The following is a 72,089-nucleotide window of genomic DNA, read 5'->3' on the forward strand; positions in this document are numbered from 1 at the left end:
AATTAGTGTGTGGGCAATATGGATAACATTTTTGTCAAATGTCCTTCCCCAGGAATTCATATACTTTTTTCTTAATTTTTTCTTTATAATTTAGTGACCAATAAATTAGCTTTATAAAAATGTGCTCTCCTCCTACCCCTTAACTACTTGACATATTATATGATTGTTTATCTATGGAATTGTTGGTTCTTTTATTTTCATGTCTTTCATATATGCTGTGCATGAATCATGTATTGTTTTGCTATTTAAAATTTATTTGATAAAAAGGTTTATTTTGATGTAATGTAAATTGATATACAAGAACTTATAAAGGGAGCTTAATAGATTTTAATTTTTACTACTAATTGTCTTTTAAAAGAGAAATAAAAAGGTGCTGTCAGTCTATGGATTTTTGCAAAGGTTTATGTGGGTAGACCACTAAGGGCTATAATGAACACAGTAAAACAGACAGGGTATATATATTCATTTAAAAAATGCTTGGTCAATCACAGATAATTGGTACAGAAATCATTAGGCAAAACCCCTACAAGTAATGTGTTTTCAAAATTAAAATATAATATTTTAGCCAAATATTTATAGTAGTTTGGCTTTAAATATTAATAAATCAGTGAGAGATATGCCTTCTGCCTAAGTCATAACAACTTGGAGGAACAGAGCCAGTAAAATACAACTACTGCTCTGATGCATGTGAGCGTGGTACGGGAAAAAACCATAAACCATGCTGCAGCCTGCACGCCACATTTCCTTTAAGATCCCCTGGGGGATCCAAACTGCTCCTTCACCTCTCACTGGGAAAGAAGGTCGAGAGCACTGGGGATGGCACACCGCAGCTATGAGCACCATTTTGGACACTAGTCATAGGTGTTCCATAGAAAGAGCCCCTGATTTCTGCAGTGGGACGTGTGGGTAGATGGAAGATGGCATCACATCCCATTTTTGATTATAGACCTCCAAAACTGTTCATTTTTTCACATGTGCCTGGTAACAAGTTGTCAGCTTAATTAATACTTATGGATAGATTGATGTGTTTCAAAATGTCTTGTTTCTAAAAAATCTGCCTTTTAAATAGAAAAAATATTTTGGAACAGTCTTGCAGTCATTTGTTCCAATGAGTTCTTTTCAGGTACATTATCTATTTTTTTTTTCTACATCAACATTACCCCACAGGCAAACTACCCTGTTTCATTCTTGAAAAATCTCTGCAGGATTTAGCAGTGATTTTTCTCCCTTCTGTACTCCTCCAGTTCTAATCATTTCTTCAAGGTTCCCCGTGCCTTTTTTTTTTTTTTTTTTTTTTCAGGTAATCTAGTTCTGAAAATTCCAGTCTTCAGTAATTTTTTCCTTCTCAGAAATTCAATACTGTTATAACTGATAAATTTATGAGATTCAGCAAGTAAATTTTACTTAGAAAAGTGCTTTCAGGACACCTCATATTTATTTTGGTTTGGAAAAAGGCAAAAGAAAATTTAGTAGAATATGAGGATATTTTATTCCAACCTTTTGTGATCCATTTCAGGTTTAGTGGTTGTTAAAATTGATTATGAAAATGTTTGGATCAGTGCTTCTCTCCCTTTTTTGCCTCACTGAATAAGGCCTTGAAACTAGTGATGGAGACAATTTATGCCTTTATTCACCATCGTGTACCCTCCATGACTTCTCATGATCACTGTACCCTACCGCTGTCAGCTTTGTCTGCCCTTTAAACCCGAAGCCTATTTTGCTTTTGGGGTCTTCCTCCTTACATATCTATTTGTCTTTCCTCATTTTCTAACCCCTTCCTTGCTTCTGTGTTTATGTACCATGAATTAGAAACCTACAACTATTCACTATTTCACTCTTATCATCTAGATCAGTGCCTAGTGTATGACAAGTGTTTAAAAAACATTTGCTGGTGAATGATGAGCTGAAAGACTGACCGAATGGTGGAAATAATGAAAAGGCTAGTAAAAATAAGCAAGACAGATTGAGGAGTATTTTTCTCGATTATAAACTTACACATTTAGGACATTAGGATGTCCTAAAAGCCCTACAGTTGGACTGAATTAGTAGGATAAAAGGAGATAGATTGTATGTGTGAATATATTATTTGGTACTGTGAGTTTTGACTCTACCCCTTTAGCGTCTTGCAGTAAAACTTCAGAGTTATTACAATCAGTGGCACAAAGTAGACAAAACATACCAAGGTTTGTAATTTGTAAGGTACTTTCTCTTGAGTGTCTGTTGCTTAGATATCTAAATGATTGAAAGAAATTTTCAGAATCTTTAGATTGCTGGGGATTTAGCTCAGCGGCATAAGCACCTTTCTTGCAAGCAGGCAGTCGTGAGTTCGATCCCTGGTACCGACAAAAACGAAAAAGACAAAAAAAAAAAAAAAAAAAAAAAAAAAAGTATGGTATTTGAAATCAAGTTCCATTTATTTAGTATTACTTGCATATTTCTCTTTGTCTTGTGGTTCAATAATGCATCAAGCTCAATAATCAGCAAGTATACCTGGTACACCTTCAAATAGTAAATAATTTACATATGGACAATTGAAGTCTTTTCTCAGTATTGTTTTTGGTGTGTAGATGTGATTAGTGCCTATGCACATGTGTGTGTGTGTGTGTGTGTGTGTGTGTAAGCTTATACACCTATTTAAAATTGTAAAAGTTACTTTACAATTGCCAATTAGACTGAGTAATACTTTGCCTACCTCTGATAAAGTTTTATTTATTTCTTGCAGTCAGATTACTCTCTCAGGTCCTGAATCATCTCCTTCTGTTCTTCCTCCTCTTTCTCTTCCTCCTTGTTTCCCCCTTCCTTCTCTTCCTTTCTTTGTAATATTATTTCTTGAAATTATAGTGTCCCATGCCTCTTGGATCACTTATCTGCCTTGATCTTTTTATTACAGACTTCTTTCTTTCTGTTCTCCAACAACCTGGTTGTTAATATCCTTGTGCACTCATTTTCTGTCCTGTAGAAAGTACATATCACAGTCTGAATTACAAAGTTCAACACCTCTGCTGTTCCTGACAATCTTTACCCAAGATTCTGTTGCCTACTGAAATCTTTCAATATGCTCAGTTCCTGAATTCCAGTCACATGGTTCTAATAACCTGGGAAGACATGTTTATCATCTCTGTTGACTCATTCAGATGTCTGTGGCTGTATAGGGATATAGGCATTTTCTTTTCTTTCTTTTTTTTTTTTTTTTTTTTTTTTTTACCAGGAATCAAACTCAAGACTTTGTGCTTGTCAGGCAGGTGCTATGCCACCGACCTATATCCCTGGCCCACTGTGACTGTGCAGGAAATTTTTATTGTTTTCATATTATTTTGCTACCAAGACTTCTTAATTAGCTTCATTAAAATAAATTAAAACTAACCTGGTGCATTTCCTGCCTTTTCATTGTTAGTACTAGAAATTTTCCCTCTCTATCTCATTCATTCCATGTTTGGGCAATATGCAGCAAGATACAACATTGCTGTTTCTTCCTTTTAACAGTGATCAATTTTTAACTCCAATTTTTCAGTAATTACAGTTATTTTGCTTTGTCATTATCTTCATGATTTGAGTGACTATTATATTCATCTGTTTGTTGAAACATTCATCTTCTTAATGAAAAAGAAATAAAAACTCACATGATAAATTTTCTGTTAGTATGACAAATACATGAAACAATCAATTTATAAAAGAAAAGGTGTATTTTCCTCTCATGGTTTCAGAAGTTCCACTTCAGTATGTTGGCTCTGTTGCCTTTGGATTTATGCTGAGCAGCACATCTTGGTAGGAGCTATCCTTCCATGGTTAGCAAGGAAGAAAAGAAGAGAAATTGGCTGGAGGCCAACAGTTCTCTTTGGGGACTCTGGTCCAGTGATCTAAAGACTCCCTACCTGCTGCACATTTGAAATCTCCTGAGCCTCCTAACAGTACCGCTCTAGGATCACGTCTTTAAATCATGGTCTTTTGAGGGGACATTCAAGACACAAACTACAGAATAATCTAGTTTCTCTTCACAAAACTATATCCTTCAAATTTCTAATCTCTTTAAATGCTAACTAAAAGTTCTCAAGAATATTTATCCAATTTTCCATCTTTTTATACTCCTCAGAGATTTATGAATATAAAAACAATATTTTCTTTCCAATGATTTATAATACTTTAAAATTTTTTCTTTGGGGGATGGGGATTTAGCTCAGTGGCATAAGTACCTACCTTGCAAGCAGGCAGTCGTGAGTTCGATCCCTGGTACCGATAAAAAGGAAAAAGACCAAAAAAAAAAAAATGGATAGTTATATATATTAAAATATTTTTTCAGATTTAAACATTTAATGAAATATTAAAATACTGAGAGAGCTGGAGGTTTAGCTCAGTGGCATAAGCACTTGCTTTGAAAGCTTGAGCCCTTGAGTTCAATGCTTGGTAGCAAAAAGAAAAAATTGAGAAAGAAATCAAAATTTTTTCAAGAATATTTGTAAAATAGAATAAAATATTTTCTTGAATTTGTTAAAACTGGTATTTCAGTAAATCATAAGTGGACTATGTGAAAAGTCTATCAATTTTAATTTAAGTCTCATTCAATGATTTCATTCAGTCTATAATTTCATTCAGTTAATAAATACTAACCCAATTCTAACTGTTATAAAAGGGAAGTCTTTTATAGGCCAAATAAAAGCTGACACTTATACTGCATATCGCATAATATTGATGCTTTTGGGGAAACACATTAAATCATTTTAGTTATTTTTGGAATCTCCACAGTATTTGTAAAATATTTGCATACTATCTTATATTTTGGCTATACCATTTTGTAATAACCAGTTAAAAGAAAAGAAAAACATGAAAAGGTCTATCCACCTCATTATGTTACAAAATTTTCAACAATTCTGGTTAATCATCACATTTGCCAAAGAAAGAGAGATAATAAACCAAAAAAGATAGTCATCGGGCCTGAAGAAATTGTTCGTTTTGTCCTACTTTGTGTGAAAATAAAAAAACTCAAAATTTCAAAATGCTGGAAGTATATCATTGAACATTAAATCTACAAGTCACATTAGATGTGATTAAGAAAACCAGATTTCTGAGAATGTAAATCTCTCTTGTCTTGTTATAAGAAAATAAACATTTTTGTTTTCAATTTTATATGCATAGTTTTGGAGGTTTCTGTACTAAAATTAGGAATTTTCTGAAATTTCTTCTTTTTATTTTAAGGAGGATAAAACTTAGGAAAATAAAACTAATCAAAACAAACCAGTGTAAGTAATAGTGGATCTCAAAACATTATGAAATCAACAATTACTACAATGCCTTTGCTGTCTTTAGAATAGCTGCAGATAACCCACATAGTAAAAATCAAACAGTACCGAATAGAATGGAAACAATGAAAACAAAACAATGAATGTAATAAAGGATGTCAAAACAAGACAATAGTAAATCCAAAATGGCTACCATAATAAATCTTGCTATCTTGAAATAGCTGCTCCTGCCATTGGATATTAAAAAAAAAAAAAAAAAAAATCAAGCAAAATAAAAGAGACTAAAACTCAGCACAACAAAACAATGAAAATGATATAGTGCTCCAAAACAAGAAAATAGGGAATCAGTAATGGCTATCACACTGAAAAGGAGATCCTCCTAGATGCCACCCTGCCTAGCGCTATCTTCTGAACAGATGATCAGACCACTGGCTCTAGACCTGCAAGGTCAGTGAAACACCAAAACACCACAAACATCAAATTGCATTTCACCTAAATAGCTATCATCACAGCAGGTGTTTCTCCAGATCAGCCGGTCACTTATGATACGGGGCAGGTGAGGGTGGGAGGGATGGTACTTCTTGTTCGCCAGCCCATGTGCTGGAAGGGGCTGAGGTCCGGCTGTCTCCACTTTGGCTGTCCCAAATCTGGCAGCAGCCTGTGCATGGTGTCAGTTCGCAGGGGTGCTTGCTTCATGGTAGGGGGCTTATTCTCTCCCCTCACTGTCAGCAAAAGGCACTGAACCTTCTCATGGGCCTCGTAAGGCAAGAGATCATCATTTTAGTTATCTGAACAAGTTTGAGTATTACTTTTGTGAATTGGACATAATGAAACATAATTGTGTATATTTGACATACTCAAACAAATCAAAAGAGAATAAAACCCAACTCAACCCAACAATGGAAATAATATATGACTTCCAAAACAAGATCATGGAGGATAAAAATGACTGTCGCCTGCAGAAGACGATTTCCTCTAGATTCCACACTGAGTACCTCTATCCTCTGAACAGATGATCAGACCACTGGCCCTAGACCTACGAGGTCAGAAAGCACCATAGACATTCAATTGCATTTCACCTTGATAGCTATCATCATAGCCTGTGTTTCTTCAGATCAGCTGGTTGTTTATGGTGGGGGCTGGGGATGGTACTTCTAATTTTCAGATTGCATGCTAGAAGGGGCTTGGGTCTGGATGTCCCCACTCTGATGGCAGCCTGTGAATGGTGCTGGTTCCCAGTGAAATTACTTTAAAGTCAATGACTTTTTACTAATAAATAGATTTCATACCCTTAAAAATTCACATGTTCTAGTATGTTGTTTTATAATAATGTTAGAAATTATACTATAATAAAATGTTACATAGTATAACCACATTACATAGTATAATGAATATAATGATTACCATTCAATTAACATTCTACAGTAATGAAATAGCTTGATTTTATTTCATAGCTCAGGACAATGCATAGCAATGTTATTTCAACAACTAATTTGCTTTAAATTACAGCTTCAAGATACTTATTTTTAATTCCCTGTTATTTATAATGACCTGTATTTTAAGAGATGTAAGAAAAACTTATTCATCCTCAAATTTTTTCATATTATACTTTTGATTATCTCAAAATATGAATCAAATCATACTTAAAGCCTTAAAATGGGAAAAGAACTACACCAATGAGATCTTTCATCAACATCCCCTACTGTGTGCAAAAGGATTATTTCAAGAATGATGCAACCCAAATTTACTCAGATAATCACAGATTCAGAAGGATCATATAACAATGGAATTCTCAAATATTACCTTTTGATGGCACCTTTTCAGATACCAAATTATTAATACATGACATTCACTAGAAAGAAACTTTATATTATCACAAGTGTTGTAAAATGCATAAATGAAGCAATATTTGATAAACTGCTTTATAAATCACAAAATGCTATGATAAAAAACATGATTAGCATTCTGGGAATGAATAACTACAACAAAATTAATGGAATCATTCTGAAAGGCTTTGCAATTGACAATTTCAGTACAGATATACTGAACTGGAATATATTCTTAATAAAATGTTCTTATAGAATAGCAAATAAAAATCAAAATATGTTTATAATAGAATTTTATTTCTTTAAAAGTTTTGTCATTTATTTTTTGCCTGCAAAAAATGTACATCAAAAATGGTATCTGTATCCAAAATATTTTTTCATCATGATTAAATGAAGTTTAGGGAAAATGAATTAAGGTCATTATCACTGGAAAGCTTAATTATTTTCAGAGTTGGTTTATAAAACTCCCTCTTATACTCAGCTTCATTTTTTTCCTCCCTCCTTTCTGTCTCCCTCCCTATCTTTCTCTCATGTTTGTTAGTCTCTCACCACGGTCACATTTTCCATCACGTTCTGATGCAGCAGGAAAGCCCTCACATGATGTGGTTCCTGAATTGGAGACTTACTAGCCATCAGAAAAAAGCTCTATTCTTCCTAACTTACCCTTTTGAGGTACTACAAAATAGCAGCAGACAATAAGCTAAGATACCAAATAAGATATAACTATCAGCACAGTTGTGTGTAAATAGTTCATAAATTTATTATAAATATAGCTATCATTGTTAAGTATGTGATCATGAATTATATTTAAATAAATATAATCAAATGGTAATTTAAATAAATGCTCTAAAATACTAAAGCTTTTAACAGTCATCAATTTCAAACTTAATTACCAAGAGGCTGCATGCAGTAAACAATGATAATATTTTTTGTGTCTAATAACAAATTACCTTTGAGTTCCCTGAATCCCTATAGCTTGTTATAAAATATTATGCACACATGGGAACACACACACACACACATGCACATGCACACATAGATATAATTGTTAATTAACATTTAAAGTACAGTGAGCCCCTAAACAGAAATTTGAACAGTAGTTTAATCATAAGTAATACTTCTTTTTTTTTTTTTTTGAGAATTGCAACAATTAACAAAAAACCTTGCAAATGAATCATGTAGCCTAGGAATATTAAAAAAAAAATTCAAGAAAAATGTACACATGTCATAACTACAAAGTATCAAATACAATATCTTACTGTGCCAGAAAGCAAAAATGATATTACAGAGGAACAGAAAAATACAGTGAAAACAAAGAGACAGGAGAAGAGAGAACAAATAAGGGAAGGATGAAGAGGAGGGAGAGGGAGGAGAAATAAAGTCAGGAAGGATAAAGACTGACATTTTTCAAAGACACTGAGATGACCTGAATGTGTTCCCAATAAACACAGTATGGGAAGATTTGAAAATCAAAATAAATAAAGGGCATGGATTACACCATTTATATTTTTGGGAAATAAAAATCCCATGAGCCACTCATATTTTTGCACATCTAAGTAAATGTAACAACTTTTGCACAGGATTATCTTTTATGTATATAAGATATAGATATACAGATTATCTTTCAGATATACAGGAAATTGCTTAGAAAATGTGACAACTATTTCATTAGGGACAGAAGAGATTTATTTACTGGGTAGGGAAGAAAGATACTATTTGCTCTATGGGATAGTTCAAGAGGTTTACCAGTATACTACTTATAATGTTCGGAGTTTCTTTTCTATTTTATTAAAAATATAATTATTATGAAGCACAATAATCAACAAGTTTCATATCTTTTAAATAAAATGCTATAAAATTATATATATATATATATATATATCCCCCTAAAACCATAGAACCATCACCTCACTCTAGATAATGTATATATCCCCTAAAAGTTAGCTTCCACCTATTTTTACTTATTTTCTCTAACCTCTCATCTATTCTTCTCATTCCTAGGTAACTAACTAATGATCTGCACTCTTTTTAAATTAATTTGCATTTTCTGGAATTTTATAGAAACTGTACTAAGCACTATGTGTTCATTTTTATATGATTTCCTTCCCTCAGGATAATTATTTTGAAACTCATCCATAATGCCATTTTTTTTTTTTTTTTTTTTGTACTGGGAATTGAATTCAAGGCCTTACAGTTGTCAGGCAGGCACTTGTGCCACTGAGCTACATGCCCAGTCTTTATCCACGATGTTTTACAAGTTAACTTTATTTATTTATTTACTTATTGTATCAGGAATCAAATTCATGACCTCACACTTACCAGGCAGGCTCTGTACCACAGAGCTATATTCCTAGGAGTTAGCTTTATTTTTATTGCTAAGTGATTTCCACTGAACAGTTATATACCAATGTATCTATTTAGTTGTTGACAGACAATTGCATTATTCCTAAGTTTTAACTAGTACAAATAAAGCTGTGATGAATATTCATAAACAATTATTTGTATGGCAATATTATTTCATTAATTATGAATAAATGATTAAAAGTGATATGGGTAGGATTTATGTTAAGTATACATTTACATTTTTAGGAAACTGATTTTTAAGAATTTTTAACAGTCTTAAAAAGAATTAGTAAATTCCTAATAATAACCTAAAAATGGGAGAGGACCACTTTTTCTGCTATTTTTTTTTTCCTGCTGAAAGGCAATAATCTAACCATAAAGTCATTATTTACAGTCACAAAAATGATCATTTTTTAGTCAGACATGATGACATGATGCCTGTAGTCCTAGTAGTGAGTTCAAACACAGCCTCGGCTATGTAGTGAGACTTTGTCTCAAAACAAATAAACAAAATAAGATTGTCTCTAGCAAGGGAAACCAATTTAAAAATGCTTTAAAAAAAGAATAGTCATATGTTCCTAAAGCAAGAGGAAATCTCAAGAAGATTTTCCACCATTTAATTACATGGAAAAAAAAACACATGGAGTTCACATGGAGATATATTGCAGGTGCTATCATGAAACATAACTCATTCACAATGGAAAGCGCTTATGAATCTATGGATGAGACAGAATAGAAATGCCCAGATTACCTATGCTGTGTTAGTTCTAAAAATGTCTCACATGAATCTTATTATAAATTAGCAAAGAAATACCGATTTGACCCTTGATAAAACAAAAAAGAGGTCCTTCAAAAATACCTCTGTGTACCCAGTTCCAAGAGCCTGGCAGCCTGGGGTGATTCCTTGGATCAGAGACAAAAAGAAACCTACGCTGTTGGTCTGTCATGTGGGAACTGATAAACTGTGACTTGGACGCGAGGTCACTTACCAGCCTGGCTCTAGTATCAGTAGGCCCGCAGGTTCTCTAGCCTGCTCTGAGCTCGATGTCAGGAGAGTGAGATCCGGGACAGGGTATCAACATCAAGACAGAAGCGCCTCACAGGTTTGAAGACGGAAAAGTGAAACTGCACTTGGGCGAGGAGGAGTCCTGGAAGTTTGGTGCCCCACCCAGACACTGCTCTTGATCTGAGATCTGGGACCACCGCTGGCATCTGAGACTTTGTCCTGACTCCGTGTCTTCTTCATGGAGTCCTTTTGGTTTCACTGTCTCCTATGTAACTTCCTTCACATCTTTCCAGTCCCCTCTTCCAGAGTATTGCTGGTGCTACTTTTCTCTCCCTCTGGACTCTTGAAGAAGAAAACACACCGCTGGGGAGTGTATCATGAGTGAGCTCCGCATGAAAAGGATGCAAGGGACTGAAGGTTCTTCTTTAAATCCAGATTGTTGGTAACTCTTTGAATGATAATCGGTTTAAACTGGGACAATGATTTCCATCCATTTTCCTATAAATTGACATAATTTTATTCTTTATGCCTGAATGCTCCTCCATTATACATGTATATATATAAACAATGCTTCTCACCAGTGCTCAGGCCTTGTCTGTTTTTATGAATTATTCACATCCTATAGGTGAGCGCATTTTATCAGGTCATCTTTTTTTTTTTTTTTTTTTTTTTTTTTTTCAAAAAACTGATTAACATAAGAGGCCATTCATTTTAGGCAGCATCACCTAACACATTAAATACGTAATGTAAAGATATTCTGCTAGACTTTGCAGATACATTTAGTAAAAATCCATAAAGCAAGTGCATATTCCACTGTCTTTTTGGAAATTTATGATTTTCTTTAATCAATGCAATTTATCTTTGCTTTTTAAATTCTATTTGTTTAATTTTAAACTGACAAAGCTTCTCCAGTTTATGTACAAAATACTGTGATAAGAAACATAAAATGGTGAGAAAGTATTCCATGCTATAAACCTTAAGACAGGAGAACCAAATGGCATTGGAGGTATTTGGTTCTTTACTCAGTTAACAATACAACTAAAAACTTATGAGATATGTGGGTGAAGTAGAATTTTACATTATAAAATGTATCACTATTATTATTGCTGAATTTTTGAGTTGTGATAAGAGACCGTGATTAAAGAGATAAAGCAAATGACACAAAGTATTATATGTTAATAAATCAAAGTAAAAGGTGTTAGGGCACTCCTGGGGCCACTTTTAGTTGTAGTATTTTCAAAATAATACCCAGAATTTGTGATCATTATATAATGCAGTTATGTACTAATAAAAAACAGAAAAAAAAATCTTTTCGTTATATTTTTATAAATAGTCAGTTGTTCGGTTTTTCTTTTTGTTTTGTTTTGGTGCCGGGGAACGAACTCAGGATTCTACACTTTCTTTTTTTGGAAATTTCAGACAGGATCTTGCTGATTCTAAATTACCTGAGTTAGACTTGAACTTGCCATCCTCCAACCTTAGTCTCCCGGAGATCTGAGATTATAGATATGCACCAACATGTCTTTGAACTAGCTGTTATTCCTGACTAAATCACATACGAAATGCAGATAAAAGCTGCTGCATAAAAAAAATATAAAAACAAATAATTACACAACACCTTTCTGGAAAGTATAAGGTTGTGAGTTTGATTCCTATTATCCCCCCTCCAAAAATTAACCTTCATAATGAAAGTGTAGCCAAAACACAAATATGATACAAAAAATCTCTTACCATGAAAACTTGTTCAGCCAAAAGCTAGGGTGACATCAGACACCAGAACTGTGAGATAAATAACACAGCTTCAGGTTTACTTTAGATGTTCTTCAGCTGGTTTGAATACCATTGACCGCTGCAGAAACCTGCTTGTCAGTGCATCCTCTGTTGCTTTTTCTCTTTTATCATCTCCTTTGCTCTACTTCCTCCCTTGGAATTCCTGGAATTAGCTCCCTGAAAGTTACCAATACTCTGGTCCTCGCCACAGGATCTTTCAGAGGATCTCCAACTGAGATCGATTGCCAAAACACCGGGAATAAAATATTTAATATCTAAAATATCTAAAATATTTAAAATATTTTATATTGTGCTGTCACTTTAATTTTACAGTAAGGAACGTATGCTGTTATAATTGAAATGCTGATGTGATAAACCTTCTCTTAATCCATCTATCTCCCATAAAAGTAAAAGTTCTTATGAAAATCCTGAGGATCAATAAGGTTCTTTTCAAGCATATTTATCAGAAACTCAGTAATGACATTAGGCTCAAGTTAGTAGTGATAGAGGAGTGTGATTAAGACAGCAACAAAATTTGATTTTTACTTTTATAACCTCTAGCAACATCTCATTTTTTCTTTTAAGTTATCTACTTCAATTTTTACCTCGATTTTTCTTAAACAGAGTTAAAATACCCAATAGTTTATCCATCCTATATTTTCTGTATAATGTGTTAGAATTTTTCTTAAGTGCATTATCAAAATAGGCTATAACTAGTAAGGTATAAATTTCTTTATATTATAAAGTCATTTATTTGCTACAGAATTTGAAAACAAGGTAAGACATTTTCTTATTTTATATAGAAATAACTCAATTATCAATATTTCCAGATATTTACTTTTATTAGCATATACATGAAGAAAATATAATACAAAATATTCATTGGACAAGTTTTAATCAAAAGATAAGAGAAAGAACTGTAGGAAATAGAGAGTTCAGTATGGAAATATTGGCTCTATTGAATACTGCTTTTCTTTGCAGTATTTTCTTAAGATTCATAGGGTTTGGGTCCAAGATCACAAAGGGATAGAGAAGTCTGCAGATGTCTAAGTCCCTTATATAAAATGACTTATTGTTTACACATAGCCTTTGTGCATCCTGTATATGATTTATCTCCAAATCACTTTTAATACCCACTGTCATCTAAATGCTGTGTAAATAGTCATTAAATTTTACTCTTTAGGAAATAAAGACAAAGAAATGTCTGTGCACATTCAGTATAAACAAATCTTTCTTACACTATTTTCAGTCTCAGGATGGATGAATCTGTAGGTGTAAAACCCAGAGATTCAGAGGTCCACCTGTACATGAGTTAAAAAATGCTAATATTTTGCTTTCTCAAAAGATAAGCATGTACTTATATAGTATTATTTATTTTAATTTAATTTCAATTTCATTATAACTTTAACCAATAAAACTGTAGATATCTAAGTGCTAAAAATGTATTATCATTAAAGATAATGAATACTTATATAAATATAAAGACAAAAAGTGAAAATGTTTCCTTTGACAGAAATAAATGTATTTAAAATCTGTGAAAGTCTTTTATTTTAACCATTTCCTTTAACAGAAAGTTAGAATATGGGTAAATAGCATCATGTCACAACTTTTCACAAAATAAAAGTTTTTACAACTATTTGTGACTCTTTTTAATAAATATCTGAAAAATCCGAGATGGATAACATAAATTGACTTTGAATGTGAAAGGGTAAGATATGCTAATAAAAACATTAACCTTTACTGTGTTCTCAAAATATTAAAACACTGATAGACTGTGAGGTTATTAAAATGTAATGTATCTCTTAATTCATGAAAATAACCTATTGTCCAAAGTATTATTGCTTCCATTGACAAGGATTCTCTAATCATCTTTGACAATATTATAGGTTTAAATCTATACTTGATTGAAGTTACAATGATAGATGAACAAAGCAATATTTTTTCTATTTTTCTCTTAATATAAATTCAACTAAAATATTCACAGCACATACTGGCAAGCTGTATTTATATTAGAGGAAAACTGAAAATATCCCTTTTAAAGAACCTGCCACAAAACTTGGAACCCTCAGTGGGTTTTCATATTTTTCCCAATGGACAAAACTGAAATTCTCTAGGTATTGTATAAAATGTAGTATCAGTTCAAAAATAATGACAATGAACTATCCCAGATATTAGGAGTTTTCCCAAAAGCAGTATTTTTCTATTTTAAGTGGATGTTTGCTTATAAGTTTTATTAAACTAAAGTTAAAATAAAACTAAAGATTTATACTACCTGAAGCATAGAAAAAGGATATAGAGATATTAGTTTTGCATGTGCATTGATCTTCTCTGTTATTGTTCCAAACTTTCAGTCTTTAAATAATCTGGCCAATTTAAAATCTCTAAATTGAGAAACAGATGACTAAGATTTAAATATCATTGAAAAACACAAGTACTTTACTGAATTACTTTAGATTATTATTAAACGCTGCCAAAATTTGTATTTCTTTATATAATTACAGATTTCTCCTGAATATAGAAAAGGACCACCATAAATCACTATTTCCTAAACTCTTACTGGGCACTTTAGTATAAGAGCATTTCAGTTAATGATTTACCTGCTCACCCAGCCTGCATGCTGTCTGCTGTTTACTTATAATATAATTTGACAGTGTAGAATTACTGGAAAATTAAGGAGGAAACCTAGTGCCATTCTTCAACTACTGACACCTAGGTGAAAAGGGAAAATAGTGCCTTCAGCTACCAGAGAGTCTAAAAAATATACTTAGCTTGAGAAAATACACTAAGACTAAGAACTGATGTTATTATGATAAAGAGTAAATAAAAGAGAGACAAAATGAGATTTGCTAGAAAGTATACTAAAAGATATTTGGTCACTAAAAGTCATTTCTCAAAATCAAAAATGACAGAAAAACGTCTGAGACACTCAAAGTAAAAACCGCAACGTAATTTGTAGTAGCATAGTTTTTATGGGTCACACAAAATCTGGACATTGAGGGCTGGGAATATAGCTCAGCAGCGTGCCTTGCAAACAGGAAGCTTCAGACAAAATCTGATCATTAACAGTATTTATTTCTAACTTCTCAAAAAATTTAAAACAGAGTTTTTTGGAATGAGCAGAGTTTTTATATTTCCTTTCTGCATGCACCAAATTTAAAACATTTGACAAACTTTCATTTTGTTAAAGTTTAAAGAATATGTTGATAAATATTGTCACTTTATTTGTTTAAAGACATTATTATTCTAAGAATAGCGCATATCCTCCCTCCCTATTCTTTCTCATCTTGCACTGACCCTGCCAAACCATATTTGCCAGTGTCTATGCTGTACCATCTGTAGTGAGAGGCATTATTTTGAGTAGCAGAACAACTTACAGTATAGCTTGAAAAACAGGCAATTGTATAAAAAATACTGTAGCAACTGAAAATATACTACCATGCTCCAAAAATGTGGACTTTACATTTTTTACTCTGAATAACAATTATGAAAACAATACACAATGTATCAATGATTGTAACTGTCCTACTAACCTGATTTGAAACTGCTTTATTATTTTTTTTATTTTTTCTCCTTAAAAATACATAAATAAAAAAATCTATTACAAATAATATGTATATATTTCATATTTATTCTTCTGTTTATTAGAACCCAAACTCAGTAAAACCAGAGACTACATCTTTCTTTTTCCCAGTATAAGAAAAAGAACTTTTGAAATCTTTTGTAGAGTCAGATTTTGATTTTTGATACACTGACATCAGAATAATTAGTTATAATTTTCACAAGTTTTTGAGTTGTATACCTATCAGGTATTAACTATATAAAGGAATCTAGTCACTTTCTCAAAATGAAAAAATATTTAAATATTTTAAGCCTAAATAAATAGAAAATCAAATCATATGTCATCATCATTTTTATGGAGATAATTAATAACAATATCATAAGGATTATTTATAGGTGCATTTATATATAATAAAATATAATAAAAGTAATTAAAACAAATATTTCTTCTTGAGCATTTGGTATAGTAAGGCAATGTATACACCAACCTTCCTCCTCTTGCTGTCTGTCCAAAGATAAATTGTAAAATTATCATATGATTTTTTGCTCATTTTTCACATTTTTTGTTCAGTATGCCACCGAGGTTTCATTTCTTTCTTTTTTTTTAAACTTTTAAGCTTGCTTCACTTCTGTCCTTTATTTTACTTTTTTGCTTGGCATAGTTAACAATTTGTTAACTATGGTTAACAATTTGTGCTGCATATTTTAGTATATTTAATTGTTTAATAATAGAAGAGCCCTTTGAATAGAATACCAAGTATATTTGCTTCTTGAAAAAGTGTGGAGGTTCTAATCTCCAGCACCTGTGAATGTAATGTTAATTGGATATAGCATGAGCCCTAATCCAATATATGATGCCCTTAAAGAAGAGACAAATAGCCCCAGACACATACTATAAGGAAGCCAAAGAAGACGCTGGAGGGATGCATCTACAAGCCAGAGAGTGCCAGTGATTGCACGTAACACCAGAAGCTGAGAGGAGAGAATGGCGAAGGTTTTTCCCTAGAGAATACAGGATGATGAGTGCAAGAGTGCAATGAAACATTGATCATAGACTTCCAGTATTTAGGACTGAAAGAATAGATTTTTGTAACCTACTCAACAGTCAGTGGGAGTGTTTTGTTTTGCACTGTTTTGTTTTCATAACCCTGGTAAAAGACAATAGCTATGCTCCTATATTCTGATGAATTGAAACAATGAAATATCATACAAATTAGACAATTAAAATGTCTCTTCACCCATGTATGAAATCCAAAACTTTTAAGTATCCACAGCAATGTGTTAACATAGCAGGCTGAGACTGCTGTCTATTTAGGGGCCTGCTTTCAAGCATGGGTTTAGATGGCATTTGGGAACTTGGCTGTCAGAGTTTTACCAAGGAACCCTACTTGGAAACTACGCTCAAAAGTTGCTTTCCTTCTGAGAGTGTATTAGTCAGTGCTTACTGAGGTACAGAAAAGCCCAAACATCTGTTCTCATATTGGAAGCCCAAGGGCTCCAATCAAGGGCTTGAAAACATGGTAATGTCCTGTGTAAATCTGTATCAAGGATCTGCACTGGAAAGGTCCGAAGATCAGGGATACAAGCTAGAAAATATGTTCCAGTGGGCGAAGGATCTGTGTCAGAGGTCTTCACCCAAAGCCAGGAGATGACATCCAAGATGAGAGGAGGACTGAAACCCTTCCAAAGGGAGATAGCAGCCTAAGTTCCTTTGAAGAAAAATTACCAAAAATCAGCCTATACAGGAAAATCAGCACCATGCAATCTTCCCTGCCCATTCTCCTCTTTGTCATTCTAGCAAAAGTCCTTTGGTGGATCTTCCATGCCCAGAACCATGCTGACTTGGTTCAGCTGGGTGTTCCAACCCAAGTTGACCCTTAATTAGTCAACTGCAGAGTGTTTTACCTTTTTATTTATTTATTTTGTTTTTTGTTTGTTTGATTTTGTACCAAGAATTGAACTCAGGACTTTGAGCTTGTCAGGCAGGCACTTGTGCCCTGAGCTATGTCCCCTGTCCTAGAAGTACAATTTCAAAGTAAAGATGATATAGGTTTGAACTATAGTTCTAATAGTGTGTAATTCAGGAATTTCTTCATTGTCTTTCTTTCTTTCTTTCTTTTTTTTTTTTTTTTTTTTATGTGAATTGAACTCAGGACCTCGTATTTGCCAGGCAGGCACTGTGCTGCTGAGCTATGCCTCTGGGTCCTCGGGTATATTTCTTCCTCTGTATATCTTTATTTTCACTAATAAGATATAGAGTGCATTACTTTGCAATCACAATCTGGCACACAGTCAATGCTATGATTGACTTTTAAATATATAATATGTGATGGTAATGGTGTCCTCAGTCTTCTGAGTACATCAATAATCTCTGAAATATTTTCCTAGTTCAGGGAATTCTTAGCATTCTCACCTATCTTTGTAGTTCTATATAATATATTATATATATTCTCATTTTCATTCAATTGCCAAAGTGCTATTTAATGTTTTTAAATGAATATTCTTTGTAGGCAATTAATCATTTTCATCAAATGACATATTACTTCAAATAACTGTAAAAATTTCCACCCCACACTCACTTCATTGCATTTTTCCATTGATTTTCCAGCAGCAATCATTTAGCATTTCCCTTTCCAAGATCTGCTCTGCTCCCAATTCTTCTAATATTCATAAATTAATTATTATTTACCAAAGTAAATCAGTAGCACTCCCAGCAACATACTTAGGCTTAGAATCATTATCTTTTAAATGAAACTAAATTCAGAGAAAGGAGAGCTTTTTTTTTAAATTATAAAAAGTAAAATAAGAATGGAGGGGGTGAGGTTTTAGCATAAGCAGCTGCTTGGCAAGGGCGAGGTCATGATCTGCCATACCAATCCATAAATACAAATAATCAAGAATGGAATGGAAGAGTTGCAAGAGGAAACTATTATTAGCCTAATGATTGTTTGAAAGATATGGAGACATTCGATTTGTCCAATCTAAAACTCATTTTAAATTAAAATTTCCTAATGTAAAGAACTAAGATTCATCCAAATGAGAGACTATAATAATGTACTAGAACTTATCTCCAATTTTATAGAATATATTTCTTAGAAAGCTCTTCTTTGGGGAGTACAATGCCAATCATCACTTCGAGTGATGACAGCCAAACATTTGGGAAAATGAATTGAAAATGCTATTCAGTTTTGGATGTTTAAAAAGATTCTATGAATCTCTTTTGATGAACTGAAATAAGCAACTTAGCTTCTTTAGATCCCCATGAAAAAATAACCATGTTTAATTAGATTAAAAGAGATATAATTTGTAAAAACTAGACATGCATATAAGTGTACATAGGATTTTTTTAAAATCCTAAAATATTATTGTATTCTATCCACCTCCCTACACTGCTAAGATACAGAAATATATTATATAGTCTTTCTGATAGCCATAAGTCACAGGGAATTAAATAGTAGTTTGTTTTCTTTTTCCTCTCCTTTATAGTTTTTCTAGAAATAGGCAAATTTCCTTTCTCTGTTGACAAAGTGAGTGTTTAGTAGACACTAAAGTGTCAGCCCCTAGGTTTAGCATAGAATAAATACTCAACTTGTGTAGAGGACAACATTCCGGACCTTACTCTACCCACTTTCATTATTAAGACAAAGTTGTTACTGTGCTTTAACTGGCTGATAGTCCTGTCCTGTAGTTATTGCTAATATTAATGGTTTGTTGTTTTATTGTTTTACTATGTATTACCTAGGAATTTTTATAGACTATCTCCCTCAGAATGAAAATTTTACTTTCTTATAGATTTACATTCTTATTCTGATACCTAAAACTTTTAAAACAGCAAAATGAATCAAAATTATCAGTATGGAAGGCTCCTTTGACTTTAAACAAAGACTCAATCATTGCAATTTAGAAATAGATAAAACTGATGTTGTGATTAGAATCATTGCATTCTATGCTATGAAATACCACATTGTATAAAACCTATTAAAATAATTAGAGGGGCTTATAGCTCAATGACAGAATTTGTTTTTATTGCTAATTGGTACCACATTTTGTACAAAAAACCTAATTCATACTCAACAATGATATCACCTCATATCAAGAAAGCATCCTATGACAGTTTAAAAATCAGTTTATTGATAAGTTTCATATAAAACCTTTTATCAAAAATCTGTTACATGCACATCTCATGAATATGTACAGTGTTCATAACTGTCCAGTATAAAATGAATGATATGAGAGTTTTCAAAGTGGAATAAAGAATAGAGAATGTTAAAATGGCTTTTTGAGTGTGTCAATGATTAACCTAGCTAGTTGAACATATTCCACATGTATTACACCATTTAAGATGCCAACAATAAGTTCTGGTCACCTAAAACCATTATTAATTGAATAACCATTGGCACTCATAATATTAATCTATTAAAAATAATATTAATCTGTTAAAATAGAACATACTTTATCCTTAAAATAATTTGTTTTGTATAATTCAATTCACTAAGAAAGGTATCCTTGTTTCTTTAATTGATTGACAATGGTTGTCCAGATGTATTTAATCTTATAGCTCACTGAAATGATGCACAAAACTCAATGAGATTTAACTTTATAATCTTTTGGATGTGCTGTAGAACGTCTTTTTAGCCCAAAAGGCTAGAAGTTAGTATAACTTTTAATTGTAGTATTTTATTGCTGCTTAGAGTTGTATTAATTTTGCCATAGTTCAAAAAATGGTATATTCCCTGAGACTTAATCACTTTCAATATAATCTGTAAAAGTCCTCTTAGGTAGTTTTTGGAAGAAAATCTAAAGAAATTTTAGCCTGTAAAAGAAAAAATTTCAACATATAGGAAAAACCTAAGAGTAACACATTATCTTTACATATCCAATAAGGTTTTATGTGCCAGCATTGTGAAAGTTTCTATGATATGACTTTGTATTAGTAGCTATAGGAATAGCAAAGATGTTTTTACAGTAATGTATATTTGTGGTTAGAATTTCATGTATAGTCACCATATTATGTTCTTCCTTACTAGTTTTGGAACAGAGAATAAATATTCACTTAGTAAATGAACTTGTGAGTGTTTTTCAACACTGTGAATTAGATTTCTTTAGGAAATGATGTGGTTCTATTTTTGGTTGCACTGCGGTAGCCAGTGACCTCAGTGTGCACTCTCTGGTAGCCACACTTTGTTTCCCTTTGCCTCAGTATGACTAGAGGCTCTTTGCAATATCCCAAGAGAAATGATTTGTTATAATTTAGACAGTTTACCAACTGTTAAAACAATGATTAGCTTTTGCTATTCTGGTTTCAGGACCTGGAAGAAAGACTAGCCTGAGTTTTGCTTCCTGATGTTGCAATACTAATGGATTAAATGTATCATGAATATTTATAAATTGTTGAAAGCTACCTGAAAATGCTTTCTCAGCATGGTCCATACTATTTTTTTTCTTTTTATAGTACAAACACACATGCAAATACACAGTAATAAACATATATATATATATGTATATCAACTACTGTACACATTCATATTCATATTTTTGGTTTTTGTATGCATAGTATATGTTTAGTATTTACTATATATTAAGGTCCTATCAACAAAATGGTGAATGCTTAAATGTTTTAAAAATTCCAGTAAAAGACACACTGCAGCAATCCTCTCAATACTGTCTTGCTTCAAACTCAATTATCCCATCAGTCCTGCCACTTTCCGAAGCAGTACTGGAAGTTCTTTCCCAAATGTCTGGTTGGGCTGTCATGGCTGCTTTGTTTGCCTGAAATGATGGAAAATGTCTAACTTTCACATTCATTTTTACTATGGACAAAAACCAGAAGTCACAAGATGCCAGATCTGCTAAATAAAATAGAGGAAAACACACTAGAATTTTTTTTTTTTACAAGCCTGACTTTCTGTTGGTCGCTACTCAGTAACCATATTCATTCTGTTTTTATCCCTTTTTCTAAAACATTTATGAAGGAGGATTCTGTAACTGCTTCAGAAAATGACAAGAATGATAGAGTAGCGTGTATGATATGAGAGCAGGTATTTAGAGAGAGATTAATTACAATATGTCCTTTACCATCATAAATTTTATATTTAATAATACCTTATATGTAAGTATAGTATATATATATATATATATATATAGTGCAAATATATGTAAATATATATTAAATTCATATATTAAATAGGTGATGATAGCCACATAATTTTTTAAAACTATTATTTATGAAAAAAATGTCTTTGAACTCTGCAGTTTACCTCTCTACCTCTGTAACTTTAAGAATAAAATCAGGGGATGATAATAGTAATCTGTATTTAGCATATGATGTTGCACATGCATTGTGGAAAGGGCATTGTATAATTAATGTAAGGAAGATGTCATCATTGTCATTATGTAGACAGAATATAGAAAAACTGGTATTGCAAAAAGGTTGAGGAAATTCATTCAACTAGGAGTTACTGGAGAAAAGATTCGGTCTCATGTCTTTGCTGTTAGATTATTTTCTTTCTATGAGGCCAGGTTTTAACAGTGGTTCTCAGAAAACAAAGCCAACAGATAGCTGGGCACAATGCACAATTTGGTTCAATCGTTACCATGTTATTACTATGGGTCTTTACTGAATTGTCACTCATCTTTTGAAAAACTGTTTCCTCACATAAGAAATAATATCCTTAATAGTACAGATATCATTAATTTACATAGAACTTGCAAAATAGCTATTGAAAAATAATTAAAGAAAGTCAGTATTTGTTACACATTTTCAATAAATAAGATTTATGTTCATGTGAATATTTGTGAAACAGATTATGTGATGAATGTCTCATAGCATGAAAGAGTAAGAAAGGCTAAGAATTCTTTAACAAATAACGAAAAAATTGTTCAAATGTGCTTTCAATGTAAATAGTGAAGGAGATAACCAATAACAAGATTTTCAAGTTTGCTAAAATTATTTTTCTCCTATCATTTTTCTGTAAAGAAAGAGAAATAGTTTTCAAAGGGAAAACAATTATATTAATACTATCTTTGATATTTGAAACAGCTTTTGAAGTGCAAGATGCAGTGGACTCCCTATCTCCATTTTCTTTTGGTGCAATTTCTTATGGAGTCCATTTCAATTATCGAATTCTTAGGAGTGTGAAAGTAAGTATACTAGTAAAAGTTATTAAATCTCTTTCAGAAATTATTCTAAATAAAACAACAATGAAAAAAGATATTTTGAAGGAATTACTTTTTCAAGGTGATTGGACTGGCATCAATTTGTAAAGTAGGAGACAACTCCATAGGCATTGTTTTTTTCTAAGCATTTAGTTATTGCATTATAAATTTGAATTTTTCCTTGTAACATTGTATTTTTCACTTTAAATTATTTTGGTTGATATATATATATATATATATATATATATATAGCTTATGATTAAACATTTATGCACATCTTTTGCACTGATTATGAAAATAAAAACAACACAAAAAATTTAATATAAGCAATAACTGGCAAGTAATTATGGAACTTTAAACAAATTTTTATTGTATATATTAAACTTCTTAAAATTTGTGAGGTAATTTAAATGATTCCAAGTTCAATGATTTATAGTCACAATTATTACCATGGTACATTAAAATCTAGTAAAATTCCATTGTAGATTAAGCGGTTTCTATGTTCAGGTAGAGAACTTTTCTATTGAATACGAGTGGATTTGCTACAGAGAACTGCACCTGCTGTTCAGAAACCTCGCTCCTTGCTGTCCATGCCCTACTGTGATTTTTGAGGGAAAAGAAGACACCAAAATCTTTGCTATGGGAGCTAGAAAGTGACAAGGAGTGGTGAGCTTAATAAAAATCTGCTTCTGCCTCTCACTCCTGGGTCCTCCCAATATTTTTCATGAGTCAAGGACCTACTCCTTAGCAAGAGTGGAGAGTTAAGATCCTTATCATTTCTTTTGGAGGAATTTCTCAAATCTTGTATGAGGACAGGAAGCCTTTCCATTCTCTCTCTGTCTGTCTCTGTCTCTGTCTCTGTTTCTGTCTGGCTATCTGTCTATCTATCTATCTATCTATCTATCTATCTATCTTTCATTGATATTCCAAATTTTTTACTATAGATGTATTTCACTTCTTTGGTCAACTTTTTCCTCTTTTACTTATTTATTTTTAATTCAAGCATTAATGGGTTGGTTTTCATGATCTCTTTCTCAATAGGTTTATGTATAAATGCTGCTGAAATAAGGCGATTTTGTTATCCTAGACCTTACTGAATTTGTTCATCAATTGTAGTTGTCCTCTGACCTAAAGATTCTTCCACACTTTGAATCATATAATCTGGAAAACAGATGTGCACCATTGATAGCTATAACTAGTTTTGTGGACTGTAGAATCATGTAGTGACGTTCTTACTGGTTCTTTCCCCTGAGTTCATTGTCCTATATCTCATTAATTTCTGGAAAAACTCACACCTACACACACACACACACACACACACACACACACACACACACACACAAATCCCTCAAAAATATATATGCAGTTCTTGTGTACATCACATTTTTTTTCTGTTTTTGAACACTCCAAGAATCTAGAGTGGCTGGATGTGTAGCACAGTAGCATAGTGCCTGCTTGGCAAGTGCAAAGCCTGAGTTCAAATCCCTATATTTAAAAAAAAATAAAAGCTCTTCTCAGGAATAGAGGGCAACTCCATTTGTGAGCTGGTCACCACAGTGAAACTTTCAATCAAAGCCTACCTCGCATGGTCAAATTTCCTCATATTTTGTGCATAGTTTAGGATACATTGTCATCCTTACATTCTTCTTAGTTCTTCATGTTCTTTTGCTTAATTTCTAGAAAATAATGAACACTGTTATTACAATTTTTTTCACTCTCCTAATAGTTTTAATCTTGAAAATATTTAATCTTTGGGATGATTTAAAAGATTTTTTTCTTTCCAATATTTCTAAGTATTAGAAACTATAAAATCGTCCATTTGTGTAAGAGTAATGTTGCAAAACAAAATGAATACTTAAGCAGGTGTAAACATCAGTGTTAATATAAAATAGTTTATCATTTATGTAATGAACACTAATCACACTCTGACCATTCTCTCGATGTTTTAGAGTGTACATTGCTCAAAATGTTGAGGGACACAAACTCTCTGTTTTTAATTTTCCTTAAGTTAATTTTTCTCAAAGGTTTGCAGAAAAGAAACTATATTTATCTGACTATCGTATTTTAATTTTAAATTAAGAATAAAGGCTGCCATTAGAAAAATGGAGGGTTATCACCACAGGTTAAATATTAACTTATGAAAATATGCATGATGTGTGCACTAAGTTGGAAATATATTATTAAAAAACTTTACATCAATTAGTTACTTCTCATATTATTGTCTTAATGCTAAGTAACATCTGCATGGCTTGCAGATTTTTGTAGGTTTTATTTAATTTCCTTGATATGATACTCACAAACTTTCATGCTAATCCACATATTGTTCTCCTATAAAATTTGGAGTGAATTTTCCTTGTGTCTTAGGTAAAGTAGTGTTCTGCCCAAATACCTACTACTATGTCCACTAATAAAAAATTCCTCCAGCTTCTGGAAATGTTATTGGTCATTGCTCAAAACAGAGCTCCTCATTGACTTTCCTGCCATTACAGCGAACTGGTTCGTCCAAAGTTTCTCTCACTCCACATAATGGCCTGCAGCTACTGATTTACTAATGAGAAATGAAAAAAGCCTAATCTCCTTGCATGAATTGTAAACAGTTCTTAAGTGTCTTCCCTGTTTTAGAGCTTTTGAAGGACATACTGACAGATAAACTTCAGCAATGTGTTAGCTTTTTCTTCTACCCAATGCTACTGTAATTATTTCTTTATAGGTATATCTCTTGAAAATACTCTCAAATAAAACCTTTTAATGTGACCTCCTGTTTGTTGCCATGCAGTTTATCTTAGTCAAAATCAAAATTACCTTACATGGTAGATATGGCACTGGGGCTTTTAAGAATGCACTTTCTGCTGGTGAACAATGATGACCCCATAATTGTCCACATATGGATTACTGACAATCCTTGTCAAATTGAAAAGTGTAATTCTTAAACTTTCATTAGTGAAAGCGCAGCATTACTACATTATCTTTGATGACTAGGAGACATTAAAGAAATGGTAACTCTAAGAAAAATGAATGTGGATGATTATTACTGAGTGTCATTGATTCATTAATGAGAGATAATAACAGGCTGAACACAATTAGCAAGTTCTAATAAAATGTAAAACCTGGAAGCTGCCCTAGGGAGCTATTACCAAATATTATTCTGTGGCCCAAGGATAGGTAGAATAAAAGCTCAGATTCTGAAAATACCAGGAAATGGTGTGATTCTGCAGAAAATGTTGAATGCTCAACCCCTGCCAGGTTTCTACTCCAGTGTAAGTGAATCAACAGAGAAAGGAATCATAACAGAAAGGAATCATAAGATTTCAAAGGAATCAGCAGAGAAAGGAATCATAAGATTTCATAAGCAAATATGTGACTAGCTGTGCTTGAGAGAGCTGAACTAGTGGGTTTGCTGAGCATATTTGACTTCAAATATAGATAACTTGTCACTGTGAACAGGCAATACTGGCCTAATTACAAAGAAAGAGTAAACACATCAGTGAGAAAATTTGAGAACTTGTAAGGAAACAAGGATTTATACCAAAGAAAATATAGAATTTAGAAAATGAAAATTAATAGATGGGGAAATATACATGAAGCTAGATTTGGTGAAGATTAAAAATAGAAATGCATTCATGTAAAGGATACTTGATGAAGAGCATTTTCCTGTGATAGAGGATTTAAAATCCCAGAAAAGATTCCAGGAGACATTGTTAATGTATTTTTAAGATTACTATAGACAAAAACTATGGGCTATTCTAACTAGCAGTTCCATAGCCACATGACAAAGAAGTGGATTGATATGGATGTTTATATGAAGCCAGAACTTCAATTTCACTGTATTCCAAAAGAAGATTTGGAGAATTCTCTGTTCACAAGAATGTTTAGAAATACTCAGATAAAAAGAAAAGAGAAACTTATGGGAGAATGGGGAAAAGAAAGAAGAGAAAAGCAAAAAAACATATATGTATACACACAAGATAGTTAAGAAAGTTATACAGTTACTTTATCCTACTTTTTTAAATTAAGAGGAAAAAAGACACAGAAAAGAAAAAACAAAAAGCAAAAGAGACGAACAACAGCAACAACAAACTCCAAACCATAACACTACAGGTTTTCAAAACAATAGGAGTTTAACAGTGGTGGTAATACTGTATATTGTTTCCTTCAAAAGGGTTGCTTAAATTACCAGATACAAAATGTAAAATTCATCTAATCATGTAAGTATTAACTGTTCTTTTCAAAGAGATAACACAATTAGTAGTATAGTCATTTTAGCAATCATACATACACACACACACACACACACACACACACACACACACACACAATTTTATATCTTTTTTCTTTTCCTTTCCTTCTTTCCTCCTTTTCCCACTTGAGTTATTTTTCCTTTTTGAGCAGTTTGCACAATATTCTTTGTAGATTATGGATCATATTTGCTCTTTCAGTTTATTGCACTAGGGAGACAATACAATATCTATACATGTGAGTTTGATTTATTTCACTTATGAATATGGTCTCAAGTCACATCCATTTAGTTATAAAATTGCGATCTTTCCTTATAGCTGAGTATTATTCCACTGTATAAAAATATCACATCTCTTTTATCATTGCTTGATTGGTGGGCACTTGGGTTGTTTCCAAGATTTGGCTAAGACAAATTATGCTGCTATGAACGTGAGTGTACATATATCTCTCTGGTGTGATGTTTTCAATTCTTCTGGAAAAATGCTCAGAAGCTGGATAGCTGGATCAAATAGAATCTCTAATTCTAGCTGTTTGAGGAATCTCCACACTGATTTCAACAGTGATTGCATCAGTCCACATTCCCACCAACAATGCAGAAGAGTTCCTTTTTCCCACAGCCTTCCTGGCATTTGTTATTGGTTAGTTTCTTGATCCTGGATATTTTAACTAGAGTGTGATGGAATTTCAGTGTTGTTAACTTGCATTTTTGAATGATCAATGATGCTGAACACTTTTTCATATAATTATTTACCATTTGTACTTCTTCATCTGAGAAAAATTGTGTATTCATCTAGATGCCCGGTTTTATTGCACTATGGTCAGATAATATGCACAGGACTATTTCAATTCATTTGCATTTACTTAAACATGTTCTGTGGTCTAGTGTATGATATATTATAGAGAATGACCCATGTGCAACTGAGTAGAATGTGCATTCTGATGTCATTGGATGGAACACCTGTACACATCTACTAAGTCCATTTGTTCACAGGTTTGATACAGTTCTGTTAGTCTTTTGCTCATTTTTTGTTTGGTTGATCTGTCTCTTTGTGACAATGAGGTGTTAGTGTCACCTGTTATAAGTATATTAATGTTTATTTGATTTTTCAAATCTATTAACATTTGTCTTACATAATTGGGTAGTCCCATATCTGGTGTAAATATATTTATGATTTTAATCTCTTGTTCTTAAAGCTTTCCCCTTGATCTCTTTTGGTAACTCTTGTTTTGAAGTTTATATTGTCTACGAGCAGAATAGCTACCTTTGCTTTTTTCTGGGTTTGTATCACATGAACAGGTGTTTTCCTTCCTTTGAATTTTAGCCTATCAATTTTCTTTTGTGTAAAATATTTTTCGTGTACACAGCATATTGTTGGATTTTCTGTCTTAATCCACTCTGACAGTCTATTTCTTTTTATTGATAATTTGGGACCATTTACACTGATGCATATAGATGGTATGTAGTGACTTACCCTTATCATGTTATCTTTCAGTTGTTGGTTTTCTACTTTTTCTGTTAAAGTGTTTCCCGTATTAGTGGTTTCCTTCTGCTTTTGTTCTTCGAATTGTCTTTAATCTCCTTCTAGAGTATCTTTCAGTACTTTTTGTAGGTTTGGTGGTCATAAAGTTTTTCAGTTTATCTTTGTTGTGGAATTATCTGATTTCTCCATCAGTTTTCTTTTTTTTTATTTTAAAGATAGTAAAATACAGCAAGACAAGATAGAACAAAGCCAATCAAGGCAATGCAGTAAACTGGTACAGAACTAGAGCAGGATACCAGGATAACAATAGTAAGTACCATAGTATACCTTGTTATCTTTACAATAGTTGTCCATTCAATCAGGTATAGCAAAATCAAACCAAAAAAAGAACACTATAAAACCAATCAAACAGAATACTAACTAGAGCAAGACCACTAATCAGAACAAAGCAAAACAGTGAAAACAATATTGACCTTCAAAGACAAGATAGCAAGAAATCCCCCATATTTGCAATATTGCATACTGTCATCCTCCCAAGAGAGGCTCACACCTCTGGCCCATGTCAGCATAATGAACCAAACAAAATAAGCATTTAGTTGCTTTATGTACCTTAGTTGCTATCAATTCCAGCTGACCACTAAACCATCCAGTTCCTAACGGGGTGAGAGACACATGTGATTCTCAGCCCCTGTGTCATTAGGCTCATGGAAACACTGACTCATTCTCTCCCTGCCACGTTCACAGCTTGATACATAAGTGTATCAAGAACGATGGCTCATTGCTTTCTTGCTTGGTCCCCCAATTTCCAGACTGGCTGATTCTCAGGAATTGCTGACTTGTTTTCTCCCTGGTACGCCCAACAGCTTACTCACTCAACATCAATTTTCAAAGATAGTTTTGCAGGGTGCATCCATCTGGGTTGAAAGTTGTTTTCTTTCAGGACTTAAAAGACTGCACTCTAAGCTCTACTGAACATGAAGGTTTGTGTTGAAAAGCCTGGCATGATTCTGGTAGGCTTTTCTTTGTAAGTGATCTGTTTCTTTTCTCTGACAGCTTTTTTATTCTCTTCCTGTGCTGAATTTCTGAGATCCTAATTATTATATGAATTATTATATTGTTATATGAAGATTTATTTTAATTCTGACTAATTGAGGTTCTATTTGCATCACTTACCTATGTATCAGATTCTTTTCCCATGTTTGGTATTATTTCTGGAAATAGTCTTTTTTTACTATTTGTGTTGGCCTCTGCTTTTTTGCTGACACCTATCAAGCTACATTGTTTCTCTTTGTATCATGTTACAGCTGTTGAGTTGTTTCCTAGTTCCTGGATATGTTTAAGAGATCTTTTCTTTTGTGATCATAAACTTCTATCCTGTCTTCAAGTTCTCAGAGTCTATCTTCAGCTTTTCCTCTGGACTTGTGCAGCTCGCAAGGTACCCTTCTGATTGACCGCACTTGAACACTGCTCTGGAAAGAGCTTCAATTCTCCAATATATCTGTGGCTAGCCAGAGTGCATCCCTGAACTATGGCTCTAGAGTCTTGTACTCTCACCTGTGAGGCTAGCCAGGCATTCCCCTAATGCATTGTGCTGGGTTGTCCTAGGACCCTGGGCTGGGAAGAGCTCAGATCCTCCATGCAGCTAACAGTGACACATCCAGTGGAGTGCGAGTGCGTCACTGGTGACTTGCATCTGGCTGAATGGAGCTCGGAACCTCTAGCACCCACATGGATAGCTAGGATGCACCCCTGAACTATGGCTTACCTTCTCTTGTGTTCATGAAATGAAACGTATGTGCCAATATTCTCTGGTAACTATTTTGTGCCTATATCTTGTACTCTGAATAACAACACTGAAGAAAATGTACAATGTATTAATTATTATTGCTCTCCTGTTAATGATTCAAAACTATCTTATTTTGTTTCTATTTTTCTTCTTCATTTTAATTTTTTTTTTAAAAGACACTGTTAGCATAAGGTAGTTTTCCTTGGTAGCCTTCCTCCTCAGAATGCTATTGTGTTGAGGTGGTAAGTGTAAATGACTACCATTATCACACTTAGTGGTAAGACCAAAGCAGTTCTCAAAAGGAACTTGTCTGCAGATAGCATCAAGGTAGTTAGCAGAATATATTACTACAGACAACATAGATAAGTAGCACTGATTATATTGCTTAATTTATATAATTATAAGAACTTCGTAATGAATAATCAAGGAAATGAGGGATCCTATAGATATATTTTTTGTCATCATCACTTATTTTTGGAATCAAACTGTTTTCAAAAGTAATTGACCAAGGGTGTGAGTAGATTCCTTTATGGAAAAGAGACTAAAAAACATTATAGAAAGAAAAGGCAACAGCAGTCATCCTAGGTCTTCCTGCAGATAGACTCATAAATGCATCTTTTAGATATCTGGCTTTAAGGAAATGTCTATACCTTTCTCAACTTGTTTAATACATGAGGAGAATTGACATTGTTACTCATAAACAAAAGTACTGGGGCTGGAGGTTTAGTTCAACGGCATAAGCACCTGCCTTGCAAGCAGGCAGTCGTGAGTTTGATCCCCAGTACCGATAAAAAGGAAAAAGACAAAAAAAAAAAAAAAATACTTTCCCATTCTCTTTGTGTGAGCCAAATGAATGCCAAATAATCTGATTTCTTGCTAAGATTTCATGGGTCTATAGTGATCTGATTGCAAAAATAGATCTTAAGTTTTAAGTAACTGAAAAAGTAAATAAAGTCTAAAATGTACAATAGGTATTCTGAAATGCAAATAAGTTGGTCAAAAAGAAAGAGGAACTAGGGTGAGATGAAGGGGAAAGGAAAAAATACAAGATTATTCTATTAGTTTCTCTTTGTTCATTGAAAAGTCTGTGCTAGTATCATTTGGAGAAGTTTTATGCCCATATGTTGTACTGTGAGTAAGTACTTTGAAGATACCATCATATCAACAGATACTATCAATAGTTTTTATTCTACTTTTTTGTTCTGAATTTTTTTCCATAAAATAAAAAAAATAAAAAGAATGTGGCAGCTAAATGATAGAAAACAATCTATTGGAGAGAAATGTGGATTGAGGCAAAAGTGAACACTAAATCTGAAGACATTTGGTCACATATTAATAATATACAAAGGATATTAGCATGAGAAAGATAATGAAAGTCATCAGGCAGAAGGACACAAATGCAACTTTACAAAGCTTTCTTCTCCCATGTAGTGGTAGTGGAAGTGTACTTTGCAGCATCATAAATGGAGGAGTAATACTGAAAGATGAGGAAGTATGATTTCTCTTACCAAGATTCATCTAGCTATTGATGTTGTTTAATAGCTAGAGTCTTAGCAAAAGAGTGAAACATGCTACTCATATGGTATCATCTCTCAAAGACACAAGTTATTTGGTGTCAAGTTTGACTGGGATGGATCCATTTGATTGTGAAAGAAATAGAACTGACCTTAATTGGAATTGACCATGTTCCAAATATGGGATTACCTGTCACACATCAAGTATCTGTACAAGTTAAACTTGTCTCTGAGACAAAATACTTGACCACAACAATTTAAAGATATTTATTTGGTACTTGGTTTCAGTAGGTACACTCTATACTTGTTGGTTGCAATATGAAAATGGTATAGGAAAGGGGAAAGCTCCTTAACATATAGCAGTCAGACAGCAGAGCAAAGAAACAGTATCAGAGAGCAGCTATCATACTCAAGATCAAACCTTCATGGCCCACCCAGAAATATCCAGAACTGTGTTTTATTCTTTGGCAGTTATAAAGCTAACCAAGTGAATCATTAAATGAAACTGTCTCATTCCAAAAGCATATGTCTAAAATATGTCATATTCAAATAAGGATATTAACAAAATCAAAATGTCGCCTAATACAAGTGTCCTGTATCCAACTGAAAATTCAATAATTCCAACCCCACAGTCTGAAAAACTCCAGCAACAAAATCTTTGAAATGCAAGATAGACTTTAAATAGGAACTCCCTATAATAATCAAAAAGCAAGATACATAATTGCAAAAAATAATGGCACAAGGTAAAAGTGACCATTCAAAACAGGACAATAAAGGGATAGAAAATAATTTGACTGATGCAAAAGCAAAGCAAAATAAACATTAAATCCCGTAACTCCATGTCCAGCACCCAGGGCAACTGGTGAAAGATGTGAGCTCCAAGAGCTTGGGGGACCCCTTTCCTAGGACTTTGTTTGTTGCACCCCATATGATATCTTTCTTGGGCTGGTTCCATTTATAGCCTGAGCCTCTCCCTGGGAGATGTTCTATGTTTCTGACGTCTACAAATTCCTGGGATCTCCACTTCAACATTAACTTGATATCCTTATCAGGGTACATTACTTATCCAGGGTATTCTTGGAGATCAGGAGAAAGTCTCAGTGACTCTGAACATTTTGAATTCTGTATGCCTGAAAAAATTGCCATCATGCAGATGATGTTAAGAACTGCCAGCAGCTTCAGTGGTAGCCATAGTCCACTAGTGGTCTCACAATGACTGATCATAATAAAGTGAATCCCCTGGAACTAATTCTCCTACTTTAGGAGAGAGTACAGGGGATGTTTTCCCAAATAAAAGATTTACACTTTATTTCAATATTGAGCCTGGAATGAATCTGACATTTCCATTCCTGAGATGCCCTCGAGGCATCTTTCTTCTTATCCCTGTTCAAAGTATTTTTTTAATAATTCCCATCTATTTAAAAATGACACTTATTTGGTTCCAACTTCACTATTTCAATTTAAAATAATAGCTTAATTTTGCATACTGTACTCTTTGCACACTAAAATCTAGGACTTGGTAGAACAAATTTATACAATATTTGTTATTCCAAAACACAAATCTAGGCAATCAATGAGCACTATTTAAATTCATAGATTTTTCTATTCTGGAGATTTATTTTTTTTTTCAATCAAACTAGACTATGCTCATAACAACAGTGAAGACTTTAATATATCCAAATAAATGGAAATATTGCAAAGTTAGGTCTCACATCATGTTAGAGTACAACTAGAAATTGCAGGAGAAACCTACTTAGAGTACAACTTTTATTTTTCTCTCTCTTTGTGTGTCATATCTCATTTTTGTCTATTGTCTCATTCCTTATTTATATGTTAATTTTCCTATATGAATGAAAACCATGTAAAGTTGTGTATCTGATTTAGTTCTTTAAACATTATGGTCTAAAGCATCTATTTTCCTATAATGTCTGAAGTTTATCTTTCTTTAGAGTAGAATAGATAGTACTCCAATATATATATATATATATATATATATATATATATATATACTATATTTTTCAAATTTGTTTGCAGCTTTTTTCAGGATAAAATTTAAATTATTCAAATATTTTACTTTAATTTTTACTGTAAGTTTTCACCATAAATCTAGGTAAAAAATCAGTCAGTTGTATCCATGCCACAGCCTGAATGTTGAGATGCCTTAATATTTTCTCAGCCAGAACAATGCTCTTTTCATGAGTGAACTCGACTTCTCATAAAGTCTCAAAACTTCAGCAACATGCAGACAAGTTTTTTAACCAAAGTGTAATAGGCATAGTCCTACTCCAGTTTCTAATAGTACCCTCATTCCTATATGAAACCTTCTGACCATATACTTATCATCTGCATCCTGTCAGCATTCTCATCTACTGAATGCTCACCAGAATCATTCGTCAAGATATGTGCATAGCATTCTAGGCCTTCCAGAAACATTCCCTAGATCCAAATCTTTGTAAATTCCTCCAACAAATCAATTGTGGATCTTGGAACTACATACTCAGTAGAGTCAAGCAATGAATCTACTTTTCTAATATAAATTTGAGTATTATTCAACTTTTTTGTCACGGATACATAGTATCTGATATCCTCTATTTAAAGAGGGTTCAGTTTTCTTTTGAGTCATAATATTTCTACAGGTTTATGGATGGGATGACAATACTGAAAAGAATGGAAACTGTGTAAGAAGCCAAATTTGATCTAGCAGTGGACACTGTTTAATGTCTAAGATACTAGGTACAGAGAACCATTGCTCTATCAATATGTAACATTTCCTCAACAACATGTGTAATTTGGTAGCAAGTTGATTGAGATGGATCATTTTATCATGAAAGAGACAACAACTGATTTTGACTACAATTAACTATATTCCAAGTGTCTGATTCTGACTTAGATCCCCAATCTCTCAAACCAGTGTATGGTGAAGGCTTAAATAAAATGAGACAACTGATACGATTTTAGGGCTCCTAGAGGGTCAAAACCCTTTAGCTGAGCTGGAGACTCTGAGGGCTAAGGTACAGACTTCTCTGGACAGCCCATTTTTATTAGGTCCAACAACAAAGACCAGGGAAACTGAGGAAAGCATGAGTAATGAGCAGGACCTTGGGAATCACTTCAGTGACTTATCCTAGCAAATTATGCCAATTCTGGAGAACTGTTTTATCTCCAGGATGACATTTATTGTAGGAGTGCAATGGCAGGAGTGAAATTCCTTCAACTGCAATCTCTATTTACTTAACTAGTGTGGAGCCAAGGTATCCTCACCTATGGCCTTATCTTGCCTTTTGAGGTATCTCTGGCCTCTCAAGCCACTACAGACCTACAAGCCAGGACCAGTGATTCATAGAGGTTCATTTACTATGAATCAGCTCCAGTAGCCAGGCAAGGGGCCGAGGCCTAGGATAGACTCGCAGATAAACATAGAAAACCAATTAGTTAATTTTACATCTTGCTCAAAGCCACTGAGTCATGGTCTCCAACAGCTCCTGACTACAGTTGACCATATCTAAGTATCTGACACACCTTGTATATCTAAACGAGTACCACTATCCAAGTATACGCATTCATTTTTCCCCTACTTCTCCAATCTCTTTTCTACTTTAAATTTCTTAATATTTTATTAGTTAATTTTTATATTACATAACAGTTATACTTACTATAGGGAAGTAATACATGTATAAAACACTTCTCAATTCTTACCCTTTCCTTCCACCACCCCTTTATACTTGCATCAGATTCATTTATTTAAGTCCTTCTAAAGTTAATTATCATAAGGCATAAGCAACTAGGTTAATAGGCCAAAAGCATATAAAATATGGAAGGTAATCATACTTAATTGAAGTATGGTTTTAGATATAGTATCCATGCTGGATTACAATAACCTTTTTTTTCTCTTTGTTACCATTTATCTTTTATACTGCACTGTATTTTATATTTATTTATACCAACTGTATTATCCCTTTTCTAATTGTAGCAGAGGACACACTTCTCCTTGATGGAAATGTTAGTTACCCTGATATACAGTGATGCCCCTTTAACTGTTGGTGAAAAATGGTGAGGATCAAAATTTTTTATTGAGACTTGAGGCTTTCTGATATTACATCTCTAATATTACATGGATTTATCCTCAGTATAGGGAGTTGCCTTACAAAGATTATACATTCTCTAGGAAAAGACTTGTGACAATTATTATACAAAAATGAAATTACAGACACACCTAAGGACCATTCCTCTTTAGATTTCCAAGTAGATTTTGCTGAAAACTTGCTAACAATTTCATTGAAAATAGCTTTTGGGGGCTGGGGATTTAGCTCAGTGGCATAAGTACCTGCCTTGGAAGTAGGCAGTCGTGAGTTCAATCCCCAGTACCGATAAAAAGGAAAAAGACAAAAAAAAAAAAAAAAAAAGTAGCTTTTCCTTTTCCCAGACTAGTCTTTCTCACTTCTTTATCAGATATTACTATGCTACACTCTCCAGTAAGTAATCTATTTGTCCTCATCTGTGTCATGCTCTATTTCAAGGAAATGTAAATTAATATATTTGAAAACGTATGCCTTACCATAATTTGATACCTCCAGATATATCCATAGATAAATGTGTGTATGTGCACATATATGTGCTCACACGTGGTTATAGATAGATAGATAGATAGATAGATAGATAGATAGCACATATATATGTGCATTTCATAACTTTTCTTAAGTAGGATTGTTAAAATATATTTCAATATTTTTATAAATTGTGAATTGTGAATTTCTAGCATGAATCTTTTATATTTCCCTGTAAGTAGAAAAATGTATTTCATAGCCTTAGTAATAAATTATGTTAAATTAATCAGAGTCCACATAAATATTTGAGTACTCACTGAATTTACAAGAATATTTAATAGTATGAGTCCAAAATCATACCAGAATACTAAAATAAGTATCATTTCCTCTTACTAGAGATTTAAAAAGCTTTGGCTACTAGCTACTTATTAGCTTCTTTGTCTTTTACAAATCCAGTTTTCCAACCTTCCTAGTCAATTTCTCAGTCCTTTGTTCATTGATTCAACATGTGTCTTAAGCCATCTCTGAAATGTCCTGAATAATAGACCATAACAAGTAAAAGACACAGCATCCTATTTTCAACAACTAAAAACAATCACAATTCTTGGAAATTTTTTTAGAAAAATAATGTAATATGAAATAAACTACTACTTTTGGGATGGAAATATTTCTTAGAGAGGTATATTGTGACAATCTATAAAGTGTGTAGTCATACCCAATCTAAGGAAATCGAACATCTAAAATATTACATTTCACTATGTCTTTTGCTTGTGGGAAAAGCTTTTTAATATAGATATTAACATAAACTAATCTTAATTTTTATGTTTAAACTTTTAATTATCAAAACTAGTTTAAATTCATGAACAAAAGTCTTTAGAACCTTGTAATGGTAGTTGTTATCAATCTCATGCTTGTTATAATTTTTATTCTCTTCCTAGTCTATTGGATCCTTTGACACAATATCTCACACAGAGTAGATCTTAATTATGAATAAATCATTAATTTCATATAGAGAGATTATAAAAATACTCTACCATGTATTTGTGAATCTTCTTGAGTCTCAGAGAGTAAAATTATATTAGTCTTGCTATAGTAGAATGTATAGAATCTCATGTTCTTGAACACAATTTTTTTTATTTAAATTTTCTAGAAAAATGTATGTAAGTTCAATTTTTAACAGATAGAATCAACTGGCTAACATTCTTACAGAATTCTGGCTACAATTCTAACAGAATCATACTTTTAAGATTATTAACATTAATACATTTATTTTAAAGATTTTATAGTCTTACTTTGGAAGCAATACTTGGCTATAGTGGAATCAAAAGCATTGAAATATAGTCTACCCTCCAAATATTTTAAAGATTCAAATTTGAATACAATATCATTTTAACTTACCATATCATTTTGCCTTTTACCTTTTGTTTTCTTATTAAATATTTTAAGTATTGAATTAAAGTTCTGTTATTTGTAATTCTGGCCTCTGCTTCTATTCGCAGTGTCTTGAATTAGGCTTTTCAAATTGCTTCTCTCTCATACAGTTTGACGGTACCGCCAAAATGCAGTTATTACTCATGTTATAGATTAGAGTTGGGGACTCGGGAGGTGAACGGACCAGGAGGACTTACCCTTCATTAAAGGGGTAAGAGCTCTGTTAAAGAGAGTTGTGGATGAGAATAACAATGAGAAAAAAAAAGATAAAATTAAAACAAAATTTTGTAAATCAAGATTGAAAGAAGAGTTGAAGGGAGAGGAGAATGGGGGAAAAAAGAGAACTAAAATATATTGCATACAGGTACAAGTTCCCTATGCTGAATGCAATCATTATGTATATCTAAGTTATATCCATAAACTTAATAGAAAAAAAAAAAAAGAAACTTCAAGTAGCCTTCTGGTAAATTGCTCTGTTTGCCTTCTGCATGTTAGGATGCAAGAAGGCCACTCCAAATGCCTTCATTTTAGACTTTTTAGCCTCTAAAATTTTGAGAAATACATTTCTTTTCTTTCTAAATTACCCATTCTTAAGTATTTTGATACAGCAACCCAAATATATTAAGACACTAAGAAACATATCTCAGTTTATTATCTTGCTTTGTTAAGTATATTAGGCCATAGCCAACTCTACTTAATAATGGTTCCTCCCTGTTAGGGTTTTATGAGAGAGAACAGATAAAACATGAGATATACAGATATAAAAGGAACAATAAGATTGGCTTATGATGGTCAGCCATAGTCGGATGAGGAAGGGTGCAGAGGGTGTTTATACACTGGAGGCCGAAGAGTTCAATCCAAGGTCTGGAGCTAGTGTCTTGTGCAAGTCCACACCAGCAGGCTCATGGGTCTGCCACAGAAGGCCCAAGGCTCTATGATGAAAAGCTGAAGAGTCTATGCTGGAAAGCTGAAGAGTGTATACTGGAAGCCAGGAGATGAGGTACAAACCAAAAGTGAAGACCGAAGCTTCTCCCAAGAGTGAAATGCATTTGTCTTTTCTCTTTTTCTTTTATACCTCTAGGTGATGAGCCACCCTGTAGTGGGTCTTTTTTTATACCCTTGGGTGTAGAGTTGCTAAACCTATTTAATTAAGCTTGTAAATGTCTCAAGTTGATGCAATCAATCAACCACTACACTCCCCTCCTTGATTTTGAAGTGGTAACATTTTCTATCCTTCCTTGTAGCTAAAGGTAACTATGAAACACAGTTGTGAACAATCAGATGTAAATTGGAGTTGCTTGGTTGAACTACTAGAAAGCACTTTAAAAAGCCAGAACCAGGGTCTTGCCATGAAACTAGCTAAAACTGCCTTACAGAAGTGATTTTTGACTATTTCATCACAATTTTTTTAGTGATATCATGTGGATAGTTTTAATTCAATGGTAATAGATGTATTTACAGACTAATCAGAAACCTGTTGAAAGTTGGAATCATTCCCAACTCACCTCTTTCTACTACCCAGAGAGGGATTCCATTTTTTTTCTTATTGTTCAAAAACCAAGCAGGAAAGGAAGTAAACCAATTGGAAGCTATCATGAGGAAGTAGGGGGAGGGTGAAGTGGGAATTGTCTCATATTTGTAGAGTTGTTGCTTGCTCTGTAAATACAGCTACCACAGGTGCATTGGGGTTACCACATGATGTCACTAATAATAGTGGATAAAAGGCAAGCCAACAGATATTCAGTGACTTTTATTTGGTAAGTATATTGTGTCAACAAACCGAATAGCAAGTATATGGCCAAGGATACAGCTCAGTGGCAAGGTGCCTACCTGGCAAGTGTGAGGTCCCAAGTTAGATTCCTGGCACACACACAAAAAAGTCTACAATCTGATGATTCCCGTTTATAAGAATGCAGGATTCGCATGAAAGTTTTATTAAGGTTTTGACAAGTGAGAGATGAGTTACAGAAGTTTACTAAACAAAAGATTGAATAAAATTGATATTTCATTAGACAATGCAATCTATAATTTACTGGAATATGTACTCCCAAATTCCCAAAGATATTTACACTTATGTAACAAGTAGGTAGCAAAAATTTGTAAAGCCCAGTAGCCCAACTTTGAGATAGTCTTCTCAGACGACTGTAATTTAACATCTATTATTCACAAAAACACTGAACAGAGTTGAATGTGGGGGAAAAAAGACAGTTACTCAATTAGAGTATTTTACTAACTACAAGGGTAAAAAAAGTTTCATCCAAAATACAGTATGAAAAGTCTATACCTTTCATATATAATATGATTAAGAAATAACTTTGTGCTATTCAGAAAAGCTAGTCAATGAAAAAATGAATTATAATTTAGTGAAACAAAACTATTTGCTAACTTCATAAAGTGTTTCTATTATTGAGTTTGAAAGCAATTTTTATAATACATGAATGAGTCATTACATTCTTTTCTTTACTACAGTGTATTTGTGCTTTCACTACATTATTATGCTATTTTACAGAACAATAAAAGGAAGACCTGGAAAATTATTTAATATCACTCATAGAAGGCTAAAAATTAAAGATATAAATATGAGTTAAATAAAGAAAAAAACATAAGAAACTAACAAATAGGCCTTCTAAAAGATTTCTTATATAGAGTTGGAAGGAAAAATAGATTGTTATAACTTATTATACATTATATAATTATATGTAATATTATATATTATAACTCTTATGATATAACTATTATCTTATGATATATAGTATATATGATAACATAGAAATTAACATGAATAAAAATACTCTGCTTTCTTAAGATATCAACAAATAAATATGTCAAAAATACCACATGGTGGTTGTAGATGAAGCCTGTGACCAACATTAGAGAGCAACATTAAAAAGATGAAAAATAAAAACAATAAATGCTTAGGTCTGATACTGATAGTATGCCACCATCTAGGTACACAATTAATTTGAGTAATTCACTGGTATCTGAGAAAAAAGTTTTTAAAAGCATCAGCATGTTACTTAGTAAAACCAATTGTTAAAAATCTTATAAAAATTTTTTTTTCCTGGCATGGTAGCACAACTCTATTATAGCAGCTTTCTGGGAAATGGAGACAGGAGGGTCACAAACACCGGCCTGCTTTGGCAACTTAAGAGACTTAAGAAGACCCTTTCTCAAATGGAAACATTAAAAACAGGCTTAGGATATAGCTGAGCATACAAATCTGGTGTTCATTCCCAGTGTTTACAGAGTTGAAATCTTGTTAATGCTGCTGTCAAAAGGGTTAGATATGTAATTATATAAGTCAATAGCAACTTAATTGTAATCCTTTTAAAATGATATCTACCATAATTACCACAGGTCTTCATAAATTGTACTATTAAAAAGTCTTATTCTAAGTACATGAATTAATAAAACAGAAGTATTAACAAATAAGTATAAAAGTCTCACCTCAAAACTAGATTTTAATTTAAGGAAAAAAAGTAAGAAAAATACTAAAAAAAATCAGCAAACTCAAAATAATATAATAGACCATGATATTTTTGAATTTTTATCTAAAAAAGCATAAATAAGTACCACAATGAATGGTACATATAAAGAAATATAACAATAACATCCAAGTGGAGAGAAGAACAAGGAGGGGGGAAGCAGAAAGGAAGGAAGAGCAAAGGAAAAGAATAAAAGACTAAAAAATGGAAACAAAGGTTTTGCAAATGAGGAGGGAAAAAAGGATTGAAGAGAGGGAAAGGCAAAGAGGGAAAAAGAAACACGACACATTATGTACAGGTACAAGCTGCCTGCGATGAATGTATTCATCATGTATATCAAAGAGTACTAATAAAATTAATTAAAAAGAAGACAGAAATGAATTTTAATAACAAGTGATGTAAAAATATAGATTCAATACTAATTGAGGAAAGAAAAATTCTAAGCTGCAGGGTTTTTATTTTGTAAATATATATTACTAAAAATGAAATTAATCTGCCCTGGTGTTGGATTTTCTAATATCTTATATGTAAAATGTCTTATAATGAAAATATTATATGCTTAAGATTGTAGAACACAGTTTTGTAGAAACTGAAATTGAATAAAGCTTATTGATACTAAGATATGAGAAATACTATGAAAAATTTAGATCTATTTTGTTCTATGATTTTCCTCCATACTGAGAATCATTAATATTAGGATTTTCTTCCTGGAAGAGTCTCAGAAATGCTGTGGGGAAAAACAAAGAATCATGATGAACCTCTGAAAAATGATACTTTATGCATGAAGCATAGTCATTGGATGAGCAAGATAAAATGAAAAGGCCTAATATCATATTAAATAGAATTTTGGCCCTGGCTTATCAAAAAACATCAAAGCTTTATTTTCAGGACTAAAGGAAGCTCCACAGCATGTGGATATGGCATCATCTGATAAGTTTAGGTCGTGAATGTGACCCTAAGTATCATTTTACTTGAGGGAGTCTACAAAGGCAAATGAGGGCAAGAATAAGCTTCTCACATTAGTTTGGGACAGAAACATTGCTGACGGTGTCTACGAGGTTAACAAATGTGACAAGAGGTATGTGTCAGTGCAGTGCTCCCCAGAGGCTAGCCATTCCAAAAGCAATACATAGGGTTGCTGTGTTCTCTACCTTACTAATTTAATGCAGCATAATGTCAAAAGACTTTGTAAATGTTGATTTTATATATCTCTTCATTTATTTAACAAACTCTCTCTTGAATATTCATTCACCTCTCATTTAATTATTTGCTAGGAAATAAGGAAAAAATAAAACAAGAAAGGCCTCACTCTTAAAGCTATAAATATAAATAGTCATGTATAAATAACTCATTTATGAGTTGGATATGCTTTAAAACATATTTTGGCAACACTTAGAATTAGTATTAATATTCTTGTCACATAAGTATGCTCTATCTCGCGCTTTGCAGTTCCTTAGAAAAATCAGATAGCTACAGCAGTAATAGAAATAGATTGCCAATACATAAAAGCTTTCTTTTTACTTTAATTGCTGCATGACATTTCAGTTTACAGGTAATATGTATCTTTAATCTGAATACCACAGCCTTTAACTTTCTCAAGTTAAATGCACAAAAAATGAACAGCCTTACATTTACCAAAGTCTAAACTGGGAACAGAAGCTCAAAGCTGAAGCATTCATCTTGATAATAGCTAAGAAGTCAATTGAATTTCTGTTCTAAAGAAGAACTATGTCACACCAAGCTATTTTCAGTGAATTTTATGTTTGTTCATTCAAGTTCAAATCTAAAATGGAATGGTTTACATATTGAAAACACTCATCTAAAATGTATTGAAAGAATATCAGAATTATTCCAAATTGTATATGCTTACTGATCTCTAAAAAAACATATATTTTTATCTTGAAAAAATTTACAGTATAGATATTGTATCCAAATATATAACAACAAAAGCTATTTCCTTATTTTGTTTAAATTTTACGTTGATCAGTGTTCACAATTTGCTAGTTGATATGGCCCAACCTTCTATATATGTTATGAGCTATTTATATCTATAAAATCTATATATTTTTTATATGTATAAATTTTAAAAACTGAGGAACTTGATGCTTTTACTGGTTAGCATCATTCAAGTTAAATTTAATGGTAAAATAAGAAACAGTAAGTATCAAATAAAATGATTACTACAAGAGGCCATTGTAAAAATTGTAATCATGAAAAGATGGAAGAGATTCAGACAAGTACCAGGGTCATCTTTGATTGAATCTATTTAAAAGTTTAAATTGCTAAACAGCAGTTATTCATTCTCTTTATTTCTTTTCAGTAGTTACAAGTTTAACAAATACCTCGAACTCACATAGGCAACTAAATTGAGTACTGAATATTGTTTCATGAAAAACAAAACTGTGAAGATATATATTTGTGACAGTTTTGATCCAAGAATGTATTTCATCTTCAGGAAATATATTCAATGTATGTATAGCACTCAGAGATTAAAGAAAGTTAGGTAAACTTTGAGTATCTACTAGATGATTATTATTTAAATTTCAGAATTACTTTTATAACATGATATTACTCTGATGTTAATTACTAAGAAATGTGTTGAGACAGATTACAGTGGTCACAAATCTACTTGTGAGTGGATTGAGATTTTCATCTACGATTTCTTAACTTCATAATAAAATACTATGTACAGGTTCAATCCAAGAAAGATAGTTTTATGGATGGGTGCATACCCAAGTATGAATGGAACCATGAGTTCTCTCACCAGTGCTACAGCATACATATGCCATGTGTACACACACACACACACACACACACACACACACACACACACACACACACACACATATACACAAATGTGTGCTTAGGTTTAACCAATTTTATTTTTTAAATTTTTTTATATTAAGAAGATAAAAGTCAGAAAAGAAAAACAAAAAGCAAAAGACATAAACAGTAGCAAATTCAAAACAACAATTATATAGGTTTTCAAAACAGAATGAAAGAAATTTAATAATGGTTGCTATATTGCATATTGTTCTTTTTTCAAAGAAATAAAATAGGAAAACAGAAAAGAAGGATAGACAATACCGAATTTAAAAATTACCATTATATAATCGCTAGTTAATACATTACTCATTGTCACCTTAAAAAATACTTGCCAAAGCCACAAAAAGAATTTTATTTTTTAGAAACTGTCCCTTCTAATAATGTAGAGCTGGAGGATCATTTCATGATGAGTCATTACTGGTAAATGGCATGTGGAGGGCAAGGAAACTTTGTGGTTCAGAGAGATTGTACTCAGACCCAGAGTCAAAATATCAGGCAAAAGGAAGAAAGTTTTACCTGATCCATATAATATTCTACTGTAACATGTATCCTTTCCTCTCATAACCCAATAAAATATGACAAGGTCAATGGGCACTCAAACTCCAGTGAGGTCAAGAAAATGCAATCTCAGTTAGGAGTAGGAGTCCTCAATCCCAGTTCAAATTTATAAGCAGAGAAATAGCAAAAAAAAAAAAAAAAAAAAAAAAAAAAAAAAGATGACTTTTAGTAGGCAACTCAGTCTGACACAACTGCCACTATCAAATTCTAATCTACAGAAATCTATGCCTTACTGGGAAATGTCTTTTCGTTTTTTACCTGACACTTATTATATTTGGTTTGGTCCAATATATTTCTATTTGATACAATTTTTCTCTAGATCGATAAAGAAACTAGTATTTTTCCTCTGTGTCTTGAAGGATCCTGTGAACCAGTTCCAACACCCATGCAGGCTGTATTCAAGTGGATGTAGTCAGAGGAGCCTGAGAACAAAGGCATATAATAAAACTTATAATTCTAAAGATTACTGAATCATCAGCAAGACATTTTGGATCCTACAAAATGGGAAAATTCAGAGTGAAGAAAATTTATTTTGTTTGAATTATACAGGGATTAGAATTATTCTGTACACGGTGAAGTTTTTAAACATTTACTTTATTGACATACGTAGTCACAGTGAGATGATCATTAAATACTTTTGATATGTATGCAATTCTTTGAGTGTATCAGTAGAGTGTTTTTTTGTTTTGTTTTGTTTTTGCTGAGTAGTATTTTCCTAAGTGTATGTGATCTATTTTTAAAAGTCTATTTTCATGTTGATTCATATTTGACCTATTTTCAGTTCAGTCTAATTTCTTTGGACTCTTTTGTGTAATTCTCTTTGTGTATGTAAAATTTCATTATGCTTAGTTAAGTACTTGAGAGGAGAATTACTCTGTCATAATGTAGGTATGTATACCTTTGCAGTAAACTGCTACTGTGACAGCATCGTGTTATTAAGTATCCATTTATATATTCATTTTATTATGTACTATGCTTTAATAAACTATACTTGCTGCATTTCTACAATATTTCAAACTATGTTTCAGTACATGCATTTTTAAAATAATTTAAATGTATTAAAGAGTATGTGATTATTTTAAAGTGGTGTTAGCAATTTCAAATACTTATCATTTACATATTTTCTTGCTTATTTTCTTATATTTAAATAGTTTTTGATTGTTCATTTAGTCTTTTATGTATTCTGAAAAGGACAATATCTTATGCATATTGTTCATTGTATAACTCATCTGTTGAGTTTTAAAGGTGCATTTAGAATAACAAAATTTCATTTGGGAAGAAATTTAATTTATTTCATTTTATGATCAGTGTTACATAGATCCTGTTTAAGAAAACAAGCTGTACTAACAATCTGAAGAAACTCTTATGGCTCCTTGTAGAAATATCATTTTTCTAGGTTTTAGGTTTATACATATGGTATGTCTCCAATTAATATTTACGTATGAATGAGTAGAAATTTAGACTAGCACTTTTCTTTTAGATATCCACATGTTTCAAAAAGATTTTCTGGTTTCCATTGAATGTAATATTGCCTTGGCAGACCTATTTACTTGACTAAATGTCTATTGCTTTAGTAGTATTTTTCATATTTGTTTCTTTGATTTCTATGGCTATTCTTATACTAGAACACACTGCTCTGAAAATTGCAGCATTATAGTGTTTATTAAAATTGATTAAATTATTTAAGCTTTCAATTTTACTTTTTGTGTTCAAAATTATTTTTGCTATTGTTTTAACTCTATTTTTCTAAATATATAGAGTGATAAAAATTACTAAGAATGCTCAAATGCAAATAAAAGCCCATGACAGTAAAAAGACACATTGCCAAAATTAATAGGTTAAGCATGTCTAAGTGAAGTGAATGTGTATATTTAGAATATCTTAAAGGAGATAGATAATAGTGTTTTTAACATAGTTTTTAAAAAAATTTAAGCATTTGTCTTTTTTGTTGGTCATCTTTTATTGATTAAATATTTTCAGAAGTTTCCCACAAATAAAAATACGACACTGAGTATACATGCACTGTACTCATCAGATCTGGCACCTTGTGAATCTTTGGCTCTTTCTCCAAGTAAGCATGACTATTAAAGGTAAATATTTTTAAATAAAATCAGTATATTGAGGAAGTTAAGACAGCACAACTGATCTCATGAAAGATCACTTTTACAACTGCTTCAGAAAGTAGCAAGAAAGTTATACAATTGTTGCTAAAGCAAGAGGGAGTATGTTGAGAGCAATGAATCTAATGTCTCATATAAATATTTTTTTAAAAATCAATATTCAACATGTTGCCATCACAGCTTTTGTATGTTAGATTACAGTACATTAGTCTTCTAAAATTCAAATCCTGCTTGAATTTTGTTATTTTTTTCAAAAGATTCTTTAACAAAATTATGATTATGTAAAAGTAGATTTAAATTGCTATGTAATTTCCAAATTTGCTCATACCAAGATTTGTACCAAGGTTGTTGAATCTCTAGAATACACATGCATGTTTTTGCTTCTTCCTACACACATAAATTTTGTATTGTATGTTAGACTTTGTGAAAACATCATTAAAATTAATATTAATTCTTCAAAATAAATATATTTTGTTAAATTGCTTGCACTGAGATATGTTTGCTTATCTTTTCCTTTTGTGCATGTGAAATAAAAAGAAAAAACAAATATATGAAAAAATGTTTAAAAACTAGGACTAGAAGTAGCATTTGACCTGGTTATTCCTCTTCAAGATATCTTCCCAAAAGAATTAAAAGCATCATATCACTGCTATATATGTGTACCCATTTTTAAAACAGCAAAGTTTGTAATAGCTAAATCTTTGAAACAACTCACATGTCCATCAACTGACAAACAGATACAAAAGATTTTCTTAAGTATAATAGAAAAGAGGAATTGGGGTGAATAGAAAAGAACAAATGAGAAAAATAGGCTAAAACTGAAACAAAACTTAGTAAATGAAGTTTTTGAGAGGAGGGGAATAGGGAAAAAAGAGCAGCTAAGATGTATTATATGCAGGTACAAATTCCCTACAATGAATATGACCATTGCACAAATCTAAGTCACAGCAATAAACTTAAGTTTAAAAATAATAAAATATCTCGATCAATTTCAATACTGTTACTCTCCTGAACTTTCCATACTTCCCTTCCTAATCTCCATTTTCAATTACAAGTAGTCTAACTTCTCATTCCCTAAAACTCTTATTTATGTATTTAGTTATATTTTATGTATAAGAAAACACAATATTTAACATTATAAGTCTAACTATTTTTGTTTTATTATGGTGAACTTGAATCACGTCTAATTTCCTGCAGATATTGCATTATTTTGTTTTTGATGACTGAATAATATTCTACTTTGTGTATGTAATACATTTTCTTTCCCTATTCATCTGTCAGGCATACAGGTGTTCCCCAGAGCTTATTTAGTATAAATTGCACCTCTAAAAACATAGATATGCATGTATAACTATATTATGATGTTTTTAATACATTCAAAAATATAATCAAAAGAGGTCTAGCTGGGGAAAATGGTGTTTGTTTCAGTTTGTTGTTGAGTATTCTCCAATCCAATATTCATGATTGTTCTATTTACATTCTTACTTTCATGCTCACAGAGTACATTTTACTTTGCATACTGCATGCATTTAATCTTTTGTGTGTGTTTACTGACAATAGCCATCCTGATGGGATAAGATAGAATCTCAAAATTTTTTTTTTGGCCTCACAGTTGTTGTCTGCATCACCTCTGTCCCAAGATTACATAAATACTTTCTGCAACACCGGCTTGATTAGCATGCATACTTTTATTGTATTCTCATCATGTAAGGTTTGTATTTTTTCTTGAATATTTAGGAATATCCTTGGAGGGTAGAGACATTTAGATCAGTAATTATTATCTTGACAAACTTTATACCAAGTTATACTAGTTTTTTTTTAGTTTCTTTTGACAAATCTGCTATTATTTTGATTATTTCATCATTATAAATCATTGGATCTTTCTATTTACGAACTTCTAATATTGTATGTTCTGAGTTTCTGGCATTTTGACTCTAATGTGTTACTGAGGGATTCCTTTTTGGTCATGTCTCCTTGGAAGTCTAAATATCTGCTTTACTTGTATATCAATTTTATTTCCAAGATTTGGGGATTTTTCTGCAATAGTTTTGTAAATGTGTATCATATTGTACTAACCTGTGCTTTAAAATTGAGTCCCTCCACAATAGCTCTAAATTTAAATGTATTCTCACAGACTAATTTAACAAGTGTAGGATTACTTTTTCACTGTTTGTTGTTGTTCTTATTACTGACTGAATGACCTAGTGTGTTCACATTGTCATCATGACCTGATGTCATCTTTGGATTCATCTTGCCTTGTGCCAAGAGTTCTTCGATTAACTTCATTTAATTTTTTACTTTGCCGTGTTGAGTTTTTTATTCCTAAGATATCTTCTTGATTCTTTTTCATAATTTTTATCTCTTCACTGAAGTGGGCTTTTATATCCTGAATTACCCCCCTTAATATCTTAAGCTGCTTATTTTCTTCTTCTTTGATCTCATTAATCAATTTAACTGCCAGTATTAAATTTTTCTAATACTTTGGAGTTTCATCTATTTTAATATCTCTGGGATCAGTTTTTAGAAAATTAAGGGATTGTGCAGCATTCTGTCTTTTGTTTTTTAATGTACTTGTGATTTCATGTAAATGTTTGCAGCTCATGAAAAGTTTTCTCATCACCCAAAGTAGGATATTTTTGGGTGTCTCTCTTGGTAAAGAGACCCAGAGTTGCAATATGCTCTGTGAAAGTTTCCCTTTAAGTTTTTCTAAATATTATACTTAGCTCCAATGCTGTCTTGAGTGGAGTTGGAAACTGTGAGAAATAGTAACAGTTGAAAAGCCAGCAATATATACTATCAGGTGATTATGTATTTCTTTGAAGAGATTTTTTGCTATTTGTCAGTTTTGTTTAGCTTTTCAAATGAACATCTCTACTTGGTTGATCTCTTTTTATTTTTTTATGATTTTTGTTATTTTCTTTCTTATGCAAAGTTACACTTTGTTCTTTTTCTAGTTATTGGGGGGTGATTTTAAGCTTTTGTTGAAGGTGTTTACTCTTTTTTAAAGTAGTCATTCATTGTTATACACATTTTTAAAAGTGCCTAGAGATAACTCTTAAGTTTCGGTATTCTATGTTTTCATTTTTGTTTGTTTTATTTTAAAGTTTTTCTTTTTAATTTCATTAATACAATGATTGTTCAGAATAATGTTTCCTTTCTATGTAATTATATTTTTTTCCAAGATATATCTTGACTGTCATTTCTAGTTTCATAGCCCTGCGGTTTAGAAAGATACTTTGTATTATTTCATTCTAGTTAAATTTTCTAAGACATTTTGTGCCTTAATATTAAACTGTCTTAAACAAATCTTGTATGAACTTAAGAAATATGAGTAATTTGTACCTGTTGGACAGGACTCTGGTAGTTTTATCTCTAGAATGTTACTCTGATATTTTCTTATTAAAATTCCATCTGAAAATTTTATCCATTGAGGTACCAAACTATTTCTGCATCCCCTTTAAGTGTTTTCATATTGTAAGTACATATATATATATATATATATATATATATATATATGTATAAATCATTAAATATATGCAAGTTTCATATCCCCTTAGTAAATTTTGTCTGTTTTTACAGTTTTGAATCAAAGAATTTTAACTAATACAAATAAGTTGCCTCTGGTCATTTATGGTTTCCATTTGCACAGAACATATTTTTTATGTCTTTATTTTGTCTGTGCCTGTCCTTAAAAGTGAAGTGGGTTTCTAGCTGGTAATTTATATTTTTTTTTCCTTTTTAACTTATTTAGTCACTCTATCTTTATATTTGAAAATACCTATTTATATGTCAAGTAGTTACTGATAAGTAAGGAAAAAACATATTACTGTCAATGTGTTAATTATTTCTTAAAATATTTTTTCTTCCTCCTTCTCTTCGTTGTCTTCCTATACTGATTGATAGTATTATATAGTGTTGAGCTTTGAACCTTTTTGTTCTTTATTTTTTTGTGATTTTACCTGCCACTTTTGCTTTGAGGGTGCTATGATTCTTACCCAGAACATTGTGCATTTACACAGCCTGTTTCAAGCTGGATGCACTTTGGTCTTCATTGTGCACACTGCCTCTAATCGACCCTCCCTTCTGCATGTCATTTCTTAAGTTGAGTGTGCAAAATTGTAAGATTTTAATAACTTTGCAAAGCATTATTTTCAAAGAAGTTGGTAAATTTAACTAAAATGAGTAAGAATGACTGACGAGTAGTATTAAAGTGATGGACAGGTCAGTGGGGAAAATGTTATACTGAAAACCTTGTTTACTATGAGTGCTTTATATATAAATGCTCTGCATTTACAGTTAGAATGCTTATGACTTACATTTAGCACATTTTGCCCATAAAATAAAAAAAAAAAAAAATCCCATCACCAGAAACAAAAGTATCATATTTTCTTCATTTTGGAAATATTTCTCGCAATTAGGGAAACTACTTTCAAATTTTATTCAATATTCATATTGGAATAAAGCATCTGCTGCAGCAGATGGGGCAAATAACATCGAGTAAAGCTGTCTAAATAACCCTTGAGGATCAATGTGTAGTTTGCAAAAATAATTTGTAACTCATTTCGGATTAATTAATTTGAATTTATGGTGTTCTATAAAGGCATATCACAGCTGTTCTTAGCTCTGAATTGATTATATTTAACTGGTTAGTCCTCTTAAAACATGTATTTTGACAGAAATGACAATGCTTAGCATTGTTTTTGTTTTGCCAATAAATAGTATGAAAAAAAAACCTGAGAGGATAATATACCTAATAATAAAACTTTATTTACATAACTATCTGAAATGTAATTTTCTACATTCTAAAATTTCTTAAGTCTAGTGCTGTTACAAGTGAATTTAAAAAAGTATCTTTAGATACAAGGTTTTCTTTACTTTTTCTACCCATCTACACCCTTCTGCAAATGCAAAGAAAGATAAACACACATCTGTACTCATATAAATAGACCCAGGACACTTCAATTCTATTTTTGGATGAATTTTAAGAGACATGAAATCTACAATTTAGTGCAAGATTCATCAAATAAAATTCAATCATATGTTTAAAAGACTTGTTGGCTTGCATAAGAGTGCATTAACCATTAGAACTGTCTTTTGATCTTTATTGCAAAGTTAGGTCTTTTTAAAATTCACTGACAAATATGCACATGTAGCAATTTAACTAATTTTCTCAAAGAAGAAGTATATTACTTGCAGAAAAACTGATCTTACATTCCAGTTTTTGGCTTTTGTTTTGGCTTTCTAAATGCTTTACATTTCACTGAATTTCCATTTAGCTACAAAGTATTATTTTAAAAACATGCCAGGAAATAACCCAAGATGTAATGTGTTTATTTCCTCTTTGAACTTTCAAGTTCTGTAATAATTTTACCCAACTCTACATAAGATGAACTTTTATTGAGCAAAATTCTCCATTATAATATTGGGAATAATGGGTGATAACCTATTTTTCTTATCCTTAATCTAACCAGACAAAACATCTCTAACAACACCCTTCATAATTGAGAGCAAGGCACTCACTGATTGTAGTGGGAACACTCATACAGGAGAGATTGATTTCAAGATGAGGAAGTGAAGCAAAAAATACAAAATGCTCTTGTTTCTGTCAATTATGTGGTATTTAATTGTGTCTTGGCTCATGGTGAGCTTATGACGCAGAAGACCACCAGGCTGCAAGTGATGGAATTTGTGAGAAAAGTGAGAATTTATAAAAATGAGTAAGTTATATGGGAAAACACAGTCCTGTAACAAATTGTACAAGCTAGAAAAATATTAACTATATTTCTATAATATTTGCCGTTTATTTAGTGGACTAAATCTATAATTATATGCTTCATATCGAATTCAGTAATGATACTTTTGAACAGTTTTGAATGTAAAAAAAAGAAAACCAATGTATAAAATAAATAATTGTTGATTTAAGCTTTCAATGATTTTTTTTGTAGGATTCTGCACTTTACTTTTTATTGTATATTTTGACAGGTCACAATTTTACTTTTTAAAAAAAATACCGCCTCTCTTTTCTATATTTCTCTTAAATATAAAAATACATTAACTGGATCAACTCTAAACTTGTAAGAAATGTGCATTTTCAATTTCTGGCAGAACTGAATTTCTTATGAAGTTTTTGAGAAGACATGGTTAAATATTCCAAGCATACCATAATCTCAAACTCAGAAAAGTATATATTAGTGATGTACACACTAGTAGAAAACTTTCTATTCTGGGAGGCAAATGGAATTTACCAGTCAGTGTTACTAACTTCATTTAAACAAACTCACTGTTGCTACAAAAGAGAAAGGAGTTATGGGTGTAAATTCCTTATTTTTGTAGTTATGGGATTTATATATCTGCCCTAGGTTAGAGCCCCTTAGAGAATTCTGGTCTCATCATAAAGAAGTAGAGGGAATCAATTCACAACACCCTGTACCTAAACATATTTAGTCTGTTTCTTTAACTTAAACTTCTTCCGTGGTTATGAAAACATATTAGAATTTATTTCCAGATTAGTAACAAATCACCATATTCCCTAGCCCATTCTCCAAATGTATAGATTCCCTGCCTCTAAAGAGGCTGTTTCATCATAGAGTTTTGCTGTATATCTAATAAAAAGTATAGTAATTGGTTATCATCTAAGGCTGAGTTCTTACCATTCTTTAATCAATTTTAGTATTGCTAAATTCTTCTCTGCTCATATACAGAATTTTATAAGCACTTTTTCAGTAGGCTCTTGCTTATTGATCTCAACCATTACACAGTCAGGAGGGCCAATGAGATGAAAAATTTACCCACCTATCTTGTCTCAGTGTTTTTCTTATCATTTCCCACAGAAAGTTTTCTGAATTTTCACTGCTGTCCAAGGGCTTTTTCATCAATGGTTCTCTTAAAGATTATGCACAGTCCTTTTATATACAAAGTACTTAATGTGGCTATAAATATTATTTAATAGGATATATTTATCATAGATATAGATAGACATTTTCCCTCTTAGCAGAAAACAGTCTTTCTACTCAAACACACACAAAACATGTAGAAAATGTAAGCAGATACTAGGTTATATAAAAAACAAAAGTCCAAATTCTAGTTAACATACACACAACAATTTAAAAGTGAAAAATGTTACTATATTGATAAGATAAAGGCAAAATTATGAGCAGTTTAAAAATAAAGAACTACAAATGTTTGATAACCATTTATAAATGTTTTCAAATGCTATATGAGCAGGAATATTAAACTAACCAAGAAAGAATTAAAATGTGTCACATACAAGTGTCAACTGCCCAGGATGAATGTAATCCATATGTACTTCAGACATGTACTAATAAAAACGTTCCTTCTTTCTCCAAAAATAACAAATACTAAAACGCTGTTCAATTTATTCATAATTTCTCAAATATAGATGTTAACAATGTATCCACTTCTAATAAATAACCATGGTTTTTGCTTTTTTTTTTGTTTTAACCAAGTTTATATTCCATTATGTTTCTCATTTCCACAAGGAAATGAATATCAGCTATAAATAATCAGTTTGCTTTTTATGCATCTTTTCCATCATAAAAGTCCAACTGCTCCATCTGCACATTTTAATCATTTACTCGCTTATTGAATTTACTCCACTAATTTTGAAATAATAAAATTTGAATATTATAGGAAACATGATTCTAATTACTATTTTGTTGTTTTATATGTAATCATTCATTTCATTATAAGTATCAGTCATTTGAATTTTGAGAGAAAAATTTATTTTCTCTTTCTAACCTTTTTTTTCCCATTTATATTGTCTCTTTTCTTTCCATTTATTTGTCTCTTCTGGTTCTTTAAGCTTCTTTTAGATTTCCACTATCAAATATCTCTTAACTCACTGACAGAGGAATCTATCAGGAGGTATTTTTTATCTATCCTTATATGATTTCATTTATTATGAGCTATGATATAGCTGCAGTAATTTGCTCATGCATCAACTTTGCACTAAATAAAATAAAAAGATTCAAACCTTCAGAAATATCTGTACATTCCATTTCATTATGTAGTGAAGGCATTAAATATAAAAGTTCCACGTTACTTAAGATATTGATGTACCACATTACACAGATGGAGTTTTATGCATTTCACTCTAGTAAGATCTTCATGTGAGAAATGTCTCTGTTTCTTTCAAAATATTTAAATTATATTTCACAAGCTGAATTTTAATAAGCATTCAAGGACAACTTGTCAGTCCTATGCATATATAGCCTAATGCTATGAAAATGCTAGATTTTATCATTATGAATATTTGTTTTACAAGCACTCATTATAGTAGTCTTATTAGCACACAAAAGTCAATGCCTCTGATCATTACCTGTGGGTTTTAGAAGTTGGCATGCGTACATGAAAAATGAAGTAAGATGATTATTAATACATTACAGTCTATTAATTATCCATTAAATAGTCATTTCTTTTAAAATTGATGTATGGCTTCTGATTCTGTAAATTGTACTAAGATCCATAAATATATACAGGGAAAGTTAGCAGGTGCAAATGTGGAATAAGTCAAGGAACATTTAGATTTCAACAAGTTACTTTTTTCTCTTTTTAAAATATGCAATGACCTGAAAGGGTTTGTATATCTAAATATCATTAAAGAACTGTATATTTATTCTGATCCTCAACAGACTTTTTCATCTAAAAAGCTTAATGTATGGGTACACATTAGTTTTCTAGAAGAATAATGATTGATTTGATGTACTTCTTCCTTCTAAACACAGATGTAATCAACTATTATCTTCTAGGCCACTCTTGATTGTGAACTGGACTGTATTGAGAGATTCCCAAGAGACATGACTGAATTATGAATTATGGAGACATCAGTGGATAAGTTCATTGAAGTTCATAGCAGAATATCATATTACAGAGTGGAGACCAGTTTGAGATGGGTCACTGGGACATGTTGCTGTTTTTCTTACTGATACTCTTCCCAAAGGCTCTTTTTCCTGGTTACTAGGAAGTTAACACCTTTCCCACCCCTGACCTCCACGCCAACAATGGGCTGAAACCTTTGAAACCTGGCATCACTTTAAAATTCAGAAAATACTGAAGAACATTCTAGAGAGAGAAAAAAGTACCAGGATTTCAGGAACAGTGGCAGAGAGTCCTCAATGAATGGAGCAGAAAGTGGAATGAAGGAGAAAAGCAGACAACTAGTGGCAGAAAAAGAGCAAAATAAAAATGAGGCAGGGAAGGTTGGCTACAATCTCTATTATAGATGGCCTTGATACAAAAAGAAAAGATAAAAAGAAACACAGGAAGAGTAGATCAGGAGGTAGAGTCTACAAAGATGCTCTATGTAGGAAATATAATTAACCTGGGTTTGTAGACTGAAAATCAAATATGAGAAAACAATGCTCTAGGTGACAGGGAACCAGAGAGTGATAGGGGCAACTCAACCTGCTCCTGCAGATAGGTTGGAAAGACAAGTTTTGTAAGTAAAGGAATACAACTTGAGATCAAGTTCAGGAAGGAGAAGATTCGTAACCATTTAGGTAAATAGCAGTCCCCACCCCACCAATCTAAAACCTTGAGGGACTTGGTGCGAAAAAGCACAGTTCATGAGGTGGGAGAGAAAGGGGAGGAATAGTCTGAAAAAAGAAGGCAGAGGATATTGTTAATAGTGTATCAGGATTTAAAATCCACATTACTCACACTGCTCTATTAAGATAGATCATATTCTGTCCCAGTTTGTCTACTTGCACTAGATCTGAGGGCACAAACAGCTATCCCCAAAATAGCATGATATAGTACGGAATCATCCTTAATTTCCTATTAACATAATCTGAAGCCCTATATAACTTATACTGTTTACCACGACTGATCTTAGTTGAATCTGGTTTGTTAGATTGCTGTCTGGTATTGACAGATTTTATTCAAAACTATTATGATTGATAGTATCGAGTTTGAGAATACAAGCAATTACACTGAAGATGACAAGATTCAGTACGATATCCATTCTGGTTTATTATCTGTTTTTGAACTTTTACACTATCTACAATGTTTCATTTAATTAATATTGTTATGTACTGCTATATCCAATTACACCATGCCTGATGATATAGACAATTCTATTGAAGATAACAAGAGACAATATAGTAACCATTGTACAATACCCTGTACTGTGGTTTTATATGATTTTTTTTCATTTCATGTGTTTATAGGAACATGTTGTTTCTCCTTGTAATATAGAAAGGATCGAAAAACATGTAAAGAACCACACATGTGTAGAACCTATAAACAGTTTATGAGGACTGATCTTGATGTGTAGAACCTTGATGTGTAGAACCTATAAACAATTTATGAGAACACATGATGAAGTGAACAACTACTTTGAAGAAAATGAGACACTACAGTACCCAGTGCTGACCCCATAGTGTCATGATGTGAAACCCAACAATACTATTATTCTCTGTTCAGAGTGATTTTAGCCTGCTTTGGTTTGTTCAGTTTTAACATACATGAAGACATGAATGTATAAGTGTATAGGATTGATAATCATATTACTAAGTTTTTGTTGGATAGTTGAACAGAATTGTTTGCAGTCTCGCTTTGTGAATCCCCATTTTGTATGCTTCACTTTTGTAACTTGAACAATTATTTGTAAAAGTACAATATGTAATTATTGATAGGATTATTTCCAAAAGATGTGAAGTATAAAACAAAAGAGGCCTTTATTCTGAGAACATGGAGAGAAATAACCAACACCCGCCAACCTCTGGAGTCTGGTGATCTCTCTGGCAGACATGTGGGATGGGGGATATATAAGTAGCCTAAGCTTAGGGTAGTGCCCTAGGGACATTAGAGATGCACAAGTATTTCATTGGTACATGTTTGGCGCCAGGGGCAGGTTCCTAAGGGTGGGGGGAGATAGAGTCACAGGTAAATCTCTAGGGGTGGGAGAGATTCCAGCTGAGGCTTTTTTGGCTACAGTGTCCCATCTGGGCCAAAACCCCTTCAATTAATACTAGTGATTTCTTACTCTTTAATTTTTCTTTGAAGTTATGTATTATTTCTACCCTTTTACAGTTTTGTTTATTCTTTCTTTAAATAAAAAAAAAATAAAATTTTCCTCTTTAAATTACAGGTATTAAGCACTTTGTCAAACCAACAAAAATAATACAACTGTAATCAAACAATTATTTATTCTTGTATCACTTCAGTTTTGCTTTGCTTTTCAATGTTGTGATCTCTCGGATGTAAATCACCAAGTATATATTATTGAAAACTGCTAAATATGTTTTTAAATTCTCAGATACTTGAATTCTTCAAATTTATTTTTATTATTTATTTCTAACTTATTAATATGGATGAAAAATACACATTAATTAATTTTAATTTAATTGAGACTTGCTTTATGACCTAATAAATGGCCTATGTTTGAGAATATTTCCTGTCTCTAAACAAAACATTTAGCCAGTTGTTTTACGTTAAGTAGTATAAATGTATACTAGGTCTGATTTATTACACTATAGTTAAATGTGTAACTTTCTTTTTTTGTTTTAAAATATTCTTAAGGAGACAGCGTATTTTCTTGGTTCCTTTTTTTATCCAATTGTCTGGGTAATAAAATTTCCCCAAATTAAGTGAGACTAAGTTTTAGTTGAAGTACTGTGTAATTTGTTTCACTGGTACTGGGATATTTCTTGTGGCAAAATTCCAACCCAGCACGATCAGGTGTCTGCCTTCATCACCAACACTTCTCCAAAGGAAGTTACTAGCACGTGCCACACACAAACAAGCCAGATACAACAATACAGCAAAATTTTAAAATTCATTGTCACACCACACATAACAATAAAAAGAGGCAACAATATTAGGTGATGTGTTAAATAGTCAAAATTAATAAAGTTAAATAGGCAAAGAGCAGAAATAAAGTAAAAAAAAATTAAAGCAGGTAAAAATGAGAAAAATTTAGATAGGAAATTAACCTATCATCTTGATTTGAAATCCTGTGTCATTTTATTGCTTTGTTTTTATTGTTTTGTTTTCTTTGAATCTCTTTAAAAGAAAAAAAAAATAAAAATTAGAGAAAAAAAGATGAGAAAGACATAATTCAATTAAAAATACAGTGGGGGCATCTGGAACATTAACATAAGTTCTCTGATATAAAAATATTGAAAAATAAAATTGATAAAGGATAGATTCTACAAGAAAAATAAGAAAGAAAAAGGAAAGGACGGAAACAGAAATGCAACAATACCCTGGGACAGAAGTCTCATGACCCAGTAACTGAGTTTGGATAAACAAAGTCTGCAAGTGTAGGATGTATAATAGAAAGCTTCTGAGGTCTGTTTTGCTTTCTTTCAGCTTGCATGAAAGGAGCTAGAGCAGATTTCAGGCTACAGGGCATGTTTCTTGCTGGGCAATTTGAGTCAATTTTGCCTGTGTCCCAGGTGTAGCCCTTCTGCAGGATGATTTGTATGCCCACCTGAGGTCAAGGCAAATGAACTGTCACCACGTGTCCTTCAGTTTATCTAGCTTCAACAACAGTTGGAATGCAAGATGTTTGCAAGAGTGTGGCAAGTAGTTGGGCAGCTGCTAGAGCCCTCACCAATCTAGCCTTATTGGCATGTAAATTGTGGAGAGCTGGTATTCTCAAAGTCCTCAATCTCTGTAGCTAAACCTTTTATGGCAGCAGCAACTCTTCAGTGAATGCAGTTTGGTAGTTTCTTGACAGCACCTCTTGGGCATAATCTCAGCTGATTGAGAAGGACGGAAGAGGGAACAAGACTACACACTTCCAGATCAAACCTTTACTGACTCACTTCCAAACAGGTCCCACCTTATAACAGCAAGTAAGCTATCGCATTTACCATCCAATCACCATCCAAAAACTCTAGAATTTTGGTGAAACTTTAGGCCTAATCAATAGCACCTACCAACACTTCAGGGCATTTACAGAGACTTCCAATCCTCAGGATTTAACCCCTAATATTTGGACCAGTCTCATGCAGCTTCTTTTTAATCTCTCTCTGAGAGAGATTAAAGTCCCATAATGAACTTCCCTAGTGCCAGGGTCTTTTACAAGTAGCGTTACACTCTGACAAAATCTCCAAGCTATCTTCCATGTTTGTGTGTCAGTCATCTTTTAATATCAAAGGTTGTTTGTAACATCAATTTACACTTGCTAGGTTGGGTTCTCTGCTTTCCCCAACTCTCCTCCAGATAGCTGTAATTGAAGTTACATATTGCTCCCTACAGACTCTGAGTTGCTTTTCCAAATTGTCATGCTGTTTAATTTTGTATTCACTTTTCCACTTGTTTGCATAACTTCCTCATTTTCTTTAACTTGGACATGAATTTTCCTTTGTTGGATCTGCACTTTTAATTCCAGAGTCACAAAGAGCCTAGTTCTAATCAATCTTCCTACCCCTCCTTTATTTTTTTTCAGTTTCCTTTTTAATCTCTTGTCATTTGTATTGATAGTTACATTAAAGAGCCCATGAGACTCAACTATTTTTAGATTTCCCTTTTCCTATTCTCAGAATTTTCTTTTACTTTTTTGATTATTCAGTTTCATCATTTTTTCTCTATATTGATTTACTATTTAGTTAGACAGAATTTTTATTGTCCTACTACCCATTTATACCTTAGAGAAAGTCTGCCTTAGTTTTTTGACTGTACAATATGTGTAAGAAGTGAGTTAAATTCTTTTCTAGTTAATCTAGCATCTGAACTTCCTTAGCAGCAGTGTCTATTGATTGTCTTCTTGCTTCTGTATGAGCCATACCATCCTGTTTCTTTTTCTCTTTCATTTTGGTTGAAAGAGCAATTTAATAAGGTGTCAATTCTAAGATCAGGCTTCCTTTTCTACATGGTGGTGTTTATAAATGGTTGTCATAAGTAATTATTTCTTTAGAGGATTTAATAAAAAAATCATATTATTTCTAACATATGATCCCCAAGAACTTGGATCAGTTAGCAAAGTGAGTAGGGACCTCCTAAAGATTTTCTTATTTCTTGGCCTGAGATGCAGAACTCCTAGTTTTCAAGGTTACTCAGAACTGAGTAATTACACTCAAAAAGATCACTGTTCTTACAGAGACTTGGCTATTTTCTTGACAAATCATGTTTGAATTGTCAAGAATCTGATTAACTATTAAAGTCATTTAAAAGTTGATTTTTGAAAATCATTGCCAATACTTGTAATATATTTATGTAGGAGCAACTTTCTAGATGTGTTTCTGCTCAGTTAATTTTTGAATAGTAAAAAAAAAAAAAATCATTAGAGTTAGTTTAAAAATTATGTTAGAAAAATTGGACATTCATATGCATTTCAATACATTTCCAATTAAACAGAACACCAACTAATGATATTCACCCAACTTACAGCTTCAATTCGTACCTAAATATTTTGATAGCTGTGATCATGGAAACTGATAGAACTGTGGGGGACCGGCAGTGGCTGAAAAGAAAAGAAGTATGAAATATAAATGACCTTTATTTTGAGAATGCGGGGAGAGACACCCCCGACCCGCTGGGGTGCGTCATCTCCACCCCAGAGTTGGCGATCTCTCTGTGGAACACGTGGAGTGAGGCACATAAGTAGCCTTGGTTTGGGGTGGAACCTAAGGGGGCATTAGGGATGCACAGGTAGCCAATTGGTCTTTGTTTAGTGCCAGAGGTAGATTCCTAGGGGAGGGGGAAAAAGGAGCTCCTTCGCTTTACCAGCTACAGTGTGGGGCTGGGGCCAAAACCCTTTCATATCCCATCTTATGATAATTATTATGAAAAGGGGCTAAGATTTCTTTCTTTAACTGCTTCCTGATGGCAGGGGGCACTGTACTGGGGTTTAGGGGAGTCAACAGGATGATGGTTGATGTCCAGGTAGAAGCTGGTGCCAGGTGTTTTAGCCAGGACACCTTCACAGGTGAATGCACGTATGTTAGACTGGAAAAACAAAGAGACAAGATGTTATGAGGAGACATGGCACTGTCATATTTAAGGATTCAGGTGAGGTAGAAAGAAAGGTGCCTTTGATTTAGACATGTCATTATATCAGGACCATGTTGAGGTAGAAACATTTGCATGGTAATGTAGAATTCTGAAAAATAAATGTGAGGTTAAGAGGAGTGAAGTTATGAGAGGTGATTACTCCCCCATATGAAAGGGTAAAAGTTAAGATGGTAGGTAGGTAAGGCTTGTCTCTGGCATGCATGACGTTGGAGTCTTTAGGAAATACTGTTAAGAGTCCTGCTGTAGAAAAGAATAAGAAATTAGAATCCAAATTGGATAACAAAACATGATAGCCCGTGAGTCGTGGCCGTGAGACCTTAGTAGGGCAGAGATGAGTAGGAAAGGGATGGTCAGATCTAGGGCCTGAGTGATGTGAAACCAGAATGATAGTCTAGCAACTTTGATTGCTGTTGAGGTTACCAAGAATATCAGGTATGGGTCACTGTAACCTGGTCAGCAGTTTCCCTGGTTGTGGGTAAGGCTTTTATGTATCCTGAAAAAGTATAAAAGTGAGAAGACAAAGTGTACCTGTGAGTCTTGACCAGGGTTGCCTGAGAAATTGGTAAATAAGAAAGGAAGGAGGTGATCTTATATCACTGACGAGAGGTTTATTAGTGATAACAGGTGGAAGTTGTTGAGGCCTCAGTGTGTCTAAGTCAGCCTGTATAAAAGGCATTTTAAGATTTAGGACTGGGACCTGCACAAAATAGGCCCTGTTTATAAATGGTATAGATTGACCATCAATACCATGACATAGAGATTGAGGACTTAGTATAGCAGTCTTAAAACTCAGGAAAAAACTCTGTATATATGGCCTCTATGCCCACAAATATAGAGAATGTCTTACCTGAGAGTTTTAGTGTGACTTGGACTCTGAGACGGACACTAATAAAGGGGGTTGTTGTCGGCCCTGAGCCCTGTCAGTCTTCAGCAGCAATTTTACCTGTGGGTGACGAATCTGGCAGTGCAGGCATTTCCTGTGAGGGCTAGAAGTTAGGATGGCTTACCCACTCTCTGGTAGCTAGGACAGTCCAGCAGCCCTGGAGTAAGGTCTCAAAGAACGCCAGGATGGGGCACTCTCTTGCCCAACATCTGCTGCATTTGAGTGTGGTCCATAGAGGGGACCAGGCAACTCCACCTTGTGTAGGTTTACCTGTCTCAGAACTCCAAGTGTTACAATTGTTAAAATATGAAAAACCATAATAAGATGTATAAGGTTTGAAGGTCAAGTTTTGCCTTTTTGTTTGGGATTTGAACTATAGTAGAATTAAGTAAGTATGTAGGAGTTTAATATTGGCATTTTAGATCAGAGAGCATGCTTTATCTGGATGGCACACTGCTTTTTTGTAGGGTGCCGCCTACAAAAATTAACAAAAGAGGCTCTAATCTGCCCAAAAAGTCTTTAGTCTGCCCTCCACCTTTTGGAGTATAATCTCATTTTAATGGAAACATTTTGCAGTAAAGTTTTACCAATCTTATGAATAAATCTATCAAAACTAATCTAATACTGTAAAATTTTGAGCAAGTTTACTTGTTTTGAAACCTGTTATTTGCAGTACTATGAACACAAGACAAATAAAATAAAACTTTTAACAAAACACTTGGAACAGAGCTAGTGGTTTCCAGCAAAAAGGAATTTATAATTATCTGGATCTAAAAGAAAACCTTGGTCATGGCTGGAACACACACACAAAAAAGACAGCAGAAATAATCTGAACTTAATATCTGAAAACACAAATACAGTGTCAGATTAGCAATATAATGAGTTGTCTGCGGCACCTGTTTGTGCCGGCAGACAGAGCACGCTTGCAGAGACAGCTGTATCTGAGCTTGGAGGCAGGGGCTGGGATCTCTCTGGCATGTAGCGCATAGGTGGAACATGCAGAGTGGGTGGGGTAAGCATTGGGATGTGGCCTGAAGGGCTGGGCTGGGACCGCCCCCAGAAATGCGCAAGGCGGAGGCTACGAAGGTGCAGCCATGAAGGTGCACAGGGGAGGGAAGGGCCTTACATGCTGGGACTCTGTCCATCAGGCACCACATGAAGCTGGAACTGCAAGGGGCACCCATATTGGGGTGTGGTGTTAAAGCCAAATGTGTGTGCTTGGACCTGGCCGCATGAGAGCCAAGATACCATGCACCGAGTTAGGAGGCGACATGAGAGCCCAAAGCAGCTTAAAGTAGTCCCACACATATCTCTCAAAACTGTCTGGGCTTATTTCCCATCTTGGCGGGGAATGGGTTGGCAGGCACAGGAAACAAAGGGATGCTGACAGCTTGGGAGGGGGGAGGGGAAGCAGGGAGGAAAGGAGAGGAAAGCTCTGAAAGGCTGCAAGGGAAGATGCTGTTATCTCTTTAAGTGTGGGGAGGGGGAGGGATCCTAGAGAAGCAGGAAAGGACACACATTCTCAAAACAAAGGCTTAAAGATAGAGAGTTTTGCAAGCTTGTCTGCAGTGTGATAAGCCATAGATAGTATGGTTTTTGGAGGGGGGGACAGGAAGTGGTCCCTGAGATAAAATCTGGTGTGGGGTCTAGCCCATGGGGCTATAACTAGATGAGGCAATGGGCCATGGTCTGACAAGCTTAAAGTCATCACTTTTTTTTTTACTGTAGACCAATTGGTTATATGGCTCCAAAACTCCTAATAATTGGCCATCACCAATATTATGAGTGGACTTTATGTGGGTTGAGTAACAGCTCTGCCATGAGAACTTAAAAGGCTTTGAAGAACATGAGGGTCTCTCAGTGTGAGCAGTCCAGAGTGGACACAGGTTGCCCAGAAAGACCCTGTCTCGGGCTGTCTACCCATGAGCATTTAAAAAGTTCTGAAGAACGTGAGGGTCTCTCATTGTGGGAGGTCCAGAGTGGACACGGGTTACCCAGAAAGACCTTGCCTTGGTGTGAGGACATGAGAGCTTTATGTGAACCCACAGGAAGGGGGAGAAAACCCTCTTGGGCCTGGCCCAGTGGCAATCTCTGGGAATTGCTCATCTGTGGTAAAGTGGGTCTGTGTTGTTTGCGAACTGACAGCAACAAGCTTACAGCTCCTGAGTGTAGAAGTGAGGAATTAATGCAGGATGTAGTCCAGTGGGTCCTGGTCCTGAACGGCACGGGACTGAAACTAGGAACCAGCCCCAGGAGACTCTCATCTGCCATTCCCGGTCAGGGAAGCATATGATAGAACTGTGGGACTGGTGGTGGCTGAAAAGATAAGAAGTATGAAATATAAATGACTTTTATTTTGATAATGCGGGGAGAGACACCCCCAAACCCCCGGGGCATGACATCTCCACCCCGGGGCTGGCAATTTCTCTGTGGAACACGTGGAGTGAGGCACATAAGTAGCTTCCATTTGGGGTGGAACCTAAGGGGGCATTAGGGATGCACAGGTAGCCCATTGGTCTTTGTTTGGCACCAGAGGTAGATTCCTAGGGTAGGGGGGAAATAGGAGCTCCTTGGCTTGCCGGCTATAGTGTCCAGCCTGGGCCAAAACCCTTTCAGAAACATAATCCATTCATTGATATTAAGGATTGTGAACTTACTTTTTAAACTATTTCCTTAGGTTCTCAAATATTTGAAATGCAGTTGAAGCCTGGGTTATGGCTCAGAGGCACAGTGACTTGTTGCTCCCTCTTCCCATATTCTTTGTTCCTTATATATGCAAGCATATATAGGAGGCCCAGCTTCCTTCCTTGTTGGCCACAGTCTGATTGAATTGCACTGGCTAGATGTTCTGGTCCACCACAGTGCACCAGGGAGTTACAGACCAGGCAGCCTATGTGGTGCCTGCCCCTCCAGGTCACCTTCAGGCGTTGGACCTGGGCTGTGCTAGCCTACTGGGTCTCAGCCAGCAGCGTCACATAGGCTAGGCACTGCTCACCAGTCCCGCTTGAGAGGGGGATATGTGACTGAAGTCACTACAGCACACTGTTCTGGCAAGTCTGCCAGGCCCCAGAATGTCTTGTGTTGGAGCCTCCTAGATCGTGGAAGAGTCCCAGTTTCTCTGACTCACAACAGGGAGATGCATGGCTCCCCGCCTGTCCTGCTCTCAACTCTGTTCACTGAATCCCTTCTCAGAGCTTTCATGCGTCTGTCTCCCTGCCAAGCAGATTCAGACACAGCCGCGGCAGCAGGAAACCCAAATCTTGGCTTCCAATGGCACAGGCTCCAGCTTCCATGCTGAGGCTTTATATGTTCCTGTTATAGCACCAGGATTGCATTCCCAGTTGGTTTCTCTCAGCCCAGTTTCGTTCTTGGGTCAGCAGGGCATATTTCCTCTCTTGCTTAGGATTCCTCACTCTGCACCATTCCTGGATTCTAAGCTGGGTCTTTCAGAGAGCCTCCATAGCTGCTGCTATCTGTCCACCATATTCTCCCCTCAGCCCCCAATACTGAGAAACAGGCAATGTGGACACTGCACCAATAGACATTAAGTGCTATCTCCAGAGCCTCATAGACGAGTTCAGGAATGAAGTTATTAATGACCTGAAGCTAGAAATAAGCAGAATAGTTAGAGAAATGCTAAGCACCACCCAAGATAAAACAGATGGTGGAATGGAATAACAGAAAAGAGGGGAGAATTGTTTGATGGAGAAAATAGAGAAAGCATAGAATACGTGAAGCAGGTTCAAAGAGATTACCAGGAAACTAAAAACTCTATCAAAAACTGGCGTAACAGCTTGAAAGAAACTAAGGATAGATTATCTGAACTGGGGGCCAGATTTGTAATATGGGAGCATGAAATGAAAAACTTCTTAAAAATAACAAAGAAAAAAACAGCAATAATACAAAGACTAGAAGATGATAAGAGGATCTATAACTTAAGAATTAAGAAGATAAGAGAAGAAGTAGGGACACAAACAAATGAACTACAAAAGCTACTCGCAGAAATAATCCAGGAGAATTTTCCTAATCTAGCAAAAGGTAATGATACTCAGATGTATGAAGCATTCAGGACCCCAGCCACCTACAACCCAAACAGAGCTACACTCAGGCATATGATAACCAAAATACCAGAAGTCAAATATAAGAACAGAATATTAAAAGCCATCAGAGACAAGAAACAGATCACTTACAAGGGAACAACCATCAGAATTACAGCAGACTTCTTGGCACAACCATCAAATCACAAAGAGCAGGGGGGAAATAATGCAAGCTTTGAAAGATAATAACCCACAGCCAAGATTGAAATATCCTGCACAACTATCCCTGGAAATTGATGGAAAAACAAGGTGCTTCCAGAATAAAGAGGAAGTAGGGGAATATGCAACCACCAATTCAACTCTACGGAGAATACTGCAGGATATTCTAAAAAATGAAAAATACTAGGAATCCAGAAATAGTGGCAGAGGCCACAATGAATGGAGCAGAAAACAAAATGAAGAAGACAAACTGACAACTAATGACAGAAAAAGAGCTCAACAGAAATGAGGCAGAGAAGATTGGATGATAGGAACAGCTATTTGGGAGAAAATGATGTCATAATAGGTAATGCTGATTTAGTATCATCTTGTTTTGAAGTTTCATCAAGCTTTTGCTCTTCTGTCTCCATTGGTCTTAGCATGTTGTATCTTATTAGATTTTATTATATGTGATAGTATAAACAAAAACTTTTATAGACAAGGATATTATACAGAAACCATTGTTCATTCGCTGTTGATTTTAAATACCCTACAATACTGTCATTCTCTTGAATGGTTTTACATTGTTTTGATATGTTTGATGCTACAGTATACAAAGTTATACTCAAAGATTTCAAGGAAAGAGACAATATGGTAACTACTTTTATGTCGGGATTATCTTGTGGTGAAACACTATTTTTCTTAAATGGTTATGTTTTTTTCTGTGCTGTTTTGTTGTTATGCCCTCTTTTATCTCAATCTCCATTTTATTATTTACTTTTTTATTTTTATCCTTTTAATTAAGGGAAAAATAAAAAATAGCAGGATATATTATAGTAACCCACTTTGATTTACTATTAACTTGATTTGAAGCCCTGTATTGCTCTCACCATCTTGTTTTGACTGATGTTCCTCTATTCTGTTTCGCTTGATAGTACCAGGCTCGAAAGTATAGGCAACAGCTTTGAAGATAGTGGGATTCATTATGATGCCCATTCTGGTTGACTATTATCTACTTCTGAAGACCTGTAATGTCTCCAATGTTTTGGTTTTGTTGGTTTCATTCTTTACTGTTTTGTCCAATTTTATTATAACTGATGATATAGGCAATTCTATTAGAGATAGCGGGAGGCATTATGGTAACCATTGTCGATCACCTTGTATTATGTTTTTACATTATCTATTATGTCCACCCTTTTGATTTGACCAACTCTGTTCTGTTATGTCACATTTGGTTTTACTCTCTTCCAAAAAAAAGTAATAAGGACTGTGGGAGCAATAAAACCCAAAATGTGTAATAGTCATTGTATGAAAGAGAGGAAATGAAAGTGCTCTAAACGATATAACTGCATGTATATTTAAGTGTATAAGATAGAAAATGATATTACTGAGTTGTGTTGGATCATTGAACAGAACCGTTTGGTCTCACTGTTTGAATGTCCACTATATAAGCTTTAATTTTGTAACTTGAACAAATATTTCTAAGATGACAATATGTAATCCATTAACTAGTGATTTCCTACTGTTTATTTTTTGTTTCTGAAATTCTGTATAACTTGTATCCTTTTTCTGCTTTTTTTTCTTTTTCTCCTTAAATAAAATTAAAAAAAAAAAAAAGAGGCACAGTGACTGCCTGGTAAGTATAGGGTCCTGAGTTTGAATCCTGATATAAAAAAGAAAAAGAAAAATTCATTTGAAACTATTGAGAAAAGAAAATAATAATTTATATGCATTGTGTGTCTTCCATCTATGAATCACCATACCATGCATTCTACATACATTAATTTTTAATATCAAGACATTATTAATAAGCAAGTAGCATCATTTTTCTCATATTGTAATATAAATTTATTAATTATTTAAATTTTTTAAATAATTATTTTAAAGTGAATAAAAACAAGCAAAATAAAACATAATGAATCCAATCAAAACAAGACAGTGCAAGAGACAGGATTTTAAAACAAGATGATAGGAAATCAGCAATGGTTACCATAATTCCTCTTTGTTGTCTTCTGCATAGCTTCTCATACCTTCAGACATAGTCAAATCCAAAACAGAATGGAATACAACCAATAAAAACAAAATAATGCATGCAATACAGGACTTCAAAAAAAGATTATAGTAAATCCAAATGGCTACCATGATATGTCTTGTTATCTTCGAAGCAGCTGCCCATGCCATCAGATATAATAAAATCAAAGAAAATAAAACAGTATAAAATCCAATGAAATAAAACAATGGGACCAATGCAGTATTTTGAAATAAGATAATGTGGAATTAACAACAGCTACCACTTTCGGAAGATAATCTGCCATGTACGTTACACTGTATTTTTATCCTCCTAATAGATGATCAGACTACCAGCTTTAGCCTGCAAAGTTAGTGAAACACTGATCACTGCAAGCATTAAGTTGTATTTTACCTCACTATCTATCATCACAGCTTGTGTTTCTCTGAATCCAGCCAATCGCTTATGGGGTGGTAGGGGACTATTGGCTTTTCTTGTCTCTCTCCTGCACTCTGGAAGGGGCTGACATCTGATTCTCCCCTAGTCAGCTCCTAAATGACACCCTCCCACAGAGGTCATCATTTCTTGTTCTACTCCCACATTTTAATGTAAATTTAGAAGGGAAAATAATCTAAGATCACACAGCTACTGAAAAAAATCTCAGCTTAAAATAAATAATATTTAAAATTGATCCAAATATGAAGCTTTTAAATCCATATGTGGTTTCTCATAAGCTTAATATTAAAATAGTTTTTTTTAGGTTTCTCAGATTAGGGCTTTTTTGCTAATTGCTTTGCTAGAAGAAGTTTGGTCAAGCATATCTTTCAATGTACAAGTCATTTTTAAGGTCATTTTACTTTTTTTTACCATGATAATCTATAAAACATAAACTACCTTATAAATTCCATAGGAACCTCATAACTTTATATTCAAACTCAATTTTGTGCCTAACAAATCAAGTGGAAAAGTCTCATAAGACGTTGATCCTGTTTTTATAGGGATTTGTGACCACAGTACCAGAGAACATTTTTCTTTCTTGTAAGACATTAATGTAGTTATTTTTTCTTTTATTTTAAAGAGAAAAAAATAAAAACAATTGTACAGAATTCATATCAAGATAATAGGAAATTAACAATGGTAAATATATTGTATAATGTTATCTTCAAAGTAGTTGTTCAGATAACCAGATATTTGTATGCAAAATTAATCTAACAGTATAACCCATTCTTTTCAATTAACTAAAAGAAATCAGTAGTGCAATTATCTTAGCTATTAGGTATTTTTTTCTTCCTTATCTTCTCCTTCCCGCCATCCCAACTGTTTTCTCCTTTTGAGCAGTTTCTTTCCCTTTCAAGGTATCTATTATACATTTTGGATCTTATTTACTTTCAGTTTCTTATACTAGGAGCCAGTATGATGTTTTCATAAGTGAATTTGCTTTGTTTCACTAATGAGCATAGATTTGTAACAGCTAATTCTTGGAAACAGCCCAAATGCCTATCAACTGAATGGTTAAGAAAGATGTGGGGTTTTTTGTATTTTTATAAAATGGGATACCACTCAGCTATAAAGAAGAATAAACTTGAGGATTTTATAGGTAAATAGATATTATAGTTATTTTTAAGAACACAATTCTGAATATCACTGTAGAATTTACAAGAGAGAAATATGAAAATGTAACTTGAAATTTTATCACTGCCCTTGAATAGAATTTACTAATTGAACTGTTATACTGTGAGTAAAATGTAAAATGTAGAAAAAGTATCAGAAATGGGGAAAGATGTGATTTCCCTGGGCTTGATTAGAAGCACACAATGAGTACAGCAGCAAATTCATCCTCCATTTTTATGGGAAAAATAAATGCCAACATTGTAATGTAATATCCTTTTTAGTAATACCCTTCTGAAAGGTTCATTTCCTGCAAGTCAAAGCCTTCTTTTAATCTGTTTCAGTTCTGTTTTTGTCATCGTGGTAACAAGAAATCAATAGATAACATCTAATAAGAATTTGCACTTTTAACTTCATTCATTTTGATATTATTACATCGGTTACAAATTTGCTATAATTTAATGTAGAGGTCAGCTTTAAGGTCATTTTATCTTTGTTATTATGAGGATAAAATAATCTATTCCTTTATTTAAGTGAGTGACCAGTAGATATAATCACATTTAATTATAGATTTAATTTGCATCAATTCTGTAGTGGTAGTTTCTTTTATGTTTTTATTGTAAATTTCAATTTCATGGGCTTTTTCTTTCATTTTCAAATTCTGTAATGATGGAAAATTTTGCAGCATATTTTAATCTTAGTTTCATATAATACATTATAACCTTAAATATATGGTTTTTAATGTGTTTTGAATTTTTAAATATTCCAAATTTTGATAAGCTCTTTGCTTAATTTTACTTTGAAAAGTAAATAAAAAATTTTAAGGTTTAAAGTATATGTTCATAGGACATTTTAATGTTTGTATATACTATATTTTTGTTTAAAATTTATACATTTAAAAATATAACTTTTGATCAGGTGTGGTGGCACATGCCTGTAATACTAGCACTTGGCAGACCGAGACAGGAGGATCATTGAAAGTTCAAGACCAGCGTTGGTTACAAAGTGAGTTCAAGGCTAATCTGAACTGCATAGTAAGACCTTGTCTCAGAAAGATTTTTTTTAAAAGTAAGAAAAAAATGTAACTTACATTATATATATACACACACACACACAGTATATAACACCAAGGAAATATGCCATCTTGCACATGTGTCTGATAGAGACAATAATAAAATGTTGGCCAAAGGAATATAAATTTATAAACAAGAACTGATTTTAATGAATAAACTGACCATTTAATGAAATTGTATTTATATATATATGTCAATTTATAATATTAGCTTTTTAAATTTTTCAAATGAAACTATCATGTGTAACCTGTAAATTAATAAAATATATTATATGTCTGGTAGTCTCAAAAGTTTTAAAACTGGACTAGTAATTCTGAGAGTTGAATTTTGATCCAAAGATGACTTATTTAATTTGGAAATGGTCATGTTGTGAGTTCAATGTAGCATCATCAGTGTATCTTGAAAGTTTGCTCATAGACTACTGAAT

This window comes from Cavia porcellus, unplaced genomic scaffold, assembly GCF_034190915.1.
Source record: "Cavia porcellus strain 051 isolate PalLab524CR breed Dunkin Hartley unplaced genomic scaffold, mCavPor4.1 scaffold_10, whole genome shotgun sequence".
Lineage (NCBI taxonomy): Eukaryota > Metazoa > Chordata > Mammalia > Rodentia > Caviidae > Cavia > Cavia porcellus.